The 72,089-nt window shown below is 40.7% G+C and overlaps 1 long non-coding RNA gene across 3 annotated transcripts; it reads left to right on the top strand.

Annotated features, from left to right (window-relative positions):
* Positions 1 to 22,358: 22,358 nt before the first annotated feature.
* On the top strand, positions 22,359 to 52,143 carry LOC309374334. 3 transcript variants are annotated; one of them, XR_014170530.1, is made up of 5 exons: positions 22,359 to 22,418; positions 25,708 to 25,840; positions 27,360 to 27,523; positions 27,871 to 27,940; positions 52,008 to 52,143. It is a non-coding gene; the product is annotated as an uncharacterized lncRNA (long non-coding RNA). The 3 variants fall into 3 exon arrangements; XR_014170531.1 differs by lacking the exon at positions 22,359 to 22,418 and adding an exon at positions 25,380 to 25,446 and having other exon boundaries at positions 25,727 to 25,840; XR_014170532.1 differs by lacking the exon at positions 22,359 to 22,418 and having other exon boundaries at positions 25,544 to 25,840.
* Positions 52,144 to 72,089: the final 19,946 nt, after the last annotated feature.

Raw genomic sequence — 72,089 nt, forward strand, 5'->3', positions numbered from 1 at the left:
CATGGTTAGATAGCAATATGAAGAACACATCTTGATGGTAGAGAACATTAAGCAGCACAATGTTTTGGTGTCAAGCTGTTTTTGTTTTTCTGTGCTGGTTCCTCTCGATGTTGTTAGAAGACCTGAGGGCCAGGCGGTGGTGGAAGACAGATTTCCACTGTGAAGCAAATGGAAGCCTATCACCACCTGGGCAAGGCTAGGCAGGCGCACTCAAAATGCATCACCTTTGGTGCTTCTGTTTTGCTTCTTTACCAATTTCTCCACTAGTATGGCTGAAATGAATTCCCTTTTATGATAAAGGCCAAATGGCTTAAATGCTTTTGCTACCTCCCTCCATTCCAAAGATCCTTCTGTTGTCAGTACTTGGGACAAAAAGTAAAAGACCTCCCTACCCTGACACAACTGTTGGTTTCCTTCCTACTTTGCCCCACAGTCACAGTGAAACGTGATTGCGGTGATTTCTCCTGCTGCTGCATGACTGGAGTGTTAAGGAGCAGAAAAAGACACCCATCTAATTATTTTATGCAGCATGCTCAATATACCTTTCCTCAGCTGGGAATGCAATGTGTTCTCTGCATGGCGCAGTATGGTACTGGAACAAAATAATTAGAGGAACCCCGCTGACAGTTCTTTCACTTTACTTGATCTGATTTGGGAGATTCGTAGAAGCTTAATTGGCCAAACTAAATTATTAGATGTGCCACTAATTGCAAAGAACAGGGTGCTGTTAGGAGCACAGCTATCCTTTACACTGATGTAAGTGCTTGTTCACACTGCTTGCTTTCTGCAGGGATTGGGGGTTTAACAAATAACCTCAGGTGAATGTTGCAATAGCCCATGCTGATCTGCCCAGCCCCTCTGTGGACTCCTATATTGAAAGCAGAAAACCTTCAAGTCAGAGATCCTAAGAGACACAGACATATTTACAGAAGGACAAGCTGGGCAGTTGCCTTGGGTGGCATTTGGGCTTCACAGGAAGATGTGCATTGGAGACTTTTGAGTACGAGTGACTGCAATTCATTCCATGTCAGAAAATTTTATGTTCAGCAGCCACTGCACATACAAGCCAAAATGTGGCGTTTGCAGGGCCTGTTAAAGGGTTGATTGTGGGAGTCACTGGCCCTGAGCGGCAGCGTAAGGTCAAACTCCCTACTTCAGGTGAAGTGGGGGGAACGCTATTTAAATTCTGGTTTTACAGTCCCCCTCACAGCACCTGTCTGCCTTGTGCATCCTCAGACCCAACAGTGGCTGAGAGGGTTGCCATCCAGTGCCTAAGCCAAGGTTACCTACATCTGAAATCAATACTGTAAAGTTTTGGCCTAATTTTATCCCATACGCTGTTGTCGTGTCTCCTTATTTCGGGCTGGCTCCCGGGCAGGGGGGTTAGCACAGGGGCTCGCAAGCCAAAACACTTTCAATTTAGAGATGAGATCCTACAGCCTATGCCTTCTTGCAGAATGTGACCTGCAAGAAGAAGCCTCTGCAGCTTTTTCCATGGGTCTGACCTCTCTCCACTCCTCCATGCTTCTGAGCTGATAGGACAGACAGGGTTTCTGCCCTATCTCTACAAAGGTGATACGCTCGATATTTGCATAGCATTTTCTAAAGCTCCTCCTCACCTCATTCGCTTATCTTTTTATGACACCTGGGTAAAGTAGGTCGGCATTATTCCACACATACCGCAAATTGTAGTAGCATAGCCAGATACTTTGCATGTTTACTCAGAAGTAAAACCCAAAGAGTAGCATGGAGTAGCAGCCTCTTCAGAGGTGACTCTGTAGCATATTCATCTAGTCTTTGCCTACAGTGGTGGACTTTGGGCTTTCAAATTTCAGAGTGTGAATTCAACATTTGCCACCCCCAGCCTCTCACCTTCCATTTATATTATTGCTGTGGCACCCCCTGCAGTGCCCTCTTGGCTCAGCACCCAGTATGGACGAACCAGTCGCACTGCTCTAAATCCACCTCTGCTGTCTGATTATTTCCCTCCTTCTCTCACATCCTCTATGCTCATCAGACTGCAGTTTCAGTTATTTGCAAAAATCATAGGCCACAATCCAACCCAAAATTCACATTTTTCAAATGCCATTCCTTTCAGCAGGACTTTCAGTTGCTTAAGATTAATAATGCCCCCTAGTTAAACACTCACCCAACCACATCCTCTACCGTTTAGAAAGTGTTTCTTCTCTTTTACTGAAGTAATATTTTCATTTTTCTAAAAAGAAGAGACAGCTATTTTTATATTCATACACTTTTCTCTTCCATGGTCTAAAAGTTTTAAATTTGCCTTGCAATTCCACTAGGCCATTTTCATTCAAGCCACAGCACTCTTGAGTTGGAGGCATGGGGCTGAGGGTCAGTGTGCGCGGCGGGGGTGGGAGGAAGAGATTTTCTTATATTGAAAATGAGTAATGAAATAAATGTTTTAAACATTTGTAAAAGAAAACAGAATACACTAACAATATTTTAATATTATTTGCTGAAACCACACTATTGCTCTTATTCAACAATAATTTATTATTGAAGTGGGAGTGGGAAATCACTCTGCCCAGGGTTGGTAAATGCCATAAATACACCACTGATTACAAGACGTATTCCATGTTGGGGAACCTCAGGCCTGCAGGACAAAAGCAGCCATCCAGGCCTCTCTGTCTGGTCCTTCAGATTCTCTCCAGGCCATATCTGCTCTCCAGCTACACTCCTTCAGTGTGGTGTAGTGGTTAAGAGCGGTGGACTCGTAATCTGGTGAACCGGGTTCGCGTCTCCACTCCTCCACATGCAGCTGCTGGGTGACCTTGGGCCAGTCACACGTCTCTGAAGTCTCTCAGCCCCACTTACCTCACAGAGTGTTTGTTGTGGGGCAGGAAGGGAAAGGAGAATGTTAGCCGCTTTGAGACTCCTTAGGGTAGTGATAAAGTGGGATATCAAATCCAAACTCTTCTTGTTCTTCACCCCAGGCCACACACATACACCCCACCCTTTAATATTGCTTCCTTTCTTATCTGAATCAAGGCAGCAAGGAGAATCAGGTGGCATTGGGCTCCTACCTCCTCCTCCAAAGATGTAGCCGGTAGTCAAATAGGTCTCAGTCTTTCTGTGGGTTTCCAATTTATGCCTGATTCTTTTATCAAGCCCAGTTCCCCTCCTTTGGAGAGCCCTGGAATGTTCTGGGTCATCCAACCAACTTGTAGCGAGCGACCTGTGTCTGTCTCAGCCTGACTCAACCAATGCCCAAACCCCTCTGAACAGGCCCAATTTGGCTTGGAACTCATCCAGAACTGGTGCACAGCTTTAGTGGTTACCGGAAAAGCCAAGAAGCATTGCTTCTCCATTGTGCCTTCTGCTTGGTTCATGAAGCAATAAAAACAGGGATCCTGTTAAGATACTTCCTCCAGCAGAGACTGAAGAGGGCAATAAGGCATATCACACAAGCCATTTCTGCATTCAGCTTCCTGACCCAAGGAAGATGGAGGTCCCTGCTTTCTTCAGAGGCCTGACTTCAAGGCTTGCTTGAGAAATGTTTGTGTGAGCTACCTTTGCATGTGTCTGTGCACATGACCATTCTGTTTTGTTAGCTTGCATTTAAATATGCACCTATACATACCTTTAAACATTTCCCATCATAACATACAATTCTAAAACTAGTTTCTCTCAGTATACACATTTCTAACCTTATTTTGTCATGTTTCTTCAGGTGAGCTGTGTTGAAACATTTGGGAAGGGCAACAGCCAGTAGCTGACAAAAATCCAATCTGCCCATTAGTCCGGGTCAGTTTGCGCGATAATTCGCAGAGATCAAATTCCTCTAGCTTCCTACTGTGAACACAGACAGAGTGGGGAAGGGAAGTTGACACAGCTTTCCGAAAAGACATTCACCCTTTAAATAACTTTGGATTTATGTGCACAGCTGTTCTGCAACAGGAACATCACATAAAACAAGAATTGCAAAAACAGAGAGAGGTTAGGATGACTAACACCTTCCATTTGCTTATAATAATTAAGCAGGAAATGCATGTACTCTGATCAGCAAGTGAACTCTGTTTACATTTTTAATGGGTACAAAATTATGAAAGAGGTATATTCGTTACAATTAAAAAGACATTGTATGACAAAAAGTAACATTACAGGTTATTTGTATGCAGCAGAGTAGGGCATCCTCTGAGATTTGTAACAATTTGCATGTGTCACTCCTTCTTGTTGTGAATCTGGGGGCTTAAGGTAAATCACAGTTTAAAAAGCATGTGGAATTCTGCTGATTTCACCACAGTGCATGCCTTACCAAGGACAAACTGAATTTGAAAACTGCACCCTTTCAAGAACTGTGTTTTGTTTTGTTTTTTGCATTTTTTTCTTCACAGAAAGGTCACTATTTTTAATAAATGCACAATTCAGGGCTCAGATGTGTTACTTTGCATACATATTACAGCATTTTTAACATTTGCTAAATTCATTCTTCCCCATGAGTACAATCAGTACCTAAGCATAATTTCTCTGAGTCTGGTATACATTTTGTGACCTGGGTTTCCTCCTCACAAGCTTTGTGTGTTTTGAAAATAAGGAAGTTTGGTTGATATTTTTTAGTTCCTCTAACTCCCTGTGTTTGACCTCCTTACATTTCTGGCTGCCTTCTTCATATTTACAGCCATACATGAAAGATACACACACAACACACATATCTAAGATACACACACACACACACACACACACAAATGTTCTTTATGCATGGCTGCAAACTATCTTCATCTTGTCTTTTAGCTTCCATTTATAGCTGTCAAGCTGGCAAAACAAACAAACAAACAAACAAACCTAACAACCAAGGATAAAGTTACAGGTAGGTAGCTGGGTTGGTCTGCTGTAGTCAAAACAAGATTAAAAAATTCCTTCCAGTAGCACCTTAGAGACCAATTAAGTTTGTTATTGGTATGAGCTTTTGTGTGCATGCACACTTCTTCAGATACACAGGGAGACCAAGGATAAAGTTCATGGACTGACCCTTCTACCTCCCACCCTTCAATGGAATGGAAAAGAATGTGGCAGAAGAGCCTGCTGAGTCAGGCCAATGGCCACCTGGTCCAGCATGTTCTCACAGTGGCCAGCCAGGTGCCTGTGGGAAGCCTGCAGACAAGACCTGAGTGCAGCAACACTCCTCCCACTTTGGATTCCCAGCGACTGGTATTCAGAGGCCTACTGCCTCCGACAATGGGGACAGGACATAGGCATAATTGCTAGTAGCCATTGATAGTTCTCTCCTCCGGGAATTTGTCTAATCCTCCTTTAAAGCCATCCAAGTTGGTGACAATCACTGACTCCTGTGGCATCAAGTTCCATCGTTTCACTATGTGCTGTATGAAGAAGTACTTTCTTTTATCTGCCCTGAATCCATCTTCATTAAGTGTCCCAGGCTATGGAATATGCTAAAGCCAATCTTCTCTGCAACCTATTATTATCAGGGCAACACCCTGCCATTCATTAATCAACAATACCAAGTCCTGAACACTTTTCTGACTTAGCAGCAAACACACCCATCCAATATCTACCACCCACTTTTCAGAAAGTGGCCCTGGCCCCCTTACCTCTTTTGTTCCTCCTTTCAGGAGACACCCTTTCTCTTCCAAACAGATATGGGGAGCCTTCGGCTCTTCAGATGTTGCTGTACCACAATGACAATGATCCCTGATTATTGGGCTTGCTTACTGAGGCTGACAGGAGTTGTAGTTCAGTTACTTCTGTAGAGTCAAAAGTTCCCCACTCCTGCTATAGCTGCTTGAACCTCTGGGTTATATGCGCTTCCCAAGAAAGTTCTGGTCCCATCTACTTGGTTTGCATGAACATCCTGAAGCATGATCTATAATTTAGCATCATATTTTTTTTCTTGGTAATGATCTTTCAGTCCAGGGGGGGCCTGTACCTCCAGACCTGGGTAAAGTGGAACCTCCCCATGCTGCAGTGTTTGGGCCTTGAGCATAATTTATCACTCTCCAGCATGGCTTCAAAGGCTAGTAATAGACAGCAGGGATTTTCTTTAATGACTTTTCATCACTGCAATTTCTGTTCATAAATATTCATGGGTCATTTAGATTGCATGGCAAATACATATTTATTGGGTGCAGACACACACATCTACCCACAAAACATCTAGAGAAAGATATTGGAATATTTCAAGGATTGAAATAATTGAATAGCCAGTTATCTTTCATTTAGCCAGGATAACTAAATGGCATCTGCATAACAGATACAGTTGTCACTCCATGCAAAGCCAAAAATGACTGAAATACAATATGCCCAGGTAATCAACGTCAAATTCTTTTTTTCAAAAACTGGTCACCTGAAGCAGATTATTTGGATACATCTTGAAATGCACATGTAGCCATGATAAATACAAGCTTTGTTGATGTAATGGACAATAGTCTTTATAATTTTTATAATTCAAATGGTGACTTGGAGTGATACCTGCCTGCTTGCATAACTAGAGTTGACATATTTCAATAAGTGAAAACCAGGACACCCCGAAAGTTGTTGGCTTACCTAAGATCCAGGACAAAGCACTGCTCAGACATACGGCAGCCCTAGTAATAGAAATTCACTTCCATAATGGGACTTCTTCCAGTCACCTGCATACCCCAGCCCTCTGGGGGCAGATTTGAGGAGCACATAGGAGGAGAGGAATGAGAAGCCCTGCTCCCCAGGGCATGCCCATTCACGCTATGTTAGATCTCACCCATGCAACTGAAGCTGAATGTGTAAGAACACAATGAATAGATAAATGGGGCACTGGTTCTTTCTTTCACTGGGTCTGCTTGGCAATCTGTGTTAGAAAAGTGTTCAAATACAAAAGATGATGATAGCATTTATTTCTAATGTATCATCTGAAGTTCAAATTAAGTTCAATTTATCTGAATGAAAGACAGTTAAATACATTCTTAATTTTTCTGTAACAGTCAGAAAAGCTTCCATTAATTTGGCTGCCTTGTAACCCTCACATTTCTGGATCAGAAGGCATTGCATTTACAGTGGTACCTCTGGTTACAAACTTAATTCGTTCTGGAGGTCCATTCTTAACGTGAAACCGTTCTTAACCTGAGGTACCGCTTTAGCTAATGGAGCGTCCCACTGCCACTGGCACACAATTTCTGTTCTCATCCTGAGGTAAAGTTCTTAACCCAAGGCACTACTTCCAGGTTAGCGGGTCTATAACCTGAAGTGTTTGCAACCCAAGGTACCACTGTATTTATCTGCTCAGAAGGTAAGTCCCACTGATTTCAATGGGATTTACTTCCTGGTAAGTGTGTTTAGGATTACTACCTTCTACATGATTGAGGTCACTTTGGTGCTGCTAATGGATCGGTTTGGCTTTACCTCTGGAGGTGCATTCCATTCTCTCCTAAGACAGACAGATGCCAACAATTATATGCATATACACTTTAAGTTTCCTAATGCAATCAGCTCATGAAGCAGATACAGCAACATATCCAACAACCAACAATGCATGAGCAGCCCAGTGCTGAATACAAGAGGCAGTCAGGTATGAGCAAAGCTCAGTCGAGTCTGAACCACAAAATTCTATGTATAAATCCTTTTAGAACTGATTCTTCTTCTGTCTCTAGTCCCTGTATTACAGTGCTATAAGATTTTGTGTGTAATCCTCTTTAAATCAGTTTTTCCCCTATTAATTTGTTTTATCTATCAATGTAGTTTATATAGCTTGTTTCCCTGAGCTTCCCATGACCTCAATGAGAGAACTTCTCTTTTTGAGCAGAATTATTTTTATCTCAATTGTCATGGTTGATTTTACACACTCTTCACCTCTCCCACATTCATAATGATTTTTCTTTTGAAGCAATGATCTTTGGAGCCTAGCATTTTTCAGATGCAGGTACATTTCCATTTCCTTCTTCCATGTGGTTTGTTATTTTTATGATCACACGCAGTAGATATTCTGTTATTTTAATGTGGTACTATTAAGCTGCCTCCTGGCTCATCTGGAGATTCAAAATTATTTACTTCCGCCCTTCCCACCTTTTAAAGTACTCCTAGGCAGTTCACTTTTATGATGCCTGCTCTATAAAGACAAACAAGCTTTATAGTTCTGTTTCCCTCAACAGCTTCCTAATGGTGAAACTGACCATTTCCCTCTTTTTTATCATTATTTTTAAAAAAATATTTTATTGATTTTTGCAGATAACAAAGAGGCAGACCAACAGAAACCCCCAAAAAGAAAAGGAAGGAAATGGAGGCAAGATGTCCCAAGGTATTTTAAAGAATAGTCCCAATCCAAGGCGTAGATTGAGATCTTCCTAACTCTTCCCTGCCCACGTTGATTGCCAACCAGCCAAATTATTCCAAATCAGAAGAAGATGCTCTGCATCACAAAGTAGGGGGGAAATAGGGAGTCCCAAGACCCAATCAGAGTCCCCTCCCCAATTCCTACTCGGACCCACCAAAAGACAGCTAGCTGAAGCCTACACTATACAGGGAGGGAAGGCAGGCAGATGCTACAAAGGGAAACAGAGGGAGAGGAGAACAGCTTGAAGAGAATGCTGATACACCCCCTCTACTTGGCTCCAGGAACCACATGTCCTCCGGGCCACCTGCAGAGTGGGAGAAAACCTCATGTCTCCTTTCCTCTGTGGGGAGGAATGGCATCACCTGGCTAACAGCAACCAATTGCAGGCGTTAACAGTCGTCAACAGGTTTACCACACCTATCAGCCAATCACCCATTCCCACCACCCTTCTGAGTAATACCCCTCCCCACCCTCTCACTATATATAAGGATCTGGTGACTTCTGTTTCAGTGTATCTGAAGAAGTGTGCATGCACATGAAAGCTCATACCAATAACTAACTTAGTTGATCTCTTAAGGTGCTACTGGAAGGATTTTTTTTTATTCTTTTATTTTGTTTTGTTTTGTTTTGTTTCAGCATCCTCATGCTGGCCTTGGAGCTCTGAACTTTTTATCATTTGCCATGCAACTCTTGACACACACTAAGCATTTATCTTTCAGAAGATCTTGGGCATCTCCTGCAGACATGGGACTCAGATATAACTGAATCAAGAGTACTTTGTTGCTTCTGAAAGTTTGTCTATAGGTTTTTAATCTGCATTTGGCTTTACCATATCTATGTTACAAGCCAAATGTTGATAAGCCTTGGGAGCTACAAGGCATTGACTGATAAGACCATAAGAAGAGCCTGCTTGATCGGGCCAGTAGCCATCTAGTCCAATGTTCTGTTCTTACAGTGAGCAACCAGGTGTCTATAAGAAGCCCATAAGCAGTGCCTAAGCACAACAGCACCCTTCTGTCCCATGATTTCCAGCAACTGGTATTCAGTAGCATGCTGAAGTAGAACATTGCCATCAAGGTTAAAGTCAAAGAATGCTTTGTTGTGAGTGTTCTATCCAGGCCTCCACGACTGTACTGTATATAGCAACTCATTTTCAATGGGGTATACTTCCTGCTATGAGATTGATTTTCTCATGCACACTCTTTCCCTTGGCAGTTTTAAAACCCTGCCACTTTTTAAAAAGTAGTAACTTCTAAATCTTACTCATTCCCCATCTTTGAACTTTGTACACGAGAAATATTTTGCACTCTGGGTTTATTTTTGCAAGCCAGCAAGCTGGTGATCATTCTGTTGAAATTGGCCACTTTTATACTATCCAAAAAGTTGACAGTGCAATTAACTCCACAAGAAGAAATGTGCTTTCCCAGTAAGATTTTATTTTTTCTTTGCTCCCAGAAATGGTTTCTGTTTTTATGCTACTTAGCCACTGCTTGTTCCTAAATTAGAAAAGGGGCAGAACAAATTAACGTCACCAAAGAATTTTCTGTGTAACTCACCCATTGTTCCTTTAATAGCCATCATTACTGGTTCAGTGTTTCCAAGGAAAGGACACACTGCTTGTGCCGAGGGAAAATGCATATGATTCTCCCTCTAGAAATTCATCTTTTTGACCTACAGCCGCTCAGAACTGCAATATAGATTGTTTCTATGGCATCGCCCAGTCTAGCTTGAAACGAAATCTAAAGATTTGATAGCAGGGAGAGCAAAGAAGCCAATAATGGAAACCTATTGATTTGCAACATTGCTTGTTCCCTACACAGCAAAGTATTTAACTTGTTATGTGGCCTATGCTTCCCCTCCTACGTTATACACAAGAGAAAATGCTGCAGAATGCATGCTTTTTTGTCTTGCCACCACACTTAGAATGAAGACTTGAGACTGGAATATGGACTTAACTTGTTATACTAGAAAACAGGGGTCAACCAAGAAAGTTGCATAGTAGAAGATTCAGAACAGCACATGCAGAATACAGCACCCTAAAATGTAGTGATGATTGTCAGCTTGGATGGCTGTGAGAATAAGGCTCTCAATGGCTACCAGAAGTAATTCTGGTCAATACCAAAAATAATCCAAAAACATGATGCCATTGAATGACCAGTTATTGGCGGTCATTGGCAGGAGAATGTTATTAGGCTTATGTCCTAATTATGAGATTCTGATAGATATCCAGTTGGAGACTGTAGGGAAACAGGACTAAATGACCATTTGCCTTGATCCAGCAGGGCTCTTCTTATGTTAAGTGTACAGCAGGTAAAAAGCAATACCTGTCCATTGGCCAATCAGGGATTGGAAACCTGTTCTTTCATAAATAATATGTCCCCTGTGTGGATGAAAGTATCAGAATGAAAGTTGAGGCAGAAGTAGCTTTCAATCACAGAATTGGAAGGGATCCCAAGACTCATCTAGTCATCTAGTCCAACCCCATGAACCTCAGCATGCTGTCTCCCATCCAGTTTTATTGCTGCACCACTAGCTCAGCTTATGAATGGCGCCATCAGATTTCCATATCTATGCTCTAATAGAATAATCCATGTACATAGCATTTTACTTTGTAGCAGGTGGATCATCTGTGCTAGGCTTCATTTGGGAGCAAGCCTGTTACACATTTTAGTGGGATTTTGTTGCTGCTCTCACCTGGGCATGATAGTATGGGGAAATGCTTACTGCTTCTAAACCTATCATTTTGCTATCTTGAGTATCTAAGCAAGCTCTTTTCAATCTGATGTATGTGGTATTCTGCCAGTATAGCAAGAGTTTTGCTGAATCCTATAGCCCATCAGTAGCCAAAAGTTTCTCTCTCCAGCTAATGATGGACTGCAGTATCTCCCCCACGGTCACTCAGCTCCACATGCAGGTGAGCTCTCTGTTGGCAAAGCCAGCTGGTCGAACCCTTGCCACTGCTGACCAAAAGCTCACAATCGCTTGTGCCTTTGAGTTCGATAGACATGGAGATCCCATAACACTAAAGGGCAAACACTTTTCACCAAGTTAGATCTGAAATGTTAGTAGATCAGCTATGCATTTCAAGGACAGTTTCTATGCTCAAAATGTCTCCATTTGAACCTGCTGAAATCTTTTATCAACTGTAATCATATACAGTACAAAACTGGATGATGATGATGATTTATTATTTATACCCCTCCATCTGGCTGAGTTTCCCCAGCCACTCTGGGCGGCTCCCAATCAAGTGTTAAAAACAATACAATGATTGCCTTGTCATTGGTGTGTCTTGCAAAACAGCTGGCATTTGACATGATTTAAAAATAATTTCACATGCAATTTTAAACCAACTAGCAATGAAAACTCCAAGGACTATTGGTAGCAATGTCCTTATTCTGTGTTTAATTTGATGTCTTACAAATAGACGTACAGTTTCCTTCTTCATTCACATCCTTATAATATTCACATGCCAAATGTTCTAAAGGAATACAACTCCTATCTGTGCTGTGGTTTTGTGAAGGATCCAGATGTTTAAAAAATAAAGAAGCACATATTGAATAATGGAGGCACAAAGCATTTTATATACATTTTATATTATATATTTTAAAGGAAGTTTGAGGTAAGAACTGGAGCTTCAGATAGCTGTAAATGTTTAGGAATATATGTTTCCATATATACAATATATAACAAAAAATCTATCATATACATTAACACTTCTAGCTCTTGTCAGCAGTTTATCATATAATGATTTTACTGAATGACAAATTTTAAAGGAGGAGGAGGAAGCAGTTCATAAATATAAATAGATATGGCATTATTGGATCTAACATAGCACATTGGTACAATTTATCAAATGACAACATATTGCTGGGGTTACAAATTTAAGGTAGTAAAACCACAGGTCTGGAAATCTAAACTGGTCCTCTGGGTATTTGCACCGCTTCTTTATAAACTCCAAGGTGTGTGGGTGGGTGGGGGTAATCTTTGCACTCATGAATATATTTCTATGTATCTCCCACAGCTCCTCATTGGTATTTTTCACAACTCCTGGAAATGCTCATGCATTAGAAATAGCCAGTTGAAGTTTCTGAATTTTCTGCACGCACCAACAGTGGAATACCTATATTTCATCAATAGACCTATGTGATTCTGAATTATTTATCTCCGAAACACACTGGTGTGTGAGAAAAACCTATTAGGAGCCATGAAACTCACTTAGATGTTGATGCACAGTAGTAACTAGGTCAACAAACTTCTTTTCCCTTGAGGGTCTCTCTTGTCTCCCCTTTCCACCTTTCTCTCAAGTATATTTTGCCTTATTTTGCTTTTCAAATAATATTTTTCATGCATGCACTTACCCTCCCCCCAAAGAAATTCCAGTTAATTTTCTTTCTAAAGAATTTATTGATGAACAAGATAACCACAGCTTTAGACTTTTAATACTGAACATATGAAGATCCTCCTCCCTAGTAGCCTTAACCTTAATATTGCTGACAGAGCTAGCACCTGGATCACATAAAGTTACCAGAATCAATGTGGAGCTGGACTTTCTGGGTTGGATCCAGACCTAGCTGTGTTTAGACTAGAACCATTGAAATCAACAGGGCAAGTTGACCATGACTAACACACACACCATTTATTTCGATATGTCTACTCTAAGCACAACTAAGTCTGGATCCAACCCAATGATTGATAACTTCTGATTTCCAGGCTGGTGGCTTAGCTTTGACCTATAAAGTCTGAAAGTGTTCCTAATGTCAACACACAAACTCTACCTTCCTATGGGATATTGGGGACTTGGCACCATTAGAGGGAGGATGATGGTTGGCATGATGTTGCACTTACAATCCATTTCCCTTTTTGAGGCTTGGTGAATTGGTTTTTCTTAGAGCCCAATTACAGGAGACAATGACTCTTCCTGCTAAGGTCTGACAGTGATACTTTTTGTGCATTACTTTTGGGGGAGATAAAGATGGCCGCACCAGCCACCAAAAGTACCAAGGTAGAGCGGACTTAAGTATTGGTACCCTGACACCTGGCAATGGTATGGATTCTGACATTTGCAGAATCCAAGTTGGTGCTAGGCCTGGTTTTGAACTTTTTTTAAAAAAAATCAGACTATTTTCATTGAATTTTACTACACATTTTAATAAAATGCAGACATGCAAGAAATATTTCACTACTATAATTCACATCTCTTATCATGCATTTGGTTTCCTTTAGTCTCTGATAATTAGGAATGCTAATGAATCATGTGCAAGATATTACCAAACAAATATGAAGTCAGAGCTGCCTTTCTCTAGAATACCTTAAAACCAGCAAACGACAACACAACGCACAACATCCATCTGCAAATTATAAAGCCAGATGGTAATATAAATCCCCAAAGAAAATATACAGCTGTCAGTTCTTCATGTTTATATTGAAGAGGTGATTTAATCAACTGGCAGCACAGCTTACTGTATTGCTCTTGTTACCGTAGCCTGTAAGCCTCTCATATCATGAGCACTCTTTATTTTGAGTATACACAGAAGATTATCATTATTTCCACTCAGCAGATGTGGCAGGTTTGTGGATTTTAATAGCAGCAGGCAGGAGTGTGATGAGGAAATGCTGATGAATCAATAAAGCAACCCAAGGCACCCATTTTTTTGGCTTTCCTCCAGAGTGCAGAAGTACTGATGTACCAAATTATCATGCGTTGCTACTGTGATTGCTTTGCATGCTCAGACTCATCACCACACTTGCTTCAGTGCACACACTGACACATGCTCACACATAGTCCACGCAAAACCATTTGATACCTGACAATGCTGCGTTAGAATGCTCCTCAGTGAACCATAACACGGCACTTCTGTATGATGATTATTTTAATGGCTCCCACATCTACTCTACTGGCTAGATAAATACACACACATGTATTTTAAGACAGTGAATATGCTATCACTGTGCCTGTCTCCTTCATCTTAACCTCATCTCAAATTGCTTTGCTCCCTTTTCTCTGGTTGCACTCGAAAACCTCTTCAGAATAGGGAACAAGTGGGTAAAACCAATCTTAGTGCCAATTATTTACTTAAAAGCTTAGAGACCTGTTCTAGGGTTATTCACAATAGGAACTATCCAAAGAAATCAACTGGCTATAAGTACTTCTTAAAAAAAGAATGAAATATGGATGGGATATGAAGATGAAAGCTGTTGCACTTATCAGAGGAAAGACTCTCCTACCTAAAAAGGTCAAGATACCATAGGAACCAGTTTTTATAAATGAACTTTAAGAAGAAAGCATCCTTTGAGTGCTTGCAGAACATGTTGATTCAGTTGAAGAAATTGCAGATTAATGAAGATTATAGAAATTGTATATTAGCCTTCATATATAGGTAAATTGATATTAAAATACTAGACTTCCAACTTCATCCATTGTTATTAATGTTTCATTGATTTTTAAACATCTTGCATGCAAACAAACCATTCCCACTTCTTCATTCCCATCACACACACACACACACACACACACACACACACACACACTATACTATGCCATACATTCTGGATGTTTCCAGTGTTGTAGAGATGTTTGATAGCCAACAACAGCTCCACTGTCACCCTGTTCATCTGTCCTCCTCAAACCCACCACTCTTCATTGAGCCCCACCACCCTGCTGTCTTGCCTTTCACACTTTGACAGTGTATCAGAATGGGAGACAATGGGTAGGTAATGGTGTAATGAACATTACTGTGCCATACAGTTTACCATTTGTTGTAACTTTCTATGTAGGCACTTGTATGACAAATAGAGCGCGCGCACACACACACACACACACACACACACACACACTCTTAAAGAGATGAGAAAAGGGATTTGCAGACATGCTGATTAGTGCATGATACTTCACCTTCTCCCAACTTGGAGACAAATTCATAGGGTTTTCTGCCCCTCGTCCTCCTTTTGAGTCTCAAAGCCTTCTTTAATATACATTTTTCTTCAGTCATTTGAACTTTGCCTTTGGAATACATATACACATTGACTCTGGAGACTTGAAAACAATATAAGCAGGTTTTATGAACTAAGAATATCACCAAATGAAATCAATCTTTCTTGGTGTTTGCAGCATGAAAATACATGCGACGAGCAGTTTCATTTAAAGTCATACATCTCATCTAATATTGATGGGAAATAAAATATGTTACTACTAATGCCTTCTGTTTCATCAGATGGCTGTGACATCAGTCATTGATGTTTATGGGATTAAGGCAAAATGGTGTGTGTGTGTGTGTATTCCTGTTTTGATAAAATTAAGGATTGGATTTTTGAAATATGTTTGCCATTGCTTGATGTGCGGTTGTAGAATGGTAATGGATATTCATTTACTGTCCCACAATCCGCTACCTGAATAAGTGCATGTATCCCAACATCCTATGTAGCATTGATAGAACTTTAAGAAGGCTGATGTCAAAAAGCTGAAGGAAGTACTGGATGAGATCGCATGGTCAGAAATACTCAAAGACGGATGGGAGAAATGCTATTGGGTGACAGAGAGGAGGTGGAACTGCTCAACATCTACTTTGCCTCTGTCAGCACCCAAAAGGGAAGCAGTACCCAACCTAGTGATAACAGAATAAACAACACAAGAAGGGAGCTGCAGCCCAAGATTGGGAAAAGAGGTGGTAAGGGAAAACCTAGCAACTTTAAATGAATTCAAATCTCCAGGGCCTGATGATCTACATCCAAGGATATTAAAGGAGCTTGTGGATGTAACTTCAAAGCCTTTGTCTATCATCTTTGAGAATTCTTGGTGAGGTCTCTGCAGATTGGAGGCAGGAAAATGTTGTCCCCATTTTCAAAATTTGGGGAAAATAAGGCTAAGTTAACTATGATTATCCTGGAGAAAAGTGACAAGTGGGGTGCCACAGGGTTCTGTCCTGAGATCGTTGTTGTTCATTGTCTTTATAAATGACTTGGGCAAAGGAATTTAGGGGGTGATCATCAAATTAGCAGATGATACTAAACTGGGAGGGATAGCTAATGCCACAAAAGGCAGAAATGAGATTCAAGATAGCCGCAACTGATTGGAGAACTGGGCCCAAAATAACAAAACTACTTTCAATAGGGACAAATGTAAGGTTCTACACATAGGCAGGAATAACCAGATACACCAGTATAAGAAGGGGCACACCTGGCTTACCAGTAGTAATGTGAAAAGTATCTAAGGTCTTAATAGACCACAAGCTTAACATGAGTCAACAGCGTGATGCAGTAGCAAAAAACTGATGCTTTCTAGGCTGCATCAACACAAGTCTAGTGTCCTAATCTAGGGAAGTAATAGGACCAGTCTACTTTGCCTTGGTCAGGCCACAGCTGGAACACTGTGTCCAGTTCTGGGCACCACAATTTAAGAAGGATATTGACAAGCTGAAACCTGTGCAGAGGAGGGTGAAAGATGATCAAGGGCCTGGAAACCAAGCCTTAAGAGAAGTGGTTGGGAGTTAGGTATGTTTAACACGAGAAAGATGAGAGTGAGAGGAGATATAATAGCCATCTTCAATATCTAAAGGGCTATCACATGGAAGATGGAGCAAGCTTGTTTTCTCTTCATCTGGAGAGCAGACCCATACCCATGAATACAAGTTAAAAGAAAGGAGATTCAGGTTAAACATCAGGCAGCACTTAGAGCTGTTAGACAGTAGAACAGAGACCCTCGGAAGGTTATGGAGGTTTTTAAGCAGAGGTTGGATGCTTTCGTTCAGATTTCTACACTCCAGGGGGGTTGGACTAGATGATTCTTGATGTCTGTTCCAACTCTACAATTCTATGAAATGTCTGAAGAATGTTTATTGCTCAGATAAGCCTTGACGTCCAGCCCGCTTCGGCTGCGCAGTTCTGCTAGACCTCCGGACTTCAAAGGCCACATTCCAAAGGCTCTGAGCAACACGCAGAGATGAGCAGCGGTCAGAGAAAGCTGCAAGCTCCAATGCGTTCTTCAGTGTGCTTAAATAAAATCCACTCAGGATCTTAGCAGCTAGAAGCAGTTTTTATTTACAGCAGACTATCCATTGTCTATCACAGCGAACAGAATCGTGAAAACACGTCCTCTCTCCTCAAAAGCGAAAGTAGCAAAAAAGAACAAAGGCTGGAGACTCTCGGATATGACGAATCTCCCCCCTCCCATTAGTAGGCAGGGCGTACACTCTGAGCTGTTTAACCCTGTAAGCTCAGGTTCTCCTCGCAATGTCCACCCCACTAAATCAATTTTAGTAAGATGTTGAGTGTTAAAGATTACTGATCCTTTTTTGTATAACCTGTTTTTAAACTTTGCTTTTTTATTGGTATTTTAATAGAATATTTTACACTATTCCAAATAGTGTAGAGGTCTTTTGTTCTAGTAGGTTGTAAACCGATTTTTTTACAGAAATAAATGAAATAAATACTAAGAGGGTCTCTCCTGAGTATCAAAATGATTGAACAAAGTAAGGTGTTTTCAGAGAAGTTTATATACTCAATGGCAGGTTTTGATCTGAAAAAAATGCAGGTCAAAAAGAAAACATTTGATGTGAAGATCTAGAGCTCTCCTTCCCTTAGTCTTTGCTATTTTTCTGTATCGCAGACAGGTTCAAATCTATATTCATTCCCTGGAAAGATGTTATATGTTTGTACAGAAAAACAGTTAGATATTACATTAACTTCTGCAAAGGCAGATGACAAAATTAAATAGTATTTCAACATTAAAGCACACCGCTGCCAATTTTAATGAGATTTCAGGGCACAAAAACAGATGAGGAGGAATTGCAGCTTAAATTGACGGAGAGTATAAAGAGTTTCATTATCGGTGCTGTTGCTTTTCATTTGTTTTTTTAAAATTCATGTGCTTGCTTTGCTGAAGATCCTTTTTCTCATAAAAAACCCCCAAACCCTTCCCAACTGTCTCCCAATGGGGAAATGTTTGGGTAGTATTAATTGATGTTTTAAGAAATAAAATAAAATAAAGTTTTGGGTTGATAATAACAAAACTAAACCTTAACACATGTCCTTTTACAATGCTGACACAAATATTAGTGCTGTGTGATTGGCTGGGCTGCTTCACATCCACATTTTTGCACATTCTAGTCTCTATATCACATCCCTTGTTTTGTGCCAGGCCCTAAATAAACTCTTCAGGTGAGAACAAAAAAAATTCCTTCCAGTAGCACCTTAAAGACCAACTAAGTTAGTTCTTGGTATGAGCTTTCGTGTGCATGCACACTTCTTCAGATACACTGAAACAGAAGTTACCAGACCCTTCTATATAGTGAGAAGGTGGGGAGGGGTATTACTCAGAAGCGTGGTGGGAATGGGTGATTGGCAGATAGCTGTGATGAGCCTGTTGACGACTCTTAACGACTGGAATAGGTCTTACAGGCGAGAATATTTCCAGGAAAAAAAAAATAAGGCCTGTTTTTACATGCATTCATGGTTTAAGATGCACCTATTCAGTGCTATTTTTCTAGAAAAAGAGGTGCCAGAATTCAGTATGAACACCTCCCTTGTTCTCTTATAATGGCAATGGCACCCACCTGAAAGGTGCCGGAACTGAGGTCTAGTGAGTTGAACAGCTGAAAACAGCTGAAACAGCTGAAAAAAGCCCTGTACCTATTTAAGATGTTTTGTGAGTCCCTTTCTCACACACAAAAGGAAAGCACAGTAATTACTACCTCCCTGTCCCCTGAAAGAACAAAAATTGACCCTGGGCCAAAAAAAATATGAGCTATTCAAGAGACAAATTAAAAGGAAGATCATAACACAGTTGCATTTATTGATATTATTATTATAAAATGTGTTTCTACTCAATGTATGATTTAATATGTTTTCCTTTCTAAACATTTCCTTCTGAATTCTTCCTATCCTGTTTTACATTGGACATCAATTTCTTTACTAAATTGCCGGATTGTAGCATAGATGAAGAAGTGTGCTTCAGACTCATTGAAATATCACTGAATTCATTTAGCACCTTTTAAGTCATGAAATTAATTTATCTTATATAAAAATGGATTTTCGGCCATAGATTTTTAATTATTGTATGCTCTAGTATTGGAGAGCTGTACAGTTTTTATGTTTTTGGTAATTAAAGCTAACAGTAAAAGAGACATAAATCAATAGTTGCAGGAGGATTTTCATTCTTCTTGAAGAATTTTATTATCACAAATGGCAATCTATTTCACTTCTCGCATGGGATCTCTTAACATAAAATCTGTGAATCTCCAACACCTTCACAAGAACTGTTTTAAATATGTATGGACAATAAAATGATGGCCATTAGTTACAGAAAACTGATACTTTTAAAAAAAAAATCATAAACCACCCCACCCCCAAGTAGAGAAATTTAATTGTGCCTATGTCCTCCATGAAATCAATGGCATCGGTTAGCTGCACCTGATTAAATAGGTTACATGTCTTGGAGGCATTGTTTAATATATTAGAGATCAAAAATACATGAATGCCAAACTTCAAATATTTGATTTCTCCTTAAGTGTCTAAATCAGGGTTGGGCAGCCTATGACACTCTAGACATTGTTGGACTTGAACTCTGATCAGTTGCAACCAGCATGACTAAAGGTGATGGAAGTTACAGTGTAGTCTTCCAACAGCTGTAGAACTGTTAATTAAATCGAAAAAAGAGGAGAAAACACGTTCACTTCTCATGCCCCTTTTCAAAACATACTTTGCAGTCTCTGTTAACGGCATGGTACATATCTGTGAATACATCCTTCCAAAAGAGGCTAAGACTTCAATCCTTTCAAGTAAGCAATCCTAGGTTTGCACTGTACATTTCACTGTGGCCCCTAGAAACAATGCTTACTGGCCTTCGAATGCTACTTCAAAAGCTGTTTAGAGGAATGGCTCCCTCCTACTATGTACTTTTAGGTTGTGCATGAGATGTTCATCAAAAAAGAGTCTGCTGCTAATTTAGTACTTCTGTGGGTTTTATTATCATTATTAAAAACAGGCGGATTTCAAAGCAAAAATTACTGGTGCTTAGAAAAGCTCGAGAAGCAGAGGAAAATTACTGGTGCTTAGAAAAGCTTGAGAAGGCCAAACAGCAACGGATTCCTCTTCTTTTAATTGCTATTACTTCTGATTGGCAAGCCCAAGCGGCTCAGTGGTTTAGACCACAACACCACCTGCATCCCCGCGACAGGGTGAGCTCCTGTTGCTCTGTCCCAGCTCCTGTCAACCTAGCAGTTTGAAAGCATGCCAGTGCAAGTAGATAAATAGGTACCGCTGTGGCGGGAAGGTAAATGGCATTCCCATGCTCTCTGGTTTCCATCACGGTGTTCCGTTGCACCAGAAGCGGTTTAGTCATGCTGGCCACAAGCTGTCTCTGGACAAACACTGGCTCCCTCGGCCTGAAAGCAAGATGAGTGCCACAACCCCATAGTCGCCTTTGCCTGGACTTAACCATCCAGGGGTCCTTTACCTTTTACCTTACTCTAGAAACACTTGATCCACAAAGGTAAAGGGAAATGGTTTATCTGACACAGAACTTGGGTAAATTTTCTAAGGATCGTATGCCTGAATCCTGTCCTGTCATGGTTTTTTTTTGGGGGGGGGGTAATTAAAAGTGAGGAACAGCACAACTTCACACCATACTTTTCTGTCCACATTAGCAGTGATAGCTGAATCTTGATACATGCTCATACGGACTAGTAGTTAATGGGTGAACTAAGGAGTAATTAATGGGCTCATGAGAATAGGCCCTTAAATGTACTCAAATTTAACAACTTGCTTTCCTCTTCTATGATAGGTGACCTTCAGTTACTAAGGAGCAGGAGTGAGAGAAGATTACTGTACTCATGTCTGCTTGGGGCCTTGCCCCAGTGGGCCACTACCAGAATAGGATGCTGAATTACATGGGGCTTTATTCTGATCCAGCATGACCTTTCTTATGTTCTTATTATATATATTGTATAGCTGAATTTCTTTTTTTAACTTGCAGGTAAAAGATAGTGCCAATTAGCACTATCAAATGAAACCCAGTCTGCCTTTTTAAAACTCCGTTTTACATTTTATTGTGCATTAATCTCTCTTTTTAATTGGAATGTTTTCATGATTGAGACTTTATGTTTCAATGGATTTAAAATGTTATGATATTAATATTATCATAATTAATTAATTAATCAGAATGGCATATTATGCTTTGAAATGAATAAGCCTTTAAGACTGATTGAAATAATACATTGAGGAGTCTTCATCCTCCCCCACACTTTCCCATTTTTGGCACATTTAAGTGCGAAAGCAGCATACAAAATGAAATTTTAAAAGAATAAAATTAAATACACCTATATAACAAAAGCATTTTCCAGGCCACAGCCAGAAAAAAATTAGATTTTCCTAATACTGTTGTGATGGCTTTTGTTAAAAGAATAGATATTACATTGTAATTCAACATTATTCAACATTGTAATTCAACCAAACACTTGGGACAATTATGAGTTTCCATTCATAACAGCCAGGCTCACAAATGAAATATTTGCCCACATTTAAACTTTGATTATACAACTCATGTTAGGGCTGTGTGACTGAGTGCCTTCTAATTCCTAGATCCAGCAAGGATTCAGTTGTTGAATTAGTCAGGCAAGGGGCCAGACCTCACCACCACCCTATCCTGCTCCATCCCCTTCTCAGAGAAAGCAGTGCCACCACTGAGAGGGCACTGCTATGGTTCCAGCTCCCTTCATGTGCTGCTGCTGGTGGTGATGCAAACGAAAGAGAACAACATTGTGCCACAACCTAATTGTAATGATATAAAAAGATGCTTTTAAAAACCTCCCAAAACCTAGTGTTCGCGGAGAAATATTATTATGCCAGCCAATGGGGCATTTGCAAAAAATGAAAAATATCATCATAGCATTACAGAGTTGGAAAAGATCTTGAAGGTCATCTAGGGCTGCTGGGAACTGGAGTCCAACAAAATGTTGGTGTAGACAATACAGAGCTAAATGGATCGACTTGGTTGTACAGGGCAGTGCTCCATGTTTCTTTGCAGAAATTTTAAGATCACTAACATCTTTTCCTTTATTTTTCTCTTATCCAGGTGAAACATACCCAGCTGTTTCAGCTGTTCCTCATAGTTCCTTAGTTTCCAGAGCATGCACAGCACAAGGTAATCCTTCTCTGTTGAACCCAGTAAGGATTTGATTCTAGCCATCCTTCCTGCACCATCACAGACTTGCAGTTTTGAAGTGGATTGAGCGATGCACTTCCTTTGAGGAGGAGACAGGCTGGCTGGTACTCTATTCATACAGTTTGGTGGAGCTGTTCATATTGTAGAGCTACTGCAGTTGCTCCATGTAGTCCAGTAGCACAAGGACAATTTGGATTAGTCCAGTCCTATTCATAAGTCTTTCAGTAGTCCTAAATCTAATTTACTTTATAATGAAAAACACAATGGGCCGCAGGCCACACTGGGAAGAGATCAATACTCAAACTAGACATATTGCTCACAAAATATGTTCTGAATCTTTTCAGGTTGTCTCTGATTTGAACTCAGAGGGCCATTCACAGTTTCCTCTTCAACTTTTAAATGCACAGGGATACAGTTTCCTCAAAGTCACGCACATTGTGACAGATCAACAGGAGTCCTGAAGCATCAGTATTGGTGCCTGCACTAAGTCTGGAGTGCACTTTCTCTCCCTCTTTTTAACATTCACTCTTCATTAGAATTCAAAATGCTATTGAAAGGGAAATGGGCTTGTTCTTGTCTGTCCTTTCTTCCGGTGATCAACTCCCAAATGGCCTTTTCCCCATTAACAAGAAGAAAGGATAGTGTCATATAGTGACAGCAAAGGGGACTAAATCTGCTGGATCTTCTTCAAAGGGAATGAAATCCTGTTCAGTTTCCAATTAATGGTTATTAGAGATGCACCTGTGAAATTCGCACTGTTTTTTTAAAGGCAAACAACCCAATTCCATGTTGCAATTTCTGAACTGTTAGCTGATCCGGCTTCTGTTTCCATGGAACTTACTGCACACTCAAAACACAGCAAATAGTTATTTTATTATGATTACTTGGATAACACATAAAGGTCAAGAGACCCCTGACCATTAGGTCCAATCGTGGCCGACTCTGGGGTTGCGGTGCTCATTTCACTTTATTGGCCGAGGGAGCCGGCGTACAGCTTCCGGGTCATGTGGCCAGCATGACTAAGCCGCTTCTGGTGTACCAGAGCAGCGCACGGAAACGGCATTTACCTTCCCGCCAGAGTGGTACCTATTTATCTACTTGCACTTTGACATGCTTTTGAACTGCTATGTTGGGAGGAGCAGGGACCGAGCAATGGGAGCTCACCCCGTTGCTGGGATTCGAACCGCCGACCTTCTGATCGGCAAGTCCTAGGCTCTGTGGTTTAACCCACAGCGCCACCCATGTCCCTTAGGATAACACATAGTGTGGATTTATAGAATGTTTTAATTTTCTGTGGGCACAATTCACCTAATGAGCCCTGTCTGTGGAAGCTCTGTGCAAGGACTTCTGCTTATATAATGGATCTTCCCCTCCCAACTCGTGTGCCCCCAGAAATTGGCTGGGAATGTGTTGGGAGAACCCCCAGAATAGCACACAGAGGGAGGAAAGCAGAATTGTTCCATCTGGCCACCTGAAATGCTTGCACAGACAGAACTCGTCCCCGCATCCCGCTTCATTATGCTACAAATGTATTCAGGGAAAGCCTAGAAAACTGATTTCATACCCTTCTGGTGAAAAACCCCTAGGGTTCCAAGCACTTACCCAGGGTTTGATTTCTTTGGAAGAAAGTTCAGTGGAGACTGTGGTGTTATTCGGATATATGGTTCTATTTTCACATACATACAAGCTGATGGAGGGGCTCGCAGTATTAACACCCCAACAGATCTTGCTTCCCCATTAGGTTTCCAGAGAAGCACCAAAGCTTTGCATAGAGCAAACCTGTCTCTATGTCTCCAACTTCTCTATCTGCTTTTTGTCCAGCTCACACTACACTCCCCTTTGTTTTGTCTACCTGGCAGTTAGGTGAGGTGGGGAGGCCCACCCATTTGCCCAGAGAGCACCATCACTCTTGTAGCCTAGCTCATTCTTTGGGGATGCTAATGAAAGACATTTAAGTGACCGACCAAGTCCATTGCCTTACAATTGCCTAGTTCAGCAATAGAATCCTCTATCAGAGCTTTTAACCCTTACTGAAGGAGTGTCTCCACCCCCAACATTCTACCCGGACCCTGAGGTCCAGTGTCGAGGGCCTTCTGGTGGTTCCCTCACTGCGAGAAGCCAAGTTACAGGGAACCAGGCAGAGGGCTTTCTCGGTAGTGGCACCTACCCTATGGAATGCCCTCCCACCAAATGGCAAAGCGAACAACAACTACCAGATTTTTAGAAGACATCTGAAGGCAGCCCTGTTTAGGGAAGCTTTTAACGTTTGATGCATTACTGTATTTTAATATTTTGTTGAAAGCTGCCCAGAGTGGCTGGGGAAGTATGTATGTATGTATGTATGTATGTATGTATGTATGTATAAATAAATGAATGAATGAATAAATAAATAAATACTGGATGCAGGACCCCAAGAATTAAGTGGGACTCAGGGCATCATCCAGACTGATCCCCCAAACTTACAACAATAATCATTGCTATGCTTGTTTCCTGGCAGCACCAGGAGTGGGGGAAGAATGAAGTATCCACGATTTCAGTAGTGTGCACACACTGCACATTCACATTTAAACCATAGTTTATTTTAACTATGGGTTAAAGTGGTATGCAAACCAGAGCATAAGGAGTTTCTTAAGTTACCTCCATCTCTCTTCAAAGACTCTCCAGTTTTTGTTCATCAGCACACTGAGAGTACACAGATCATTCAAAAAGGTAGACGTTTTTGAGCCCATTTAAAAGTCCAATTTGCACAATCACCTTGTTTCCTTGAGGAGGTACTTTAGAAAATTATTAATTCCTGAATAATGTTTGCTTCTCTTTAGACTTAGTGCTCAAGGACAGATAATTATCTCTGCTATATAAAATTGTGTTTACCTGCCCTGATGCCATGGGATAAGGGGAGCTGTACATTTAAATATAACACATTAATCATTATGTCCCACTGAGAAGAGATCTGTGGCAAGTTATTTTGCAGGCAATTGGGACGCACGTTCTACTCTTCCCCTAGCCAGTCAGATTTTAAGAGTCTCAAGATTTTAAGAACCTAGCATGTCTATTTGTGTGATCACACATTATGTGATAGTCACCAAGAACTGAATGTAGAAAATTACTTGCTGGAAAGAGAATGTGTTTGTATATGAATCTATCTTTAGTTTGCTGGCAGCAAAAAGAAGGATTGAAGGATTTTGGACCTATTAAACGTATGCTCTAACAATGATTTATTACATCTTATCATTCAGCTGCTAAGTTTCTGCCTTGTCCCATTCCACAGCTCCCCTGCCCTCTTGCAGATAAACAAGCTGGAGGCTTGCCTCAGGCAGGCGGGGTGCTTGGATGGTAATAGGATTCAACTGAAGGAAAATGAGCACCAGATGAAAGAAGGCTGCATTACGTGGAGCTGTAAGGTATGTGTTGCTGAATGTTCAGTCTGGGATATAAATCCTTTCCCCAGTCCTATATAATGCCGTCTTGAACCAACCTGCAATGAAAAGTCAAGCACAGAGGTTAGCCTTGCCACTGTGATGGATGGAGATAATAAGAAATGTACATGTACAAGAGAGTCTGGGATTTGAGCATCAGATATGATCACAGTTAAGCGCAGGCCCATAAAATTGGGCTAGATTGATCTATGGATGCTTTCTAAAGGAACATATTGTGGTACAAAGTCAGGATTGAGACTTAGTAGGCCCAGTCCACACCACCGCTGTGTTTCCTGGATGGCCAAAACTACACATGATGCAGAAGATCCATGACTGGAACTCCTGATGCCTTCATTTGAACATAAAAACAAATCCAGGGAAGCCCTGGCATTGGGGAAGTTGTTTTATCCTCTTTCCCCTGTACTGTTTTCCCAATTCATGTTTTTCCTCTTCTAGCTAGTTTATCCAGATGAAGGAAAATACAAGCACAGCATTCTGTACCCATATTCCCCCCTTGGTGAAATACAGGTGCTTTTTGGTGGTGGGGGGGGGTGGCTCTCACTTGAGAAAGCAGCAAGGGAGAAAAGAGTTGATTATCCCACTTCCCAAAGTGGCTTTGCTACAGTCAGAACTGAAACTCAGTGCATCTGCTTTCAAGCACAAACAAAAAGGATGTGAGTCAGTTCTGATGACAGATCTCCCACCCCATTTTATATGCAGTTTGGCCTTTAGAGACCCCAGTATTAGGCAACTAATTTTAACAAGACCCATAAGTTGAAATCTGCAGAGATTCAAGGGCCAGCAACAACAAACTCCATTCCTTGGAGGGTCATGGCTTTGGCTGCTTTCTCTCCTGTGAGAAAAGGCAGCCCAGGAGTGAGAAAAGTTCTATCTCCAACCTATTCAGCTCGCTCCTGTGCAATCTGTGCAGTGGCAAGAACCAGTAGAGAAAAGTAAGTGGAGGGCTCTGATAAAGTTTCTGCTGGTGTTCAGGCTAGGAAGGAGATGACTAAAGATCTCTTGACCTGCATCTCAGCTCAAATGGGAAAGGAGATGATTCTGGTGCACAACAAGGGGGAAAGACCCTTGGATAAGCAGCAATGTTGGGGAAAGATTGGGCTTATCTCTATTTAAAATAGAATATAGTCCAGTGGCAGAGAAGCTGCTTTGCACACAGAAGGTCTAAGGTTCAGTTCCCAGAATCGCCAGGTAGGGCTTAGAGAGATCCCAGTCTGAAACCCTAGAGAGTTGTTGATAAGTAAGGGTAGACAGATGGATAGATGCACCAGTTGCCCTTAGTATAAGGCATCTTTCTATGCTGCTAAGCCACTATGACGCTGTGCTTAAAAACAACTATAAGTGGGTGCATTCTGTCTTTCCTTGGACATGCTCAAGGAAGCCACGGAGGCGTTTGTTTGCAACTAGATAAAGTCTGAGCATTTTGACCACAACTGGATGCCTTCATCTGCCCCAGCTGCAACAAAACATGTCTCTTTTGCATCAGTCTCTACAGCCACAGCAAGCGCTGCAACCTTCCAACAGTTTGACTTCACCCCCAAAGATGCTCTCCTCCATTGTCTCCCGAGATAGACAGATGCCAACAACCAAGCTATAAAGTCTGAGCATTTTGACCATGTCAGGGCACTGAAAACTGACCTGCTAATTGATGTAAGTCTTTTTTTAAAAAAAAAAAAAAACTTGATTAGAAAATGATTAATTAGCAATGGACTCCTGCAAGGGGAGAGGTTTTGGCTATGAGCCTTCTAATTAACCTCTGGAGCCTTTTGGACATGGCGTACAACTATGAAAAGGATCATTTATTTGTGTGTCCTAGGCAGGTCAATGCCCTTTTATCAGATTCCCAATGGGTACAGGTGAGACGTTACTTCAGTACTCTGTAGGTGGTACCTTCTATTTAATGTGCCAGAAAATTCCATGGTAAGGAATATTGCAATGGTAGTGTCATATATCTCTTTGAAAGGAGGACACATTAATATCTTCACTTTGACTTTCAGTGGAGCCAAATAACCTGAACTATTGAGTCATGTCCTTCAACAGAATAAAAACATCTCACAAAGAACCAAGGTTTGTGCTTTCTACTTTGCAAGAACAACAGTGCTACTAGCAACACAGTCATCTGCTTTCTAAAAATATTTATTTAGAGGGCTGTATTGCAAACAAAAAAAACTTCAGTGTCATTGACAAACAACAAAGAACTTGCACTGAGAGTTTTAACATTTAAAAAGACAAATGGCCAGATTAATCTAGTCACTCTCTTTGGGGTATTGTTTTGTGCATAGCAGGCACAGTCAATAATATTCAACATTGTTCGGTTTGTCATTGGAGCTCTGAAAAATCTGTAAAAACCCACAAGATTGCTTCACTTCATAATGGCTTCTTTTCTGATATTTGACTTTTGAATTCATCTAAGCTATTCATCTGGGCAGGACATTCTTTCAAAGCTCAGGTTTCAGCATATAAATAAAGGGTTTCATTGAAATACAATGTTTGTATGAAGGCATTCCTTAAAATAGCATTGCATTGCACCAAGGAAAAATGGTTTTAGAAAGATGTGAATGAGGATGTGAGTAATAAGGTTTGATGTTTTCTTGTAAGTGTTTGCCCCCACCCCATTCCCTTAAAGATGATGTTTGGCTATCTTTTAGAAGAGATATGTCTGAGTCAATGATAGCTTTATTCATCCAGAGTTTGTCCTGTGTAGTGTTGCTCTTGAACATCTCTTAATCCTGGTCATGATCAAAAGGAACACACACCATCAAATATCTTTTTTGAGAGAGTATTCCACTCAGTGAGAAATTCGGAAATGTTTTTTTTCAAATTTCCAAGAACCTGGGGATTTGTGTGTGAGACACTTTTCGAAGGGCATCAGCACAATTGTTTGGTACTGGAGTTCAGATAGATCTTTCATTCATTCGCTCTTCAACTAGAAAGGCTCCTGCAATGGTTTACAGATCAATAAAAATACCCTTGGGGAGTTTTCCATTTAGCACCACACTAGATGTGATATTAAATGTGTATAAGCATTTGATGTGACCTATTTTTGTTTTTTACATAGCAGCTGCCATGGAGGGGGACCATCAGGACTCAAACTCAGGGGCAGGAAGGCCTTAACGCTTGCCCACACTATGGACTGATGCCATTAGCTCTGGGAGGGAACCCTATGCTAGAAACTTCCATCCAGCATGCTTGCAAAAATTGGCTGCTGACTTCCTGGCACCCTTGCATTATTTCTTTAGCTGCTACCTACAGGTTGTGATACCTTCCTAAATTATCTTTATAAGCATCTAGGTGAAAGAGGAAACCTCCCTAGAAGATGGCTTGAATAACTCTCCCTTGTTTTTTTCACCTCTCCCCAAACACACTGCATTCTGACCAAATTCTGCCAACTCTGCATGGCATAATTAATTTAATTTAAATCCCAGCTTTTCATCTATCAAAGGAATGCATGAAGCAGCATATTCTACCCATATTTATAACTGTAAATATAAGCATAAAGGTCAAGACAAATTCAGAGTGAAAGCTTTCCTCATGTCAGTCCAGCTTGACCAGACTTTCAGCTATTTAACAAGGAAATGCTCAGACTTGGATACTACAAGGCTCCTCATCCAGGAAGACTGGAGCTCTGAGAAGGAAAACAATTCTGAGGGATGGAGGGAGCATCCACACTGCCTGAACATTCATAATGATTTGTTCACATGGAAGTTCTATGATATTGCCAGCTAGTGGTTGTTACCTTGCTCTTTCCAGTGCAATTTTTTAATCAAACTGAGTGCAGTTAGGAAAGTGATGGACTGGTGCAAGCTGGAATGTGTGCAGAGGAGGGAAACCAAGATGATCAAGGGTCTGGAAACCAAGCCTTACAAGAAGCGCTTGAAGGGGCTGGGTATGTTTAGCCTGGAGAAGAGGAGACTGAGATATGGTTACCATCTTCAGATATCTTAAGGGCTGTCACATGGAAGAGGGAGCATGCTTGTTTTCTCCTGCTCTGAAGGGTAGGACTCGAGGCAATGGCTTCAAGTTACAAGAAAGGAGATTCCGACTGAACATTCGAAAACACTTTCTGACAGTAAGAGCTTTTCGGAAGTGGAACAGACTCCCACAAGAAGTGGTGGGCTCTCCTTCCTTGGAGATTTTTAAGCAGAAAGTGAATGGTCATCTGTCATGGATGCTTTAGCTGAGAATCCTGCATTATAGGGGGTTGGACTAGATGACCCCTGGGTCCCTTCCAACTCTATGATTCTAATTTCTAACTATGTTGGTTCCAAAGTTTCTGAAGTTTGAGCTGGTGAGAAGTGGTCAGCAATTCACAATAGGCACACAGAGAGATTGAAAATGTAAGTAGCTGAAACGTAGAAGCATTGGATAAATTACTGCAATCTACACAGGCTTTCATGAATCAAATACAATGGATAAATACAACTGTTTTATAACAATTTGTTGACCCATACGAATGAAATGAGTTTCTTCTTTGTCTCTTCCCCATTGATGTTTGTTAAATATAAAGAGAACCTGGTAAAGCATTCACAGGACTATCAGAAAAGAAAGCACAATTGCCAATAAGAAATGTGATTAGATTGCATGCCGTATCCAACTGATTGATTGTTAAATAAATGCACAGCAATTCCACCAATCTTTGGTTTGTTTAATATATGTTGTGTCTTCAGCAGATATTTATGCTCTGCTGGTCTTGGAGGTGATGAAAAAGGCTAGGCATGAACTATTGAAAACAACTACGGAATGCAAAACTGCATCAATAGCAAAAAGAACTGTTGCATTGTTGACAGTTTTGTGTTGCAGAGAGTGAGATATTGAAACTTTTCGTAAAAGTAAGGCAATGGATATAGATGGGAATCTGCTGTTTCTTGAAAGGGGCCTATTCATGCTGCTAGATATTAACCAAAGCCAAAATGCTATGTAGAGAGGTTTGCATTAAGTTTGTTCAAGAGGTTTGTCTTTAGAAAATGTGACTCAGAGAGTGTTCAAGGCTAATGGATGACTTATCCTGGAAACCCAAGCAGTGATCTCTCATGGCAGGAAGATGAAACCTGAGAACTCAGCATCTTAGTCATTGGAGCCAGCAGCATTATAAACTCCAGGTGAGCGATCTTGAACAAGCAAGATGCTTGCATAGGATCTCTCTCTGGGAGCAGAGAAAGCAAAGTTACTGAACTGCATTAAGGATTTAAAGAATACAGAATAATACAGAAATTGCTTGTTTAAAAGCAATGTATTATTTTTTATTTTGCAACATTTAATTGTAACTGTTTTAAGACTGTTTCCAGTAAAGTTTTGCAGTTGTTTGTTGTGATGGAGAACATTCATTTCTGCTCTGCAAAAAGTGCAGACCAGGGATTCTGCTTGCAACAACTCTAACAGTGCATGCATAATAGAAAACCAAAGAAAAGTGTTTGTGTGCTTATTTGCTAAGATATTCACTTAAATGTGCATATTTTGGTTGTGCATGTGTTCAGTAAATATCCCCATATTGAGACCTGTGTGACTAAGTTACCAGATTAATCTCCCAATATGTGCTACTGTCACTAGAGATTCTAATTCAGAAGACTCTTAAAATGTGTGAAAACCCATCTACCAAAGAAGCTCGCTCACACCGGTTAAACGTGTACAAGACTGCAGCTCAACTTTTATTATTCCACACAAAATAGAACCATAGAATTCTAGAGTTTGAAGGGACCACAAGGGTCATCTAGTCCAATGCCCTACAGTGCAGGAATCTTTCTCACCAACATGGGGATTGAACTCCTGGCCTGAGATTAAGAGTCTCAGGCTCTACTGACTGAGCCATCCCCTGCCTTCCATTAGGCCTCTTTCCTTTAAACATGTGCAGAAAAATCCACTCTGAAATGAAACACGTAATGGACTAAATGCCTGACATACAGAGACAGCAGCACAGGGGATCTACTGCTAGGTTATGAGCACCAGGCTCATGAAAATCCTAGCTCCAAAAGGGTGAAGTAGCAGCCATTATTTTTACCTTGACCTTGTTTATCTCCTTTGACCACAGCAGCATCCTTTGTGTTTTGAAAAGCACATTACTTAGCACCATGACGCATTGACCTAAATACAGCTCTCGCATGAAAACGCAGGAGACCTTTTGCTGGCAAGCGACAGAAGTGTGTGGAAGCAGTAGATAACTTCCCCTCAGTTTATTAGGAAGAGGTCAAACCTTAATTGCTACTTCCAGTGCTGTGTTAATGTAATGTATAGGACTGCACTGCTGGCCATTCTTAAAGGCCTTCCTGGCATCTGAGAACTATGACTGCACAGAGCCAAGAATCGAAGGAGGCCAACATATGGCTTTAGCATCAGCTCCATTTTCCTCGGCTTCCGATTTGTTATTTTGTTTCTATGATAAATAATGCATCCCAATAAAGATAGAACTGCCAAGAGCCTTATCTGGCTTTCCCATCGTATGGAGCAAAGTGGTCTCAGAGTACATCAATGAGGCAAATAATTGAAGTGGAGGGAATTTAAGTACCATACTTATTCTGAGCACCAGCAAAAATTCTACTTTAGGAACTTACAATAATTGCAGTTAGAAGAGCATGGAGTCCTTGGTTGACTATCCAGTACTACTGGTTTCTATGGGAATTGAATGCAGAGTAATTGTTATTACTTAGTAGCCATTCAGTTATACCATTGATCCTGAAAGAACATAATTTTTCATCAAAAAACCCCTTAAGCTCTTAAGATGCCTAGCCTTTTTGTTCTTCTCCAGCCCGTTCTTAAGAGGTTCTTTTAAATAAAGCTCACTTTTGAAAATGTGCCACAAACATAAGCTTAAGAATTTAAAAATTTGACCTGGTAATGAACATGGGACTTTTAGTTTTGTCAGAAATATGACAGAGACCTGTGTCAGATGAAGTACAAAACAGATCCCTTTCTTTGTGTAAATGTTTACAGCTTTATACGGTTAATTCATAGGAAAGCACCAATACTGGATCAGTCGTTTAAAGTAGTGGTCTCCAACCGGTGGTCCGCAGACTGCAGGGGTGTATGTAACCCACCCAGGGGGTTTGTGGCACCAGTTACATAACAAAAACTACCACAGAGATACCAACCTTTTCAAAAGTAGGGGGTCCATGGATTGGCTTTTGAAAAGCAGGGGGTCTGCAGTATTTACCTAATCGGGAGCAGCTGCTCTGGAGGATGTGATTGACACATCACAATGAGGGTCCTATTTTGTTTTTGTTTTTTTTTAATAAATATTTATTAGAGTTTTTAGAAAAAAGAATACAATGATAATAAACATTATTGCTTTGTTTTAACAAAATTTCATAATATCCTTGAACTTCCTCACGTCTCCCGCTCCCATTTACATCAGTAATAAATTTTTGTCAAGCAAATTATCATCTTATTTCCAAATCTATAACCACTTACTTAAATACAATAAAATAATTCTCCTGCAAATTTGTTTCTCTTAATCTCTCTTATCATCAATTCTTGATCTATTTTAGTGATGGCCAATTATTTATAACCAAGCATCCTTCTTAACATTCCACTAAATCACAATATTTCTGCAAGTAAGTCTTGAATTTCTTCCAATCTTCTTCAATCCTTTCTTCTCCCAGGTCTCGGATTCTGCCAGTCATCTCCGCCAGTTGCATATAGCACAATGAGGGTCCTATTTTGGATGTCGTGTATGTCAGAGCTGTGGGCGTCTCACCACAGATGCCACGGGAGCCTCTTCACATTTTTATAGTCTTTATTTACAATATTTACAATGGGTCATTAGCACACCATTCATCCATCAGAGTCACTCAGTTCAGATCTCTGCTGAGGCCTGCATTTGCCTTTCCAACAGCTCATAAAATGGCGAAGTTTCTCACCCCGTCATTCCACCCTCCTCTTTACCACACGCCTCTTGAGGCGGCCGTAAACCTTCCCCCAGATTCTGAGCCTGAGCTTAACCCAATCTCTCTCTCTTCGTTGCCTCCCTCCCCCTCGGGCACCTCGTCCACATCTTCGCTCCCAGGCTTCCCCCTCCCTCTGGGGAACATGAGACCTCTGGTTCATCCCTGACAATGTGCCTGTTTTCGTTGGGTAGGAATTCAACGTAGTTCTAAGTGGGGTATGCATGCCAGGTCTGCTTGAGTAATGGGACTTCCTCCACTCTCTTCCCCCATGAGTCCCCACACTGTCCCTAAACCTATTATGGGGCTTTCCCCAACCCCTCAGAGAAAATTTAGAGGGCACAAGTAGCACATGGGAGGAGGGGATAGAGGAAAATCCTGTTGTGCAAGTGGAAGAATGGTTTTTAAAAATTGTAGAATTTTTCAGCATAACCATAGTTTGAAAAAGGAATGTGTTTAGTTTAATAATGGGGTCAGCAACATGATGCCCTTGAAAATGTCCCGTGATTTGTGCTGTGCAGTCTATCAATGTAAGCTTTAATTTCTGCGTAAAATAATGCTAGTTAGAGGTTCTGTTTTGATACGATTGGCTTTTACTCAGACCTAGAGATGGGGAAGAAATTTGATTCAGTTCACACTTTGAGGTCATTATACTCAAATCTCACTTTCAGAAATGATAGGAAAACCAAAACACATCCTTCCTTCAAAATGGGTCTTTCTCTGAATTTTGCAGTTCTCCAGCCAAAATGTACAAAAATGTCTATAGATACTGTGGTAAAGTATCCATATAAATGCACATATTGGTGGAAATAACATACCAAATGCATTATTTATGGGGAAATTGCCTTGCAAAGATGTGTACACTAGGCAAAATGTAATACAGCATATGCAGATTAGAAGAAATTCACATTAAAATGGTGAATTTTCATGAGGCCTTCTTATTTTTAGGTGCAAAGTAATGTGGAAATGTGGAGAACTGAAAGATTAGAAAAATGAGCAACTGAAAAGAATGTCTCTTTCTGTCTATTGTGGGAATGATGGGAAGGAGGGAAGCAACCCAATGGCAGTTTCTCAAAATTCCAAATGTACCCAAAGCACCCCCCCTAATTTTGATGATCCTTGGTTTAATCCATGACTCATGAGGCCCATAATAATTTTAGTATATGTGTGTTTGTGTGTGTATTTATTTCGATTTTTGCTTAAAACTCTGTAGACCGTGGCAAATTTTAATCTTCACCCCCCCCCCAACAAATAAACCATTAAATATTCATTAACTGGAGCACTTAATTTCTCCTGTCTCATTATAGAAAAAGAGAAAAACAAGCAACTGATTTCTCTGAGGAAATTCAAGTAAACATTATTTTAATGTATGGATGACAATGAAATGGGGTATGTAAAATTAGAAAGACGAGCAATTAAATCCGAGAGCAAACTTAATGAATGTTTGGTAGTGGCCAGACATTGCCTCCTAGTGCCAAGATAAAACCAGATGAAATTTTGCTAGATTAGATGTTATTTGCAACATTGGAGTCATTGGATTCCAACACAGCAACTAGCAAGTAACATCCTTGAAAACTGACCTTTTAAGGAACTAGTAATGTCATGAGAAATCAAGTTGTGTCTGTGAGTAGAATCAGGACAAGAAGCATAGCCCATGTTGATCAGACTGCCCTCTGTGCCCCTGATTTTGCTCCTATACTCTTCAACACTTAATGTGCCATTCCTTGGTCACACACTGACAGAACACCTCAGAAGTTTGCCTGAACTGGGCTAGAGAAGGCACACAGTGGCAGAGCAGATTGGTTGTTTGCAGCTAGCTAGTATACATTCTGTCTGCCTCACAGTAGATTATTGTTCTTCCTTGGTGACAGAAAACAAAATACATTTCCTGAGGCTGTTCTTTTACTGACAGCCTCTTGCTTGCGCTATGTGCAGACACTTGAGCTTCTGACTGAGAATGCAAGATGTAGATTTATAGGATGTGTAAAAGAGAGAAGGTTTCGGCTGGATTCCAGCTTCACTGTGAACATTATTTTTTATTGTTGTTATAAAAGGAATATTATAAAATGTTAGCAACATGAGGACCTATGCTGTTTTGATGGAAGTAACATTGACTGGAAAAGTAGATGTGACATCCCTAAACCTTTTGGAAGAGGAGATTTCAAGGGTACCATTTGGGCTGGGTTTTATTTTAATCGCTGCTTCTTCTCTGTGCTGCACCATTTCATTTTCCCCTTTCAGCTTGACCTAGTTGACATCTGCAGCAGACACTTTATCAAAGACCAGATCACAAGAGACACACAAAATGGTGCCAGAATGTCTGAGCCAATATCACATCTTTCTCTGTGGCAACACAGATGGAAGGCCTGGCATAAGTTCATATGAAACAGAGGGTTTGAAACACTCTATGGGAAATTTGCCAGAGTCTCAATCTTGTGTTGGACAGTGCAGTAAATGTTCTCAGAGTTTAGTGTTTATGTGCTCTGACATATTGTTCATCTGACAAGCATCCCTGCTTTAGCCTACAGGTTTCAGAATATGTTAGTCTCTGGAACCTAAATATTGCATTCATTACCATAATCATGATGCAATTCATACATTTTGGAACCCAAATATCATTATCATTACCATAATCATTGGTAATTCCTACATAAACTTGCTTTAAAACTGCCATATGCTAACAGTTCCATATTCCAAAATTTCGGAGGCTAGTTATGGCCCTTTTGGGATTCAGGCAGAGGTGAGGCATACAGTAACAGATCTGCATTTTTTGCTGAAGGGGGCATAACTCAGCACTGCCACCCCACTCTCCCTGACTGTGAACTATGAAAGATGAATTCTTTAAAGTGCTGACTGGTGCATTTCAAAGTTCCTCCAAATACTAATTGCCACCCTACCCCTAAGCACTGGCAAAACATCTTCTGGAAGCACTTTGCCTCAAGGTAGATGGAAGGATGGTGGATTTTTCCCCTAAATGCAATGACATGGTTAAAATCACATCTAGCTTGGCCTTTCAATGAGGGCTGGACTCATCAATGATACAATTCAATAAAAGGCTTCATAAAGTAAGTTTATACTCTGGATATACTTTAAAATAGTCTTATTATACCACGTGATCCATGCTGATCCCTGGCATGGAAACCAGCCCTGGTAAGACTTAGCTCAAATTAAGTTCTGGTTTTTGTGTGTGTGATAGAGAAGCCTTCACCCACCTGGTGTCCTTGGAATCTTTTGGACCACAAATCCCATCAGCCTCATCCACCACAATGGAGCTTGAGTTGGATCTGTGGTCTGAAACATCCAGAGGGCACCAAGTTGATGAAAGCTGTGGTAGAGGGTAGTTTTCTCTTTCAATTAAAATTGGCAAAATTATATATAGGCCTAGTCTTGAGGGAACCGGGTGGGAGGGAGATGGGTTAAGTAGAAATGTGCAGTGTGGGTCTTATTTTCTCTGTGTGTAGCCCTCTCCAACATGCAAAGAGGCACACATGAAAAGGAGATCACATTTACTTTAAGAACCGCACAACTTTAAATATGGAACAAAAATGTCCAGTGGTCTTTAAGTGGAATTATGTTACCCAAGCCAGATGTGGTATACATCTTTCCCTAAAAGAGAGGGGGGAAATGGCCTAAAGGGTATGTGCAAGGAGTCAAGGTCATCCCACATTCCAGTAATGATACTTAATCGATAGAAACAGGGAGATTTTCTTAATGGTTAACAGCTTGATATATTTCTCCTTTTCCGGCAACCCAAAGTAACCCATACTCTTAATCATGTCCCAAAGATGCCTAAGGGGGGAGTTGGTCTTTTGTAGGGGGGAAAAAAGCACTTTTCAAAGTACCAAATGCTTGAGAATGGAAGAAATTGTTTCAGACTCATTATCAATAGCTCACTCTAAAAAGTTCATTCAGTGACCATTGCAGGGGTAGCTGGGTCCGGCATGACCTAATGCTTTCTGAGATAAGTACAGCTACTGGAAACCAATCAGAAACACATCAGAGGGCAATAATGGTACATTGCTGGCACCTGATATAATGTGTTTTCAAGGCAATAGAGCTTAACAAAAGGAACAACTATATTCTGCACTGATATGTTGATCAAGATTTTAAGGTAAAAAGTATGAAGGCGACTTAAGCCTGATCTTACTACATCTCGTGTGTGTGTGTGTGTGTGTGTGTGTGTGTAGGATAGGGTATGTGTGTACAGGATGGAGTGTGCATGCATTTCCTTTATTCTGTTAAATCATGCACCTTTATGTATCTCCCGAACACCTAGAAGCCAGTGCATCAGATTTGTTATGCTTCCAGTCGCCCCATTGCCAAATGTGATGCAGACCCAGTTGTGCAGCCTGATATTGAGGAAATATGGTGTGTGATAATGACAGAAGGGAAGATTCTCATATATTGGTCTGCTAAAGATTTCTCACCTACATTGGCTCAACCTGGGACTGGAGAAACATCAACGACAATAGCAGCTTGGACTTTCTGATTGGCTGTCATTATCATCTGGCACAGGAAGCCAGTATGCAGGTCATTGCAATCAGGATTGATGGGGACCAGAACCTTTGGCACAGTCACTTTGGAAATCCTAGTAGGAGAGTTCCTGGTGATTATGTACCAGGAATAGGAGTTCAAGCACAAGTGGTTGCCTAGCAACCACATCCACTATGCTTCTTATGCTTTTCACCCTCTGAAACTGGCGAAAGAGCTGGATCCCTCATATTCACTGATATAATTTGAGGACCACCTTTTAAAAGTGCACATTTTGGAGGTGAAAGTGAAAAGAGAGTGTGTGGGTGTTCTGGAGTAGCTGCGCACCAGCAATGATGACTTGAAGCTCGTGGCAGTATGCCAGCACCAAGTACCCAAATTGATGTCCAGGAATTAAGGGACTTGTTCCATTCCACTACTGAACTCCTGATATCCTGCTGTACATTTTGCAAAAAAATCTGTTAAACAGACTTTGATTTTAAAATCAATCTCCGAGGTCAAAATGCAGCATTATAGATTCTTTCTATACATTTGCCAAAGGTTGTGCATTTTTGTGTTTCCTTACATTTTGATGAATTATATTTCATTCCGTTTTAATTGGATTCCCACAAAAAAACCCATAAGGGTTGTTTTCGCATCAAGCTGTACACATGCTTGTTCAAGTGGTTGCACACATGGTCCATTGAAACATCACACATGGACTGAACTGCTCAAGAATATAGATCACAGTTTGGTTGTACAGATGCCCATGTGTCCCTGTGCATGGGTGTTGTGTTGTGTTCTACACCAATTGTCCTAGACTGCAATTCCAAATGAATTTACTAGAGTGCAACAAAATGGGACTTCAGAGTAAACCATGAGTTGTGCAGCTAGAGAAGGCTCTGTAAGGCTGTAACATCTGGACTGCAATCCTATATACACTCACATAGAAGTATGTATATAGGGATTATATACATACATGCAAACATTCTTTTCAATAGGAGTCACATTGTACCATGCTGGAAGCTGCTTTTGAGACTTGTAGAGGAGCAGCTTAGAATGTGGTGCAAAGAAATATTAGTCACAGCCCCAAAAATGAAAGTCATTGGGAAAGTATGCTCATTTCCAACTATTAAGGTTAGTGTTAGTTCAAGGTTCATTTCCAGATGATTTCCGTTGCTTCAAAGTTAAATGCAGAAAAGACCTTTTAAATCAACCAGGCCATCTGCCTCCCAAAGCAGATATTCCCTAATGTAAAATTACACTTTGTCCAGTGCATGTTTAATTGTCCTGAGTGATGACACTTTTACTTCTTCCTCTGGAAGATGCTCACACAAATGCTTAATAGAACACAAGGTCACTACATTTGGATATGCGGCCTTCATTTTCATTTTCTTAATATTATCAAATTACTCCAGTGATATACTGAGGACCAGAAGACTCATTCTAACACTCCCCCCCTAAAAAAACCCACAGTCCTTTGGCCGTTTTTGACTAGAATACTAGTGTTGTCATCTGTGTACTTCTGGTGAGCTACCATATTGACAACGCCAGAGCTCTTTAACAGCCCAAATTCTGTATCTGCATAGGCAGCACTATAACCCATTTCCTCCTGCAATCCAAGTATGGGGGACATGTCCTTAGTCCTATGATTGACTGGGACAGGTATATGAGCCAAAACAGGTGAGAAATCCACATGGCTTTCTTTCTGTGATTAGCACAGTAGTGTTTTAGGAGTAAAGGTGGTTCACTTTTCTCAAAGACATGTACAATACTCTAATTTGTAGTCAGCAGCCCACACTCAGCTTTGGGGGACCTGGATCAGCCTGCTAGAGATGGGGAAGAGATTTGAAGTCAAATCTATCAAATGCACACTTTCTGAAATAATGTGAGAACCAAAGTGCAGCCATTCTTCAAAATCCAGACTTATCCAAATTTTGCGATGCAGTTCTTCAACCAGACAATGTTTACAAAAATGGATTATATTAGAAAAAAATGGCTTGCAAAAATATATACATTAGTTGAAAATGTGTTTATTAGGAGAAAATGCTTCAGATTTTCATGAGGATTTTTTTTAAAAACCAATACTGGTGCTGATAATGCCAAAGTCACAGGTTCAATCACCATACGGGACAGCTGCATATTCCTGCAGGAGGTTGAACTAGATGATCCTAATAGATTCTATGATTCTATGAATCACAACTTGCTTCAGAAAGGTGCAGAACTGAATTTAAGATTCTTGGAGAAACTAGAAACTCAGAAAACTAGAACTGGCAGATCCATCCCTAAGTCTTCTCTTAAATCCTGTTCCTTCATGTCAGTTGAGTAACTGCATTGATCAATATGTCAAAGTTGACAACACTTACCATCTGTTTGGTGGGAGAATCCTGGCTCATCCTGCTATTATGCAAGGACATCTCAAGATCAGCATCTGAGTCCATCCACATTTTCTGGCTCTGTATTGTGTGATCCACAGGTCAGGAAACTCATTCATAGTAAAACACAGTTGTATTTTCCACTTTAGCATCAATGGCCAACTATGAATTCAAGGTCTTGCCAATATTTCCTCTTCTAGAGTTATTATTGCCTTAAATTACTTCAAGGTTCATCTTCAAAATGTGAAGTGTTGCTTTTCTTAATGCTTCATCTCTGTTCTAGAAATCTATAAGGATTAACATGAATATTTCCATTGTAGTGAAATAAGTTTATGACAAATAACAGAAGTGCCATCCTTATTCAAACAAGGTATGTTCTGAATTATTCTCATTATCTTAATTTTTACTTGATTATTCAGTAGGTAGTTGTACTTCTTCAAAAGACAAGAATGAACACAGAAATCCTCCTCCTTTCTAGTCATGCATACAATATATCACTTTTAAATGTCACCACATACTGTATATAAAACACATTCTCTTTGTGAGACTGTAAATGTATATGTGGTGGAACTGTAACATTTCAAAAATGTTTTGCAGCTGGGTTTTTGCTGAAGTCAGTAAAATCATATGGTTTTTAGCACTAAGTTTCCTTGCTTTGAAATTTTGATGGGGGATCTTAGTGACTTGGCCACAAATATTTAGTAGGGGTCGTAATGTTTTTTGCAATAATGGAACTTGCACTAGAGCTGAGCCCTGTTCACTTGCTTGTGGTCATTCACAACCTCTGCCATTTGATCAGGTTCATGCAAGTGTTGGTAATAGCTAATGGAACAAATTTCTTTGCTCTTGAAAAAAAATAAGGAACTGGCTAGCAACTATTCGAACCATACCATTATAATTGTGCCACCCATTTCTATGTCAAGTCCGTGGTGCTGCTAAAATGTGTATTCCATTGAACTCTGTTCAGATGAGGTGATGATAGTCACCACTAACACTCATTGTTATGTTTATGTTTCTGTTCCTGTCTCCTGATCTTATGTGTGGACGAGGGGGTGGGGGAGATGTATTGCTTAATCTGGGGTAGAGCGCTCTCTCTCTCTCTCTCTCTCTCTCTCTCTCTCTCTCTCTCTCTCTGCAAAGGTCTTACAGAGACACACACACTTTGCCAACAAAATGTTGTTGCTTTCACTAATGGCTGACATTAAAAAAAAAATACAATTTATGTATTTTACCAGGTTAGTCAGTTATCCATTCTATTCAGCAGTAAGTCCCATTTAAATTAGTTGTGCTTACTCTCAGGTAAGTCAGGTTAGGAATCCAGCCTTACTGCATTTTTTAAAAAAGCTACTGCTAAGTATTACAGAAAAAATCAACCGCCTCTCTTCTCTGCTCCTCTTTACTATTTTATAGCGTGCTTTGATACCAAATTAAGAAATAAAATTTACAATAATAATTTAAAAGATAGGGGACTGTGTCCTTGTTGGTGTTACGCAATGATGAAAACAAAGACTCCGCAAGACAAACAAATTACAACACCCCTAGATGGATACCTTGTAATTGTAGGAAACAATTCACAGTAAAACTGCAAATAGTGAAATCCATTGCATAAAGAGTTCTTGCAATGGAACCTGGAAAATCAAAATCAATTATGCATTTTTGAAAAATGTGAAGGACTGAGCTGACATGCATTTTATGAACTGTAGACTCATAAAGAAGAAATTAATGGGTACATGAATGTGAACCCCATCTCTAATACTTAGACATTTGTAGTTGTTTGCTTTACGTTTAGAAAAAGTTCATGAATTGGAAAGTAACGATCTGTTTACACTTGTTCAGTAATGCACAAGAGTATGGGATTTTGCCTTGATTGATAATTTGATCAGTCCATCTGACTGATGAACACAATCCATGATAGATGGTTTGCATTTATTTCTTATATATCAACTATAATTATTTGGTATAATGTTTCTCAAGTTGCGTGTTGAGGTTCCCATGCCACCCCCCAAAATAAATCACACATCACACATGAATTTTTGTTTAGGTTTTTTGGCATAATTTTGGCCACAACTTTATTCAAATACAAAAAATGTGAGTGGTTGCTTAGGCATTGGTTATGACTATCTGTCCTTGTCCAGGGACAGAACTGACTTCCGGATTCCAGCGGAAGCCAGTGTGGGAAATAAATATTGGGTGAGAAATGAAGCTGGGCACCAGTCCCTCACTTCTCACCCGCATGTTCCTGTGGGGCTTGCACAGCCCAAGTCCGATGCCATGGACAAGGACGAAAAGAATGGCAAGCCCCTGGATTCCTTTAATGGAATTCCCTTTTCACACCACCATTGGAGGGGTAGGCACTTACCCCTCCACACCAATTTTAACCAATGCCTAACGGCCAACATTACAAGTTGCGATGATTTGCTACGCAGTTGGCAAAAACCAAATGGCACCAGCCAATCAGCCAGATGGCAAAATTCCTACCAGGCCCCTGCACCAAGGCAGACGACTCCATGACAGGCATAGCAAGGTCAAGCAAACACACACATACACACCCCAATTACAGGGAGGGTGGGCAGATGATCCGGTTCAAACAGCCAAGAGGACGCCCAGAGTTGGGCGTCCAGCATTTAAAACCTCTGACCCCACCTCCAAATTTGGCAACATTCAATTCTCCCCAGTAACTCAATTTAACCATTTTGCTGACTGGGTCCTACTCCAAAATCTGCCCAGCAACAATAGGGTGGCCTGTATCCCCAACCACAACAGGTGCTATCTCCTAAGGAGAACACGCTTTAACAGAAAACATTTGGGAAGGACTTGAAAACACTTTGTGGGGTTTTTTTATTTGTGGGGTCCCCCCCAATGCACCGCTCCATTGAAAAGTTCTCATCTAACTTCTGGACACAAAGAACCAACTTAACAATATAAATATGCAACTCATACTGGAAAAATGAGTTTTTCTCTTCCATAGACAGCATTGAACCAACTACGTGTCCGGACAGCTTTTCTGCAATATTATTTGCTCTCTCTGGAAACAGCTGCTATTAATCACAGACTAACTTCTGGGTGGCTGTTCCGCAAGATAAAAACCAATGCAGCTTTCACGGAGTGGTCTGTAGCTATCAAAAAGCTAGAATCAGCTCCAAACAGCTTTATGTTTATCACATTAGTTAAATGTGTGCTGCATGTATTACCCACTGGAAAAAAAACCCAGACCTAATATTAGCAAGCATGAGACTGAATTACGTACAGTAACTTCTCGGAACATACGCTTAAACAGATGGGTTGAGCTCATTGAAATTCTGTGTTTTAGGAATACATGCTTGAGTGCCTCTTAACACCATCTAAAAATACATGTGATGCCTGTGTGTAAGCAAGTGCTTGACAGACCAAGCAGATGCTGTTCATTGGAGTCTGTTAACCTGTTTGCTTAACCTTTCTATTTAATTGGAAGAAATGTTTTGCTTAAAAAAAACACCCCACCACCGCCCCATCTTGGTTAGGTTATGTATTGTCAATGAACCTTTCATTCAAATCAAGGGCAACCAAACATGCTTTTGCCTCTACCTGCTTGCCTTAAACTTTGCCATAGCCCGTATTTCATTCATTTATGCTTTTGTTCTGTAATTGCTGGCTGACTGTTCTCATGGAGTTTAGTATTAATATTCCTGGCTGCCTGATCCATGAAATATTGCCAGAACCAAAGGCAGCAAGAATACGATTATCATGCACCATTGAAGAGGATCCACATGCAGAAATGGCCCAAGTTATTTGATGCCTGAGGTAGGAAACCCAAATGGTAACCCCAGGGTAATAATAATAATAATAATAATAAACAACTAAGTAACTTCAACAATTCACTTGACCTATTTTGCTGGTATTAGTATATTTTTAATTAAATACAACTTTTGTGCATATCTTTTTTCATTTATGACAATTCCACTTCAGTGAGGGAATCATTCAGCGCAACCCCACACATTCCTTGTGAACCTACTACCAAATCCGGTGATTGGTTGCTGCTGTAATAGTATAACATAGGATCAGGTTGTTGGATACTGCTTAGAAATCATGCAGACAGTCATGTAAAAACTGATGTAAGATCAAATCAATTCAGCATTTTGTAGCTAAAAAAACCCAAACACCACATCCTCCAGCTTAGGTCACAGGCTACATGCCAACTGATTATCTGCAGGCACAAAGTAATGTGAAAAGAACGGATCCAGTTCACATCCCGAGGTACCACTGAATATACTTTCAATTCAGGATAACACTTCATGCATTTGATGAAATGGACTGTACTCCATGAAACTTATGCCACAATAAACTTGTTACTCTTCAAAGTGTCACCAATACTCACTGTTATTATTTTTCATAGGCTTTTGAAATGCATCTAGAAGTTTGAAGCATAATAAGGAAGTCAAGTCAAAATAATGTCAATAGGTTTCATAAGGGGTTGGTGAGCAACATGATTTCTGAGGCCTGCTTGGCCATGCTTTCTTAATGGCCATAGTTGACACAGGCTTCTTCCAAGAGAAGAGGTGATAACTACATATGAGATGATAACTACATATGTACTTGGAGTTCTTGTTTCCTGGCTCAGATATTCTTCTTCTTTTTAAAACTTGTATTGATAAATGCAATACTTACAAATACAAACCAGAACACTAAACAAACTTATTATACATAGATACATACACCTCTCAATTTAGATTACAAAAAAAGGAAACAAACATACAAACTAACAGACATAAATCTTGACTTCCCTCCACCTCTGTGTGGCTTCCTTTCTTTCTTTTCTTCTTTTTGCTGTGTTATCAATATTATTTTTCACTATCTCATCTTATACCCATTTCTTCTTAATTTTTTACTCTATAAGTTTCATCCATTGCATATTGATATATTAATACCAGAACAATGTTTTTTGATGTATTCCTTCACACAAGTCCACTCCTCTATCAGTTTTTGGTCTGATTGGCCTCTTACCACTGCTGTAAGTCTTGCCGATTCTATATATTCACAAAATCTTATTTGCCATTCTCTTATTGAGGGAGTTTTTTCTCCAAATTTTTTTGCTATACCGTATTTTTCGCCCCATAGGACGCACTGGCCAATAGGATGCACCTAGTTTTTTTGGGGGGAAATAAAGGGTAAAAAATTATTTCCCCCACAGGTGCGCTGCGCTAAGCCCGAAGCTTGAGGCGTGCTGAGCTCAGCGCGCCCCACGCTTCTGGGTGCCAGCAAAGTCTCCGCTAGCCATGGGAGAGCTGCATGGCTCTCCCACGGCTAGCGGAGCGCTGCGCTAATATCGAAGCTTGGGGTGTGCGGAGTTCAGCGCGCCCCAAGCTTCTGGGTGCTGGCAAGGTCTCTGCTAGCCGTGGGAGAGCCACGCGTCTCTCCCACAGCTAGCGGAGTGCTGCGCTAATCCGGAAGCTTGGGGCGAGCGGAGCTCAGCACGCCCCAAGCTTCTGGGTGCCGGCAAGGTCTCCGCTAGCCGTGGGAGAGCTGGGTCTCCCATGGCTAGTGGATAGCTTCCTGAAGCCTGGAGAGCGAGAGCGGTCAATGCGCACCGACCCCCCTCGCTCTCCAGGCTTCAGCGAAAGGCTGCATTCGCCCCATAGGATGCACACACATTTCCCCTTCATTTTTTGAGGGGAAAAAGTGCGTCTTATAGGGCGAAAAGTACGGTAATCATTCTGGCCGCAGCGGTTGAATATAAGAAAACTTTTTTCCTAGCTGCAGGAATGTCAATCGATATAATTCACAAGAGCCTCTGGGGTTTTTTTACATGATATTTTAAGCATTTTTTAAAGCTACTCTTGAATGTCACTCCAAAATTGTTTAATATAAACACACTCCCACCACATATGATACATGGTTCCTATCTCTGTTTTGCATCTCCAGCACAAAGTAGATTTTGATTTATAAATTTTTGCCAATTTGACTGGGGTTAAATACCATTGATATATCATTTTCATTATATTTTTTCTGATTGCGATGCAGGCTGTGAATTTGATATCATATTTCCGTAATTTATCCCTTTGGTCTAATCGAATCGTGTGGCCTATATCTCTAGCCCACTTAATCATAATTTCCTTCACCTCTTCATCTTTTAATTCCCATTCTAATAATGGATTATACATTTTAGATAATATCTTTTTAGGATTTTTAAATAACTCTGTTTGTAGTTTTGATTCTTCTTTGCCAAATCCGGTAAGTTCCTTTGCCTTTCAATTCTCAGTATGCACTTTCTCACTCTTAAGTCCTTTTATAGAGCTTTCTGGTCACACCTTTATTCACCAAACACGGTGGACCTCCTTCAGCCTTATTTCGTCACTCCATCTTTGTTATTTTCCCGCAAGAATTCCACTCTCCCTTTCAATTAATTTTTGTTATTTCAACTTCAGAAATACGGGAGTGCGTTTGTACCCACCATCTGCCATATGGAGTAACCTGGTGCTTTTCTCCTTGGGGTCTCGGGGCGTTTCACAGTCAGGCTTGCGTCCTTCTTGCGCTGAGAGCCCTCTGACTTCCTCCACTTAAACTGTGCTGGAACGACAGAGGATCCCTTTCTTCACTGCTTGGTGTCTTTTTTGGTCTGAGACCTCCTCTCAGACGTTTCTAGGGGTTCACGTCGCCCTTACTCCTCCTTATTTCACCCGTTCACCGTGACTGGGAATGCTCCACCGAGGCAGAGCGAATTCCCCGACCCCCCACTTGAGAGCACCACGCCGGAAGCCACCTGGCTCAGATATTCAAAGCTTATAATATTCACCTCAAAATAAGCTAGGAAAAACAGTGTTGTTTTTGTTGTCATCCCCCGTTCAAATTTATACTAAATGGATTTCTCCTTGTTGCTGGTGGTAATGTAGCTATGATCACATTGGTTGTGCGCAAGTGATACGGATCATTGGCGTAATAGAATCCCTGCTTATGTAACATTTGGCCAACCTAGTTGCACACATATAAAATATTTCCATTGCATAGCGATGACCACTTACTGAAATACAAATATTTTTAGAAGAAGTGCTGAAATGGAGAGTAACACAAAAGGCACCAAGAGAGTCATAACAATCTCCACCAGCCTGCTATACTGTCAAGCAGACTCAAACTAAATTAAGCAACTGTTCAATTTATTTGTATTAAGACACAAGTTCTGTCTCTTTGAAACAACTACACAGGAATCCTGAAAAGCAATATGTGCTTCTTTTCACTTGCTTTACAGTGCTTCGGTCATATATCAGTTGAAAATTAGACACCAAGCAACACATTTCCTTTTTTCATTACAGTGCTGGATATAAAAATACTGAATAGGGCAAAGGACTGATGTTAAGAGGCATTGGCTGTGTGCATATTGTGGCATAAATACGATAATGCTAGCCATTCATTAACAATGTTAATTAAATGCCTTCAAATAACCTGATTTATAATGAACAAGAATATTGAAGTATTTCTGCCCTTGCTAATTTCAGCTTGTTGCATGCTATATTATTGTATATAATTAGGCAACAGCAAGAAATTATAACCTGAAATGCTTATTACTGGAAAAAGCACAACTGATGCTATTTATATCAACTGATGTCAGTTATATCAGGAAAGAACTTGTTGAAAAGATGGCGTTAATTAAATTTTTGCTTGATTGTGAGTGTGGTCATGATACCTATCATATATTTTGCAGGGTTTGCTTAACAAGTATCAACAACTGTATGCTATATTTGGATCAAGAATGATTGACAGTCAGTTTTACTCCAACAGTTTTACTCTGAACTTCTATAGCTGTTTCACAGTGTGCCCAAATCCACATCAAATCCCTCCACACTTCTGTAGGGTTAATCTCAGATCCTTTAAATAAACCAAGTTTTCACACTGCTGTGAATTCCCATTTCTAAGTTTAGGAACATTCTTATTCCTTTTATATTCCACCAACCCCAGAGACATCTCAAGAAAAGCTCATGGTTTTTTTTAAAAAAAATTTTGTTGTGCCTTGGGAACACCTGTTGGTAAGGCTTTGGGGAGCCAAATGAAGACCCAAGCAGTTCTCATTCCCCCCTATCACTGTTGTTGGATGGTAGATTTGCAGAAATGTGAAAGGGAAGGGAACAGCTTGGAAATTTTTGACATTCCTTACAAGGGTGGCGTGGTTGGCGCTATGGGTTAAACCACTGAGCCTAGAACTTGCCGATCCAAAGGTCGGCAGTTCGAATCCCTGCGATGGGGTGAGCTCCCGTTGCTCGGTCCCAGCTCCTGCCAACCTAGCAGTTCAAAAGCATGTCAAAGTGCAAGTAGATAAATAGGTACGGCTCCGGTGGGAAAGTAAACACCGTTTCCGTGCACTGCTCTGATTCGCCAGAAGCGGCTTAATCATGCTGGCCACATGACCTGGAAGCTGTACTCGGCCAATAAAGTGAGATGAGCGCTGCAACCCCAGAGTCAGCCACGACTGGACCTAATGGTCAGGGCCCCCTTTACCTTTACAAGCCTACCCAAACTTTGATTATTATTTTTTTACAAGTCCTCTCACCTTCTTACCCAAAAATGCATGCAGCAATGGGGAAATCAGTAAAGAAAAGTACTCTTGAGAAAGATGGAGAAAAGAAGCAGATAGGCTAGTTAGGCTGTTCACATAAACATTGCCACGAAAGAGGAAACCCACCAGCCAAAAATAGGACACAGATTTGCATAAAGCATGCATATGCAAATTTGTAAATATGGGTGCAAATTTAGAAATAATTATTATAATTCAAATATTATAAATACAATGCAGCTCTGCATAGTAGGGAAGACTGAGGCTAGGTGCTCCTTGTTGGTCCACTGTAAATACTGGAGAGGAACTTTCTGCCTTCTTACAGTCTTCTTCAGGGACCAAACAGATTGTCAAATAAATTACAGCCCTCTGTAAAACAGGACACTTGGCCACTCCAGTGCCAGACCAGCTAATTCTCTTCTCTCTTTCTGCCGAAATAACTCAATAGTTTGCTCTTTCTGTGGGTATGGGCAATACCCAGTTTTCTCTCACCTAAGCTGCATCCATAATAGCAGCAGCTTTGTTGAACACTGTGGGATTTGCATGAACAGTATTGTGCTGTTAATCTGAATGTTTAAATAATCTGTGACTAACTGAGACACAGTCTTATTATTGAAATGTTTTTATTACACCAACATTTGATTCCCCGCCCAGAGTAATTGTACAGCACCATCCTACTTTAAGGCACACACCTTGTTGGTTTGAGTTTCCACCATTTTCTCTTTCTTCCAACATGGCAGCTAGTGTATATGGAATTGCTTGTCATCTGTGTGACCCAGCTGCTAAGCATTGGCGTAAACTTTTTTTTGGTTGGGCGGGGGAGAATGCACCATCTGGATAATCATAATTCTTGCTCATTTCCTGGCAAGCTAGTTAATTGTTGGGTGTTATTCATGATGGACCTATTTATAAGGATAATTGAGGGTCAAGCTATTGATTTCTTCTCCTGTGTACCTTGGATGCCACATTTGTTGATGAATTTTTGTTTATGACTGGTTGGCCTTAGAAAGATTTAAAAGACAGAAGATATACAGCATTTCCCCCCTTCTTATTGAAATAAAATGTTAGCTTTTTATTTTCCTTAAGGCAACAAATATTGATGCTAAAATAACTTTTGCCTGAATAATAGCCTTATTTATAAATCAATTTTATTGGAATATTTAAATTTAAGTAAGTTTAGTTCCATCCTTGACAATTTGACCTCACTGAATTAAGAAGAGTAAACTGGCTAAGGTCTGAGTGCTGTGGCTTAATTATTTTGTCAGTCCACCATTACTATGGTAATGAATTATTTTCATACCTAATGGGCCAATCCAAAACTTTGCTGCATCAGCAAAAAAAACGTGCTTAGAATGGGATGCACTGATTGCTGTGCCAGCTAATTTCATACTGCACGACTTATTGCAGTATTGCAACTGTATTGTTCTGGATTTGTAAACAGAGACATTGCAGCACCTGTTTAAAACTCAGGTGAAACATATTTATATTCAGTGAGTTCAGCTAGTTTAAAAAGGTGTGAACTCCAAATACCGAACTAGACTATTGTAACAATTCACTGCAGATCCATGCAGCAGTGGTGTAGCATGGGTTGCCAGTGGCTGGGGCCATGCCGAGGGGAGTGGGTGGGAGGAAGGGAAATGGATGGAGTATGTATGTGCATTCAGTTGCCTAATGGCATCCACGTCACCCAGGAGACCACAGCTGCTGAGATAAGAAAGAAGAGTTGTTCCATTGTCTGGAAAGGTCACTTACTGGTTCATATGGGGAAGCCATTTTCAATGGAGTCCAGCAACAGAAGCACACAGCTGTAGTGAGGCAGCACAGGGGGTTGACATTTTGTGCCCCCTAACAATTTTGTGCTCAGGGCAACCACCCGGGGGGCATGCTATGCTACTGCCCTGCAAGGGGGTGGGATTAGAGACTCTGGGGCCATTTGCTTAAGATTTTTATTTTTTTTTAAGAGTCTAGTAGTGCAATCTCATAGATATAGTTTCAGAACCAACTCCCATTAAGTTCAATGCTGCAATCCTATGCTCATTTACTGATTTATGCATATGATTGCTCTATAAGAAAATGCTTGATAAAGGTTATAAAGTTATGAATAACATTTGACTGAGGAGATGGGCTAATTTATTCTCTCTGTTTAAGATTCATTCATTTTTAAGGATGATGATGATTTAATGAAATAGAAAGGTAAAATTAGAACTAAGAAACAGTTTTGGAAAATTGTTATGACATGTGGAATAAAGCTATCAGGAATGAAAACACTGAAGTCCCCTGATGCTTTTCTGGCTGGTGGATGGAGACAGGTTGGCCTTCCTTTTGCAATGATGTGTTGGATGCTTGGTCTTCTGGTGGCAGAAGCTAGAATGCCCTTCTCTCAATCTCTGCATTTCCAGAGTTTAAGATGCTGGCCTGGACTCTGTGTCCCTTACATACTGACAGTTCTGAAGAAGTGACACACAGAGGGGGTTTTATGTGCCAGACTTTTGGATGCCTTGAAATGATTTTCTCACCCCCCTGAAGCTACCAAATTACTCATTCTCACCTGCTGAATCTTAGCCATGTGAATTATAAAGCACAGTGACTTACACTCAGCTTCTCTGTGGGATAGATCCTCTCCAGTCACAAAAGAAGTTTGACAGCAGCAGGAGAGATATATTAAAGTTACTTCTTTTGCATTTCCAGCCAGTAAATACAGTGATGCATGGAGGAAAATGAAGTGTAATTGGTGTTAGAAAACTAGTTGCCATCATAACATGCAAGGCTACCTGGATTGCTAATTTTATGTCTTTCAGTATTTTATGTCTATAGTGATGAGTAATTATCCATTTAACAACAATTCATCTTCAAAGCTGTTACAGCACATAATTAAAATCAACTTTTTTTTTTAACAGTCCCATCACATATAAAAGGAATGAAATTGGAATTTTCTCCTCCTGGGAAATTTATACTGGACACCCAGCACTTTAATATAATGCCTATTCCCTGGTGGGGATGGTATTCAATAAATTTGTTCCATTAGCACAATAATTTTTGGCTGTGAAATGGAGCTTCTCCTCCCTGCATGAGACCTGTACACACACACAAACCCTAAATCTAGTCTGATACCAGCCCTCTAGAAAGGTTTATGAGGGTTCAGGACACAGGTGGAGAGAGGAGAGTGGTGGAGTTCTGTTGTGTGAAATCCTTGCATTAAGGGAAGGAGGGCATTGAGTATAACCCCACTGCATTATGGGATGCAAGTCAAATGAAATAGTGGGCACAGAATAGGTTGTAGAAAAAGAAGGTTGGTAATAGCTAGGGATGTGGGAGAAATTTGATTTTCTTTATATTTTAATGCAAAATGACAAAATTTGCACTTCTTCAACCAACATGCAAACCAAACTGATGCTATCATTTGAAATTCGCTCGTCTCTAACCTATGCATATTTTGGGGGAAAGGGCACAAGAATAAAAATGCATATATTAATAAAAAATAGCCTACATAATGCATTATTTTAGGGAAAATGGCTTGAAGAATGTGTATATTAAAACATTATACAAAAATGTGTTTATTTTATTTAATAAAAATTTTATACAGCTTGACTGTAAAAATCTCCAGAATGCTTTACAAAAGGAAGAAAGTACATAATAAATTTGCACTGAAGTGCTGCTGATTTCTTTTTTTAAAAAATCCTAAATTGCTCTGGAAGTGTGGGATTTAAAATGTGATTTTAAAGTTGAGCAGACACAGAGGCCCTGCCTTGCTTCCCCTATATCCCTTCCAATCTTGATTGACACACCTGGGTTTGCTCCAGCTGAACAGCTGTGTCTCTCCACTTGACTAGGCACATCATCCTCACCTGCCCTGAACTTAATCCAGCTGAGTGACAACAAAGCTCCTCCCAGACTTAACAAGCCCTATGGTCTCCACCTGGTCAACTAGTAAGCTGAGATGTGTTCCCTTGCCTGCCCCAGGCTCCTGGAGTGCATTTCTCACTGTTCCAGATGCCTCAGAGCCTGCTGTGTTTGCAGAGACTGATACATGTCTGATTCTGGTGATGTGTCCTCTTCCCCTGGCTCCTGTGATCTGTCAGCTGCCCCTTCGACATCCTCTGATGCCCTGTGAGTACATCCTAAGCCCCCAACCTCCCCTTCCCCATCTTCAGCTTGTACCAATAGTGGCTACACCCTTTGCCAGGATTCTCTTCCCTTTCCTTGGTGTTATGCAAGTTCGTGACCTTTGGGGACCCTTCTGCTCATTCTGCTAAGTGGGGCCTTCAGTGTCTGCCCCCCCCCAAGTCCTGCACTGGAGGACTTTGCATTGAATACAGCTAAAGGGAGAAGAAAAAATGCAAATAGATCTGTAGACTGAAATGAACTTTTTATGGCAGGAACTGACTGTTATCCAACTACTGATAGGCAAATGACATGAAAACAGCAATGATTCAGGGTTAGGTCCTTTGCATTTGGAGTGTTGTTTATTCATAGGCATAGTTCTTAATAAATTAGTTGTGTTAACTATTTTCAAGCTATAAAATAAAGAAATATTGCCTATCTTTTAACGAGAATGATTACCCATCTGCTCCTCTTCATCCATGGTTGGGAACTGTGTCCATTAGACTAAAGAAAAATTATGATCCAAATTTCTTCCCACCTCCAAAGTGTATGTAGACTGTTCTGTGCACATAACAGCTTAATGTTTCACAGAACATTCCCTCAACAGAATTTAGTATTGCTGGTGTGTCTAAATATTACTGCTGAGAGGCACAAAGTAACAAACATTTACACAAAACAACCCACATACGGTTAATTGCACCATTGCCACTTTATAAACCACTTCGGGGAGTGCTGTATTCTATAAACACCATTTCTGCAATGATCTTAAGTAACAAACTGTTTTACTTGGAAAGAACTGGGGGAGATGCAGTGCAAAGGCATCCTTGCCTTGTTAATTGTACTGTAGCTACTTTAAAGTCTGCCTTTAAAGTAGGCAGTGTCCATTACTTTAAATACCACTACTGCGATGATTCAAGCTTTTTCTTTTCAGCTATACTCAATTGTCACTTTAAAACTTTGTTTCAAAAATATTTATTTGGACTATATGCATAAAATATTTTTTTTTAGTTTTTTAAACAGTAATATTCAATAAATAATATACAGCAGGGACATAAGCTCTTATGCTAGGGATTGTTTCAATATAGTATTGCTCTGGTCTATCTTGGCAGCTGCATAATAGTCCCTTAACCCCGTCCCCCGTTCCACTTAGGAAATGTTAAAAAGTGTTCTGTTAGAGCATTTTAAAAAGACTTTTAAGTATAAAATTGATCAATTCTTAACTGTTATGGGCATGAAATCCTATGCTTACTAGGTCTCACTGAGTTTGATAAAGCTTATTTCCTGATAACTGTGTCCAGGACTGTAGTCTAAGAGTGCTAAAATAAAACTGTTATACTAATGACTGCTGGTCTGGACAAAACCACCAATAAAAGACCAGGTAGAAACAGCACATGTTATCAACAGTCTATTTGTCAAAATATTTAACAACAGTCCTATTGAGATTTGAAGCTGTTGATATCCATTAGCTACATCACTGCAATTATTCCAATAAACAACTGTCGAGGGTGCCTTCAGGCCCAAATTCAGCTCTTTGTAAGCTATGAATTATTCCTCTGTGGTCTTTAATGGCAAGGCATTGTTCAGGCTTCCGGCAACAATAATTGATGCTAACTAGGGCTCAGTATACACTCTTGTGACTTCAGCAGCTTCTGTTGTACCTCTAAACTAATCTCACCTAAGCCACACATAACTCAAAAAACCAAGCTTGATGTTTTGTTGGCTTTCATTGATGGAATTTATCCATAATTAAATTTGCCATCAATATGAGAACCACAGAGGAGTGAAGGAAGGGAAAGTTTGAGCTGCTTAAAGAGATCAGCAGTTTTTGCTTCATAGTTAGTACCATCTCTTGTGTAAAAGCCACTATAATGGAGGGGTAGGACACATGGAGATTTAGCATGGTTTTGTGTGAGGCCCATTCATTTTAATGGAATCTGTTCAGGAGAATTTTAGGTAAGGTGTGCTCAGTGTTTGTTAGGGACTAGCTCAAAGGCGTACTTTGGGCCCCTAAACACTTTCATTGTGAGAAATATTTACGGAGCAAGGAGGAAAGCATTTAGTTTCAAATATGAAACATAACGAGTCCTGGATTGCAAGCATTGCCAAGTAAACTTAGATGTTGCTGACAGCAAAACAAATGATTGAAGTGTCCCTCTAATATAGAAGTTCTCAAATGATTTTCTCTGGGCCACACTTTCAGAATAAAAATTTGCTCATGCTACGCTGAAGTTGTGCTATATGTTATTAATCAAGCACTGCTAGTTGTTTCTTTTTGTTTTGCAATATATTTCTTATCAATAAAAACAAAAACAACCAACTACTAGTAGTGCTTGATTTATAACATATAGTACAACCTTTATAATAAGATAATGGGACCCAGAAAGTATAAAACAATGCAGCTACATAAGAACACAAATTAAACAAGCCTCTTACACATGTATCTTAAGCATGTATACAAACTTAATGAGAGGTGTGAGCTTGCTTTTGCCAGGTAATCTCATTCACTGTATATTAGATCTGATTTGAGACAAACAAGCTCTCATCAGGAGGAGCCAGTGTGGTGTATTGGTTAAGAGTGGTAGTCTCGTAATCTGGTGAACCGGGTTTGTGTCTCTGCTCCTCCACATGCAGCTGCTGGGTGACCTTGGGGCAGTCACACGTCTCTGAAGTCTCTCAGCCCCACTCACCTCACAGAGTGTTTGTTGTGGGGGAGGAAAGGAAAGGAGAATGTTAGCCACTTTGAGACTCCTTTGGGTAGTAATAAAGCAGGATATCAAATCCAAACTTCAACTCCTCCTCCTCTTCTTCTTCTTCACCTCCTCATCAACACAAATAAGTCTTTCTCTTTTCTGATCTTTCATAGTTGTCAGATTTGAAAATCCCTGTTCACAACAATATGTTGGGGAGAACTGTAGAAGAATAACCAGTGCTCTTGAAGAGAGGTGTGGATGCTGTAGATCTGTCTATCTATTGATACTCTACTATGCTGAAATGTTTAAATGTTCCTTTGACTGTCCTTGTCCCACCACACTTGCCATCTTCTCCTGCTGAACGAATGTGGTGTGCCACACCCTTTGAGAACCACTGCTCTAACAGAATGCAAAAAACTATTTGCATATGGGTTCCCACTGTGCAGCATCCATTGTTGATTTATGCAGTAAGTGAACAGTAAATTAGGGTTTGGCTAGGATAAACTGCCACTTTTAGTTGTTTGTGCTACAATACTTGAAGGAGCACCAGACAGACTTACTTTCTGTTGCAATAATCATGAAATATATCCATAACTACACCATGTTGAACCAGTAAGGAATTTTTGTGACATTTTAACATTTGGTAGAGTTGATGTGAAAAATCCTGTCTCCACATTTAGTGAATTATATATCTGGCAGTATAATAGAGTATTTTAAGGCAGTCCATTTCAAATGACTAATTTAGCCAACATGATTTTTGAATTCTGTAATGGGTCTTCTCCCAAACGTTGACAACTGTGCTGTTGATAACCAGGGGTGCTTCCAGAAAAGCTCTGTTGAGAATTTCATCCTGATTTGTCTAAACTCCCCTCAAACTTTGTGCAAATTCCACTGTTCATTGAGCATTAACTTTGATTTGTTTATGGGGAAATCATACAATGTTGCATCAAGCTTTTTTAAATCACATACCTTTTCATTTTTCCATCACTTTCCTTGCTGCAAAGGGTCCTCTCTTTTGTTGGAAGCTTTTTTAAAATGCTAGAGCACCAAATCCGCTTGAGTTAGGAAAACTGAATTTGCCACTATGCACTTGAAACCCTCCTCCAAAATAGTGATAGTCTTAAAGTGTCCCTCGTTGAAGTAGGGGAGTCAGGGTTGACCTAAGGCATTTTGGTCCCTGAGGAGACCTCAAAATTGCGCTTCCCTCCCCACCAGGGAAAAAGTGGGGAGGGAAGCTCTATATCAGGAATAAGAGAGGAAGAAAGATTGACATTGAGATCTGCTCCACCAGTGAATCCTGCCACCTGTGACAATCTTCTCACCTTACCTGAGGAGATTAGACTGGTGACCTGTGTTGATGGTAGAGGGGGCTTAGGGAGGTGGTGCATAGGTTTTTCTTCACTACCCTCCATCAGCAGAGAGAAGCACCAGAACTGGTGTATGTGGGAGTGTCCATTGCAGTTGAAACCCCTGGTTTCACCTAAGTGGGTAGTAAGCTGCTATTGATGGTTACATTACCAGCAGTAGAGCATAAAGTGTTTTTGGACAGTGTGTCAGGGACCTTGGATCTGCTGGATCCTACCTGGGAATAAGCCTCACAGAACTCAGACATGAGGACTCAAGCATATTGGTTGTAATGCATAGCTGAATGCCACCTTCTACAGTTCCCTCTCACCGCCTCATCATCACACAATCCCCTGATTTATAGTGGACCTGAGATGGCTGAAATACAAAGGGAAACAGGGAAGACAATATGTGCTCCATCTGAATTCACGGCTCATCTGTATTTGTTGGACTTGGAGTCTTCTGCCATGAATACACAGTGCTTGTGAGGATGTGCCTGAAGGTGTCTGGGCATTGAAAGCTTATTCATCCTGTAAACCATTCTTCTTCAACATTGTGTTTTGCATTACAACTTCAATCAGTCTCAGTGAAAGAGTTATAGTGAAAACATCTGGAGGGCACCAGGTTGGGAAAGGTTGCTGTAAATGAAAGCAACCAGGAGAAGTGGGAGCCTTTGCTGACTGAGGTGATCAGTGCATGGCTGTTGGTTTCAAGTGCACTCTTCAGAAAAGGTACCAAGGGATGCATATTCCCAAAATCAATTATCCAGTTCTAGCATTCACCTTTTGTCATTATAAAAGCTAGGCAGTAGAAGCAATTCCATTAAATATGATTATCATTGTTGGCTATTTATATCAAAATATTTTTTGATGTTCCTTTAAATGTATTGACTCCATAGTCTGTTGATTAGTCAGTTTTATTAGCATGTAAAATAGCATGGAAACTCTCCACTCCCTAAGCTTGCTAGGATTTATTTTAAAATAGTGATGTATTATTATGTAGCTGCAATCTCCCTTAAACATAACATGCTTTAAACATTTTATAAATTGGAAACTAATCAGGGGGAAATGTTATAGCCGTTACTCTCGCTAGAAAAGAAAATGGAAACCAATTTAAATAACGTGAGAAGATTCACTTACCCATAAAAAAATTGGCTCTTTCATTTGTAACAGTACACATATAATTGTCATTAGGTTGTAGTTTGCTACTCTGGTGCTACATTTTAACAGTCGGTGGGTCATGTTCATCCTTTGAAATGAAATTAATAGATCAAGCATGATATGATGGAAAAAAATCCACACTATAAGAATTAAACTCACCATGCCACATCATTCTGATTTGTTTAGATGGAATGCAAGAGACAGATACCACTAAAATCAAAAAGTTTTAGCAGTATGACATCAAGTACCCTTTATACAGTGAAGACACAAATTCTTCCAACCGACTTTAACTCAATTCAACACAGCATTAGGTATATTTAGGGTGAAACAAACACCACCACTGTGATGTTCAAAATACAGTGGCAGAAATGGTCAATGTTTATTTTGAAATAAATATCTGAAATAAGTATCTGACTCATTGATCCTATCATACTACCAGGGTCATAGAAACAGTGAGTATATACCACATATCTAGCCTAATCATATAGTAAAGAGAAATACATGTCTAAACTTTCCGTAAAGCACTTTGACTCAGAAAATAATATTATTTCACTGCATGTCTCCTCAAACAATATGGATGCATTTCCCCTAATGTTTAAACTTAAACCAAACTTCCTCTAGTTTGCTTATTCCCCTATATTCAGTAGACAGCGTAAGCAATAATCCCTTATTTTCCTTCAAGCATCATTTTAATAGTTGAAAACAGTCATCATGAAGAACAGACTAATAAACTGACTTGCATTTTTCAGTTCCTTTGGTGTGCTCAAATTGTCCTAAGAATGCTTCACTATGTGTTCAAACTAAAAAGGTAAAGGTACCCCTGCCCGTATGGGCCAGTCTTGACAGACTCTAGGGTTGTGCGCTCATCTCACTCTATAGGCCGGGAGCCAGCGCTGTCCGCAGACGCTTCCGGGTCACGTGGCCAGCATGACAAGCTGCATCTGGCGAGCCAGCGCAGCACACAGAACGTCGTTTACCTTCCCACTGGTAAGCGGTCCCTATTTATCTACTTGCACCCGAGGGTGCTTTCAAACTGCTAGGTTAGCAGGCGCTGGGACCTAACGATGGGAGCGCACCCCGCCACGGGGATTCGAACTGCCAACCATGCAATCGGCAAGTCCTAGGCGCTGAGGTTTTACCCACAGTGCCACCCGCGTCCCTAGTGTGTTCAAACTACAGATACCAAAACTCCTTAGCTTCTGATACAGAAACAGCCCACATGGGCCTACTGTGTTATTTTTCTGTTTGCTGTGTGAAAATAATCTTATAGCTCCTATATGGGTCCATCAAAGTTAGCCTTAGCTAGCTCTTTAGCTGCTCAGAATCCCCCACTGTTTTGCTGTCTAATATTTCCTATGGGCACAGCTTTTTTTCAGCACCTCTCAGGTGGGCGCCATTGCCATTCTAAGAGAACAGGAGAGGCGTTCATGGTGAATTCTGGCACCTGTTTTTCTAGAAAAATACCACTGCTTGTGGGACAGTTTACTAAACTATTAGATAATTATAAATGCTATTAGACTGCCCACTATTTGGGTAACTTTGATAGGAGAGGCAGTGCAGCCTATGAGATTATGAGCAGTATCGGTTTTTCCTTGGATAGAAGGGGTGAGGTTGTCATGTGTCCCGGAAACCATAAATGTCTGTGCAGGATAAGACTCTGGAGATGCTGCTACATTTATCTTCAGAAATGTGGAGAAACAGAAGAGGAAATCACACTTCCTTGGTTCCTCTGCAGTTTACCAATATCAGTCTGACAATCCTTTATCTTTTGACCCTACCTTCTTCACCACTCTGTTGGCAAATAAATTAATGGAGGAGGGGAGGACAAAGATAAACACTGGATTTTGGCTTATATAATATTTGTTCTGGAGAATATCCAAACAAACAGTAGGAGGGATTGGCATAAATACAGTGACTGCTTTTAACAAGTTCCAGAGACTGCATTTATAGTTAGTGGTTTCCAGGATCAATAGCTTCTGGCATTCAAATCAATACAACTTAACAATAAACTGCAGTACTGAACATCACACGGTGTAATTTGGCTCTCCCATCTGATGACAGAAACCACTATAGCAGATGAAAGAACACTTTTAACAGAAGGACCCTGGAACTAGCAGTGATTAGCAAATTTCACATTAAACTAAGACTAAACTGTTGGGAGTTTTCATTTTTTAAAAAACGACATTCAAATTTCTTTGTGTTCTCAGCTTGTCAGCAAAAGAATGCTCTCAAAAACATTGTGTGGTGCATAACTTATGGCAGATGTATCCATGTAATTACAGAAGAAAAGAATACAGTGGCGGGAAAAAGACTGATTTCAATAAGCCCTTCTGGAAGTCAGAATTCCCAATCGAGTCAGAACTGCATTTCGTATGGTGACATGAGGAGGTATAATAATTCAAAGCATTTGGATTTTATTGTATAACTGTTCAGTATAGGGGAAAGACGACTTTAAAATGTCAGTGGTTAATTCATGTGCTGACGTTTGGAGAGGCAGGAATGCAGCCGCTTTAACTTAATATGCAATGGGGGAGGGGAGTACTGTTCTTACTTTGCAAAATGGTGTTCTAAAGTTGAGGCCATATCCACATCCCTCGTTGCATCAGCACAAGGATTTCTGCTTGCACAACAAGAATTTTCCCTCTCTTCCCCCTGCTGTGCAGCCTCGCTTTCCCAAAACCTGCTAGATCTGCAAGAACAAATTTAGGCAACACATGGCCGGGCTGGGCAGGGAAGGGCCTTGGTTGATGGGATGGGTACTTTGTGCTATGTGTACTAGCCTTAAAACTGGTTATTTTTCCAGAACAGAAGATAGATTTTCCTGGAATGATATATGCCTAGGAAAGGCCTATAAGTCTTTGGGTGAATGACAGGTTTATATCAGGCACTCAGGCCCAAGGCTTAAGTGACTCAGTAGATTACAGTTCCAACACTGGCTTTAGTGGGTTGCGATGTCACTGACACTTTGAAATTCCACAATGTATTTGGCACACTCCTACACACCTGTATTCTGAACCAGGTGCCTAAAGTTTATTTCCAGTTCTGTCTGTAATCTATTTCAAATAAATATTCCTGCCCAGCTACAACTCCTCTCTTCCATGCCTTCCCTCATTAACATTTACTCAGCTGACTGTTGGCTATGGCTGCTATAACTTTAGCAGGATAGGAATAAGGTCTCAGTCCATCTCTTCCTCCAGGTGCTGGCTAGAGTGGTCCGGAGGGACACATTTGACCTCTAGGCCTGAGGGTCCCCACCCATGCACTACAACTATCATAACAAGAGTTCTTGGTAGCCTCCCTCAGGAACAATTTTCTCAGACTGAGACGCCATCTGCACTATATATTTAAAGCACTCTTATACCACTTTACGAAGTCATGGTTTCTCCCAAAGAATCCTGGGAACTGTAGTTTGTTAGGGGTGTTCAGAATTGTTGGGAGTCCCCTGATCCCCTCACATAGCTACAATTCCCATAGTGGTTTAACAATCCATCCTTCTAATATTTGGTTTTATTTTAATGTATCATTAAGAATAGGTGATGCAAGGCCTGAAACTCTTGGTATGATATATCCGGTGCAGGACGTCTGCATTCTAGATGTATTTCAAGAAAGGAAGCAATCTTTACTTGTTCTCTGGAGTCATTAGGACAAAGCTGATTGCTCAATGGAACATATGAGGAATCACCTGCTGTTTCCAAATTAAGTCAGTGACATGGCTCTGTGCCATCTTTCCCTAAGTCCCAGCAATGACAGTTAATGGGTTGAAGCAAACCATCATTAACTCAGTAGTAAAGAACTCAGAGTACAAATATAATTTGACTTCAGGAAAATGATCCATACTGGATCTTAATCCCCAAAGCCTGAGACTCTCATCCTTATTAAGGCAAAGCTACAGCCACATTCTGGTGCAAATTGCAGGTTGTGCACTAGTTCTGTGGATTGCTGGGCCTGTGTTTCTTACAACTCAGCTTAGAATATTTTTATGGGTATGATGTTGCCTAGAAGCCAATGATTGTGGATTGCAGTGGATTCTCACTTGCCATAGATTTCTTCCAAATATAAATTTGTGGCAAAAAACAACCACCATGCAGTTACCCTAACGCAAAATTGGGTTCAGGCATGGTAGCTAAAGTTTCCAGAACTTTTATTACTTGATATGCTGCAATTGAACAATTATGTAAATAGGCTGTATAAGTTATTAGCAGTGCTTTTTTTCTGGGGGTACCGGCACCTTTTTTTCCTAGAAGAAAAGCACTGGTTATTAGTATGGTTCCAGCATATGCTGTTTTTGTGAAGCCTCCGTATGCTTCAATTTGTTCTCCTTTTCTTCCCACCCATGCAGGGCTGTCTTTAGCATATGCGGCACTGCCTCAGCGCCCGATATTACGGGATCTGCTCCACTCGGCAGCAGCTGTTGGCTGGCCTGGCTCTGCAATCCCAAGACTCCAAATCTCAGCCCCAGACTCTCAGCCTGGCTGAGAGCCCCGCGCCTGGGTGCTCAGCACCCCTAGTGCCTATGGGTAAGCCGGTCCTGCACCCAGGGCAACCCTGCCCTCTGCCTGCCCCTCCGACCCGGCCTGTCACATGGGGCTTGTCCTTGGCAGGGACAGTCTCTCCTCCTCCTCTGCTCTCTAGCGGCCACAACCAGCTGCCCAAGAGAGGAGGCCACAGCAGTGACCATGGAGAAGCCACGGAGAGACAATAGGATTCTCCCTTGCCTCTGCTGCTCAGGAGAAGTGCCAGCTCATCCTTCTTTCCAAGCTTGGTGGCAGCAGCACTGGCAGGGGAAATAGGAACATTCCAGGATCAAATCAGAAGCCGGGATGGATTTGTAATTCCCTGGAAGATCAGGACACTTGGAGGGTATGGATCCTAAGTTAGTGGGTGAAAGGAGGAATTCAGACATGTAGCCCTCCATGCACAGATGGACTACAACTCCCCAGGGGTGCCAACTTGAATAAAATATTGTGGGGGCCCATGTAAGCCCCACCCCGCATAATGGATCACATGACACAGTGTGCACATACCATTTGAATGGGAATGCCCATCAACTGACTGAGGCAGGTGGGGGTTGGAACATCGAGGGCCACAGGTCCCATGTTTAAGTTAAAGGAACCCTATTGCTAGGTTAGGATTGAGGAGCATTATTTATAGCCCTAAAGCTTGCTTGTCTGTGATTTGTCTGTAAATAAGCAATAAGTGCTGTACATAATAGATGAATATTAGCTTCAGTATGGAGCTTTCTTTCAGTCAGGAGTAGAAATTTGTCGCTTCTGAAATGCTGTTTTTAGGGCAGAGAAGAATAGGAATTGACATAATGGGTATCATAATAATCTGGCTTTTAAGACAACACCATATATTAGTTATTCATTCATTGATTCATGAATGACACATACGTTGGTGAGGAGACATTTCAACAAGCAATGAATCATATCCTTTTATTCCCCCAACTTTTTGCCTTCAGATATAATTAGTTATTCTTTTTGACTTTTCAGAATAGTATAGTTCTGTATCTGCTTATTATTCACCTCCCTTTCTTGGATGTGTAGATTTCTGTTTAGTTTCTATTTGCTTCTTCATATTTATAGGCAATAAACATTTCACCAATCAAGGAGATATACAGTATCTGTTCTACTGATGCATTTGGAGACTGGAGCAGCTGAGAGAACATGGGAAATCAACCCTATTTCAGCTTCCATTTGCACATTTTAATCGTGGGGGGCATTATAGGTGGTATTGGTCATGGCAGTATGCCAGTTCCTGCTACTTTGACCCCAAGACCTGGCATGAATTGAAAGGTGGGAGTGAGATGAAAGAGCATCCCTCTATCTCCCCTGCTATGCTGGTCGTGCCAGTGAGATGATGAGCAGAACAGATTCTCCCTCCCCTTCTCTTTGCTTGGTTCCTGTAATTGTCTTAGGTGAAAGTTTAGATGTGCAGATAAATCTTTCCCAGCTTCCCCTCCTGCAGATGCTACTTTGATAAGCATGCTTAGTAACAGCAGCTACAGGACAGGAGGGATGTGTGTGGTGCTGGGTATTGTGCCTAATATTTGAATGTTGTCTTACCTTGAACTCCACTAGAACAAACTGTGATTGCACAGCATATATCTATGAATCTTTGGGATGCATTCTGGACTGTGTTTCCTATTTACATAGGAAATCTCTAGGCTGTTACTAGCTTAGTGAATAATAGGATTTAAGACTGCAATCTGGTGTGCACTTGTGAATCCCCACTGGCACCAGGTCTGCCTTTTGCTACTTGGTCCATTTCTGTCTTCTGGAAGGGCAGCAAGGGAGACTCAAGAGAAGGAATGATGCTCAGGGTGAAGAATGGCTAGACCTCTTCCTGCTCCCCCACACCTCTGATAGGTTCTAACATGCCTGTCCATCACTTTGATGGGTTGTTGACCAAAAAATGAGCCCGAAAGCATGACTAAAGTACCAGCTTTTGATCATAGGAATGTAAAATAAAATATGGTGCCAGGATGTGGCTTGGCTCAAGGGATTTTTCTGCTGAAGGCGAAGGATAGGAAAATAATGTTCCATCCCCAACCCATGTCCATTATGTCTATCCCTATTTACCAAGAAGTATATCAGTCCATGCACAGTCTAGAACTGCCTTCTGCCAGCAGCACACAGCAAATCAACTGCCGTGATGCCATATACAGTACCCTCCTTAACAGATAGCTGGAATAAATCAATGAATTTCTATTAACTGGAAATTGCAGGCTGAAGCTTGCAAGGTTATAATGCACACAATCCCATACTGTAATTCAATGCCTTCTGTGTGCTAACATAGATCCACAGTACATTCATGTTTTTCAAAAGACTATTGCAAATAGCAGTAGCGTGTCAGCGGCAACTGTGTATTGACAAAAGACATGAGTAAATACCAGATCTGATTCTATCTGAAGTTTCAAGTATTGCAGCACAAGCTTGCAGTGTGGTATCTAAAACAGGGTCCTATGCTGGGCAGAGCTGGTGGGTCCAGAAATTCCTAAAACCTCCCTCTGTCTTTACCAATATTATGCTGTTGCTAGAAGACTTTCTTACAGTCCCTGAAGCTGATCTTCTTACCATCTGACTCAAACATGGCTGAGGAGTCTTTTGGGATGAGAGAGAACCCTGACTTCATCCTGAAAATTCTCTTTGCATCATTGATCCTCTGTTACGTAGAGCTTGTCCACCTGATATGCTGACCCTTTTGAGCCATGCTGGAGTCTTCTGTCTACTTACTTATTCTGACACTATTAAAATTTGAAACAATAGTTTCTACTACACAAGTAGATGAAAACTATTTCCTGTGTTTATAATCATGTGGGGAATGCATTGGTGCATTCTCTCCTAGGAAATATGGGTCTGGGCACCTGCTGTTAATTCAGTTGCTCCCAAATTCCTCTTCCCAAACAAACACACCCTGGAACTAGAAAGAGCGCTGTAGAACTGAATGGGAAGAACAAATTTGCATTTCTTTCTTTCTTTTTTTGCAAGAAACAAATTGGAAAATTAGTCTGAGTATGATTCTTATCACCAAAATTTAAGAAACAACTCTGGTTGGTTGGGTAGTGTTGGTGCATGATTTCAAGCAATCAAGAATGTTGGCTAAAATAAGGTCTTATTATTTTTTTAAAAGTTGTCCACAAAGCTTTAGGTGCTTTGTCTCTGAATACTAGCCAATGAAATGTTCAAAATCTTGTTTCAGTTTCAAGCTAGAGCGGAATCCTTGGGGGAAAGTGTTTCCTGACTGCTACAGTCAAGCATTAAGTGCTGGACAAAGTATTTACAAACTTCAGTGACATCACAAATTTAGATGGCAGAAGCAATTAGTAGAACTCATCCCAAACTGTGTCTTCAGAGATCTCTCAACCAAAAATACAGGTGTACATGACAATATACACAATTAAATAATCAATCACACTTTTCAGAATCTTTAGAGAGTAGCAGTAATCCACAATTATAGAAGGCCTTATTCATAGCAATAGAAACAGACTACTTTTCCCTCTGGAGAGTTAATCTGACAGCTGGAGCTTTGGATTTTTATTGCACAACACACTGTGATGTATTCATCATTCTTAGTTCTGCCTGGTGAGTTCTCGATCCCCGAGTGGTGAAGTGGAAGAACGAATAAGCTTGTAGCCCACCTCTGCACTCTCTTTAAACAGACCAAATTTCCCATGCCGTGTCCTGAATTATTAAAATACTGACTTTGGTGTCGGAATTAAAGTGTTGCAAGTGGTGGTATGTGTGCTGCAAAGCTAGAGCTGCAAAATGCCTTCCCTCTGCAAACACTTTAGAAAAGTTGCCTGATTTCATTTGGGAGTTTCATCTAACTCTTTCAGCCTTTTTAGGAAAGTTACTACATTTTCACAGACTGATCTTGTACGTTCTCTCCTGATGTTGTACTACAAAAAGCAGCCCAGTGCCAGCATAGTGACTCTTCTCTAAGCACTGGCACCATCAGCAGAGCAATCATCACACTTTGGTGTTGTGGAAAAACAGGACGGCATCCAGAGACTAGATTAAGGTTACCAGACGTCCCACTTTCCCGGGGACAGTCCCTGGATTTACACATCAGTCCCCATACAAGATCCATTGAAATTGAAAAGTGTCCCCGGATTCATTGAAAAAATCTGGTAACCTTAGACTAGATGAACAGAAGAATGAGAAGACGACATAGTATGAATAGAGGTGAAGTCAGGGATGATGGGCATTGTAGTCCAACAAGATCTAGAGGGCACCACAGTGACTGCCCCTGGCCTAAGGGATGGTCTGCACCAAAGCATGACAAATGTGATGTGATGTTCTATGTAGCCTAATCAGTGTACAACAATATGGCTCTCAGCATGACAGTGAATCTGAGGCTTTGTGCAGCTTTTGCATGGCACAATCCTGTGCTGAGTTGGTTCTTTGCTCAGGTATATGCTTCAGATTCAGCTGTGTGTGTATCCAGATTTTCCCCCAGAAGACGTTTTCATACTCTGCTTTTTGCTAAGGAGTATTGGCTATGTACATTGAGGCTTATATTGGAGGGATCAGGATTGTGACAGACCAAGCTCACTGTTCTCACTGAGCTATTCAACCTGTGTCTCTTGAATGATCTATTTCACACTACAGGTTGAACTTGGCTGCAGGGCAAGTCCTATAATTAGGAAGAGTAAAGATGGCAGATGCTGAGGGATGAGGAGCAGTGGGAAGGTGTGAGAGGGCATTGTTGTGTATGTGGCCTGCCCTAAGCTAGCCTGTCATTCTCAGGCATAGTAGAGGACAGTGCTATGTTTATAGTGTTGAAATAAGATTCAGCTGCCAAGCTGTTTGTTTTTTCTACATGGAATGGGGAGGAGAACCATCTTATTCTTTGCCTCAGACAGAAAAAATGTATTGGGCTGCTCCTGCACGACTGATTGCTGCTCCATCTCTAACAATCCCTGTAAATAAACCTGGATGAGAGGGCGATGTGCTCTAGTCCAGCTTTCTTCCAAGTTTGCTATGTAGAAGGAGTTGTTTGTATAGATAAACATTCAATTATGGAAGCCTAGAGCTACAGATTGAGGTGGAACACCCAGGTACAGATTTTACTATCTCAGTGCGAAATGGGCTCAAATGAGGTGGTGTCTAGATCCCTTAAAGTGAGTGCCCCAATACAGTAACTAATTCACAAAGCGGTTAAATTATTCCTGCGTTTTATTGCTTAAAGATTCACTGAATTACAACTTTGGATCTTACAGAAGGTTGATTTTTATGGGGGGAATGCTACTCTGAAATTAGTTTGGGGTAGCAGATGCAATTAACATGCTGAATTTCCTAAAACTGGATAATTATAAGGAAGCAATTTTGCCCTTGGTTGGAATAACCAGTGATTTTGATGTTCAGGAGAGAACATCAAACACTCATGCGTCAACACTGGGCTGTTTTCCTATGACTTCCTTTTGTGCTAGACAACATCAAATAAGAAGATTTCTGCCTTAAAACTACCCCAGTTTTGGCCAAGCTACTTACTCACATAAACACGACTGGAGACATCCCCTTGGGGTGGCTCACCAGCATAGTTGTGCCAACCCGCCCCCCCAAAGGAGACCTACCAGATCCCCATAACTATAGACCCGTTAGTCTCCTAGATGTGGCTTTCAAATTATACTCACGATATCTACGAAATAAAATTCTGGAATGGGACATCAAACAAAGGACAAGCAGATTTAAGAAGGGCAGGTGCACCACAGACCAAGTATTTGTTTTGTACCACTTAATCTGTAAATTCACCAGAAGCCCACATAAGAGACTCTATGCTACATTTGTTGACTTCTCCTCAGCCTTTGATTTAATAGACAGGTAACAACTGAACAGCTGTAGAACAAACTGGCCCCTTTAAAAGACTTCTCTGGCTCATCCAACAACTGCATCGAGGAATCTTCAAGGGCCTTCAAGGCACCCTCTCACAGGCAATTCCAATTAACAGAGGTGTCAAGCAAGGATGTATACTGGCATCCTTCCTATTTAATTATGATATAAATAATCTCATTCCTGATATGGCATCCCCATTCTTTTTTACCCCCACCCTCGGGAATTGTAAAATGCCAATTCTTCTCTACGCTGATGACTTAGTTTTGTTATCCCAGAATAAAATCAGACTTAGAAGGATGCTGGTTAAATTTGGACAGCTGTGTAAAAAAGAGCATCTAAATATCACCTGTGATAAAACCAAGGTATTTGACAAGAGGACTACCAAGTCCAGGTAGACTCTAGGCGGTCACACCCTTGAGCAAGTACCCAGATTTAAATACCTAGGATTACTTATTGATGGGAAGTCATCATGGAAACCCCATCCAGAAGCAATTAAGCTAATATCAGTTAATCAACCCAGCTATTAAGATCTTTGTCTCTAAAATCATGGCCCAAATGCTCTAGGGGCTGAGATTTGGGGAACTGGTGTCAAATCTGAAATAGCGGTCTGACAAAACAAATTTCTGAGGCAGATTTTGGGATTTCCCTGCGGGACACCGGCAGCCCACCTCAGAGCCAAGTTGGACCTTCCCCCGCTAGCAGCCAGAATTGATCTAGCCCATCTAGATATTGGCACAGAATAAATGTCTTCGAGGATCATACTCTTACTAAGCTCTGCTGGTTAGAGCAACTAATGACAGGTGGCTGGGCACAAAAGTGCCAAGAGCTACTTAGCCCTTAGCCCACGTGACCTTAGAAATTGGATTTCTGATCAGGATGCCAACCAAGAGAGAACATCCATCATTGCTTCCCGCTACTCTACTTGGTACCCCAAATTAAGATCAATCACTCAAGGCCCTGTTTCCTTTAGACCCTGACCTTCCCACAACTATGCAGGGCCTTTGTAGAACTAAGATTTCATCAGATGTCCTCGCCATATTTAGAGGAATTCCTCATACAGATCACAAATGTATACATAGATGCAATCAGGTAGAGAACATAACACAGTACCTGCTGACATGCCCCCTATATAAAATGCCCAGACAAAAATTTATATTGCCATTTCTTGATTGACTTCCAGGTCAATCCACACAGGAAGTAAAAGTTGGAACTCTTAGCAGATAAACATCTATATAATACACACCAGATAGCCAAATTTGCGCTGGCAGCCCAGAAGCTCCATTCCAACTATGTGAATGCACTCCAATCTTAAGTCTTAATGTTATAAATTACTTTTTAAGTTGTAAACTGCTACAGGTTACGTGTATGATATTAGTTGAAAGTTTCATTTTATTCTCTGTGGTCCATTGTAAAGGCCTTTGGCTATATACAAGAAAAATTGATTGAAATTGCCTTAAAACTAAATGAGGCCCACCCTCCTTGAATGCCAATGTGATGACAGCACTGAAGCTCCTCTCTAAAAGTACACATCTTGCATGCACATTAAAGTGCTTTTTCAGTGACGGCTTCTGCCAGAGGAATGACAAAGATGTGTTTATAAATATACTAAATTGATATTTAGAAGTCACAGTAGCATGCCCAGTTCTGTTTCTTCATGACACTTGTCTAAGGCCTATCTCATTCTCTCTTTCATGGCCATTTGTCATATGATGAAGACCTTCCTTTTAAGGAAGACTCTTGCATATGCATCTTGGTTTCGAGCTGACCATTAATTATTGAAGAGCTGTTATGTAGTGATTTTCTGCTGTTTGTGGAATATACTGTTACTGGATATAGTTTATATTTATGCTGCTTTAATTTGATCTTTTATTGTCACCTTGAAACATTAATTTTTGCTATTTCTAAACATTGCTGCCACAAGAATAGAGATTGCGGGAAAAAGGGGGAAAAGAAAAAAAGTACCGGTAATTCATCCTCAGTGGGAAAACTGACACATAGCTGTGTGATTTGGGGGGCTTCCAGGGGTCAGCAACATTTTGGGAGCTAGTGTGATATAACGATTAGAGTGCTGGACTTGACCCAGGAGGCCACGGCTCGAATCTCCACTCAGCTTAATGAATGGGTGACCTTGGGCCAGTCACAGTACCTGAGACTAACCTCACTCACTGTTGTGAAGATAAAATGGAACGGAGGAGGAGAATTATGTGCACTGCCTTGAGTTCCTGGGGGGGGGGGGAATCTTGAGAAAGTGGTGTGCACACCAGTCATCTAAAATAGCAGAAAAAGAGAGCACACCACAAAATGTGGCCATGTCCCCTCCCCCATCAGTCACCCCCTTCAATGGCAAAAGAGCATGTCAGCATGTTTAAGGGGATGAATTCATTGTAGGAGAGGCCAAACCAGGGCAAACAGGACCTGAGTAGAAAGAGCAAGCAGTATCTCCTGTGCTGTGCATTTTTAGGGGATATTTACTGAGACCTTTTGCATAGAGGCACTCATGGACAGCACATTGGCAACTTCTGGATTAGAGGGATAGCAGTGGATGACATATTTTTAGATATATGGTTTCCCTTCGTGTCATATATAAATGGAATCAACCACACTCCACTAGACTGGCATATTTACTTAATGGAAGAAACTGCATCTGAAGAATCAATTGAACAAATAATTAGTATATCAAACATTCTGAGAATGAGCATGGATTGTGGGTCTTATAAGTAATACAATTAATACTTAAGTTTGTATTTTCATTGTCATCATAGTATTGGTTGCTTATTTGTGCTTCTACAAAATGCAACACGGGGACAGTGTAATTGAAAAGTAGAAAATTCAGAGTTGACCCTGGTCACTGCTTCAATTTTTATTTTTCTTCTTCTCTTAAAAACAAAACAAAGCATTTTATCATCATGCGCAACCAACTGAATATTTACATGGTTACAGATGCTCAGTTATTATTTTTGCATACACACCCACTCCTTTGCTACCAGAAAATGGTCTCATTCCCATGCAAATGTGTTTACCATCAGGGCAACGGAAGGAAACTCCTTTTATCTCTGTTGTAATTATGATGGTATGATTTGAATTCATTTAAAATCCAAAAACTGCACTTGCTCAGACTACTTCTTTTTTTAAAAAAAATTGGGGTGAGCAAACTGTTTTTGTTCATTTTGTTTTGCTTTAACATAGCAGGAATATAGAAGCAGTGATAAAGCACAGATGGTGGGGAAGGGAAGAAAAGAAATGTCAGTTGTGGTTTGAGGGCCCGACCCCCGCAAAGTGAAATGAAGACACAAGGACACGTGATATAAGGTTAATGGACTAGAAAAGGCCACAACTTTATTGATTAC

Source organism: Podarcis melisellensis, assembly GCF_964234715.1.
Source record: "Podarcis melisellensis genome assembly, chromosome: 7".
Taxonomy (NCBI): Eukaryota; Metazoa; Chordata; class Lepidosauria; order Squamata; family Lacertidae; genus Podarcis; species Podarcis melisellensis.